This window comes from Hemitrygon akajei, chromosome 1 (genome assembly GCF_048418815.1).
Source record: "Hemitrygon akajei chromosome 1, sHemAka1.3, whole genome shotgun sequence".
In the NCBI taxonomy this organism is placed as follows: domain Eukaryota; kingdom Metazoa; phylum Chordata; class Chondrichthyes; order Myliobatiformes; family Dasyatidae; genus Hemitrygon; species Hemitrygon akajei.
In genome coordinates, this window is record NC_133124.1 from 10,655,680 (window position 1) to 10,727,768 (window position 72,089).

Consider the following 72,089-nt stretch of genomic DNA (forward strand, 5'->3'; position numbering starts at 1 on the left):
CCCCCATCATCTCTCTCCCCCATCATCTCTCTCCCCATCATCTCTCTCCCCATCATCTCTCTCGCTATCATCTCTCTCGCTATCATCCCTCTCCCCATCATGTCTCTCCCCATCATGTCTCTCCCCATCATGTCTCTCCCCATCATCTCTCCCCATCATCTCTCCCCATCATCTCTCCCCATCATCTCTCCCCATCATCTCTCCCCATCATCTCTCCCCATCATCTCTCCCCCTCATCTCTCTCCCCCATCATCTCTCTCCCCCATCATCTCTCTCCCCATCATCTCTCTCCCCATCATCTCTCTCCCCATCATCTCTACCTCATCATCTCTCCCCATCATCTCTCTCCCTCATCATCTCTCCCCATCATCTCTCTCCCCATCATTTCTCCCTCATCATCTCTCCCTCATCATCTCTCCCCATCATCTCTCTCCCATCATCTCTCTCCCCATCATCTCTCTCCCCATCATTCCTCTCCGTATCATCTCCTCTCCACCATCATCTCTCCTCCTATTATCTCTCTCCTCCCATTATCTCTCTCCTCCCATCATCTCTCTCCCCCATCATCTCTCTCCCCCATCATCTCTCTCTGTATCATCTCCTCTCCCCCATCATCTCGCCCCCATCATCACACTCTCCCCATCATCTCCATCATCTCTCCCCCATCAACTCTCACCCATCATCTCTCCCGATCATCTCTCCCACGTCATCACTCCCCCATCATCTCTCACCCATCATCTCTCTCCCCATCATCTCTCTCCCCATCATCTCTCCCCCATCAATTCTCCCCATCAATTCTCCCCATCAACTCTCCCCATCATCTCTCCCCATCATCTCTCCCCATCATCTCTGTCTCCCCCATCATCTCTGTCTCCCCCATCATCTCTGTCTCCCCCATCATCTCTGTCACCCCCATCATCTCTCTCTCCCCATCATCTCTCTCTTCCCATCATCTCTCTCTCCCCATCATCTCTCTCTCCCCATCATCTCTCTCTCCCACATCATCTCTCTCCCCCATCTATCTCCTCTATCTCTCCCCATCATCTCCTCACCATCATCTCTCCACCATCTCCCATTCTATCGTCTCTCTCACAATCGTCCCTCTCTCCCGCATAATCTCTCTCTCCCCCATCATCACTCTATCCCCATCATCTCTCCCCATCATCTCTCCCCCGTCAACTCAACATCATCTCATCCCCATCATCTCTCCAGCATCTCCGCTCCTATCATCTCTCTCCCCATCATCTCTCCCACTATCGTCGCTCATCCCATCAGCTCTCTCCCCCCAACATCTCTCTCCGTATGATTTCTCTCCATATCATTTCTCTGCGTATCATCTCCTCTCCCCCATCATCTCTCCACCATCATCTCTCCTCCCATCATCTCTCTCCTCCCATCAACTCTCTTCCCCATCATCTCTTCCCCATCATCACTCTCTCCCCATCATCTCTCCCCATTATCTCTCTCCCCCATCATCACACCCCATCATCTCTCTCCCCCATCATCTCTCTCCCCCATCATCTCTCTCCCCCATCATCTCTCTCACCATCATCTCTCTCCCCATCATCTCTTTCCCCATCATCTCTTTCCCCCATTATCTCTTTCCCCCATCATCTCTCTCCGCATCATCTCTCTCCGCATCATCTCTCTCCGCATCATCTCTCTCCGCATCATCTCTCTCCGCATCATCTCTCTCCCCCATCATCTCTCTCCCCCATCATCTCTCTCCCCCATCATCTCCCCCTATCATCTCCCCCTATCATCTCCCCCTATCATCTCCCCCAATCATCTCCCCATCATCTCTCCCCCATCATCTCTACCACCATCTCTCCCCATCATCTCTTCCACATCATCACTCTCTCCCCATCATCAATCTCCCCATCAGCTTTCTCCACATCATCTCTCCACCCATCATCTCTCTCCCCCATCATCTCTCTCCCCCATCATCTCTCTCCCCCATCATCTCTCTCCCCCATCATCTCTCTCCCCATCATCTCTCTCCCCATCATCTCTCTCGCTATCATCTCTCTCGCTATCATCCCTCTCCCCATCATGTCTCTCCCCATCATGTCTCTCCCCATCATGTCTCTCCCCATCATCTCTCCCCATCATCTCTCCCCATCATCTCTCCCCATCATCTCTCCCCATCATCTCTCCCCATCATCTCTCCCCATCATCTCTCCCCCTCATCTCTCTCCCCCATCATCTCTCTCCCCATCATCTCTCTCCCCATCATCTCTACCTCATCATCTCTCCCCATCATCTCTCTCCCTCATCATCTCTCCCCATCATCTCTCTCCCCATCATCTCTCTCCCCATCATCTCTCTCCCCATCATCTCTCCCTCATCATCTCTCCCTCATCATCTCTCCCCATCATCTCTCTCCCATCATCTCTCTCCCCATCATTCCTCTCCGTATCATCTCCTCTCCACCATCATCTCTCCTCCTATTATCTCTCTCCTCCCATCATCTCTCTCCCCCATCATCTCTCTCCCCCATCATCTCCCTCTGTATCATCTCCTCTCCCCCATCATCTCGCCCCCATCATCCATCGCCCATCATTGCTCTCTCCCCATCATCTCTCCACCATCATTTCTCTCCCCATCATCAATCTCCCCATCATCTTTATCCAAATCATCTCTCTCCCCATCATCTCTCTCCCCATCATCTCTCTCCCCATCATCTCTCTCCCCATCATCTCTCTCCCCCATCATCTCTCTCCCCCATCATCTCTCTCCCCCATCATCTCACTCCCCATCATCTCTCTCCCCATCATCTCTCTCCCCATCATCTCTCTCCCACATCATCTCTCTCCCACATCATCTCTCTCCCACATCATCTCTCTCCCACATCATCTCTCTCCCCCATCATCTCTCTCCCCATCATCTCTCTCCCCATCATCTCTCTCCCCCATTATCTCTCTCCCCATCATCTCTCTCCCCATCATTGCTCTCTCCCCATCATCTCTCTCCCCTATCATCTCACTCCCCATCATCTCTCCCCGATCAACTGAGCATCATCTCCCCTATCATCTCTCCCCTATCATCTCTCCCCCATCATCTCTCCCCCATCATCTCTCCCCCATCATCTCTCCCCAATCATCTCTCCCCATCATCTCTCCCCATCATCTCTCCCCATCATCTCTCTCCCCATCATCTCTCCCCATCATCTCTCCCCCATCATCTCTCCCCCATCATCTCTCCCCATCATCTCTCCCCATCATGTCTCCCCCATCATCTCTGTCTCCCCCATCATCTCTGTCTCCCCCATCATCACTCTATCCCCATCATCTCTCCCCATCATCTCTCCCCCGTCAACTCAACATCATCTCATCCCCATCATCTCTCCAGCATCTCCGCTCCTATCATCTCTCTCCCCATCATCTCTCCCACTATCGTCGCTCATCCCATCAGCTCTCTCCCCCCAACATCTCTCTCCGTATGATTTCTCTCCGTATCATTTCTCTGCGTATCATCTCCTCTCCCCCATCATCTCTCCACCATCATCTCTCCTCCCATCATCTCTCTCCTCCCATCAACTCTCTTCCCCATCATCTCTTCCCCATCATCACTCTCTCCCCATCATCTCTCCCCATTATCTCTCTCCCCCATCATCACACCCCATCATCTCTCTCCCCCATCATCTCTCTCCCCCATCATCTCTCTCCCCCATCATCTCTCTCCCCCATCATCTCTCTCCCCATCATCTCTCTCCCCATCATCTCTCTCCCCATCATCTCTCTCCCCATCATCTCTTTCCCCCATCATCTCTTTCCCCCAGCATCTCTCTCCGCATCATCTCTCTCCGCATCATCTCTCTCCGCATCATCTCTCTCCGCATCATCTCTCTCCGCATCATCTCTCTCCGCATCATCTCTCTCCCCCATCATCTCTCTCCCCCATCATCGCTCCCCCTATCATCTCCCCCTATCATCTCCCCCTATCATCTCCCCCAATCATCTCCCCCATCATCTCTCCCCCATCATCTCTACCACCATCTCTCCCCATCATCTCTTCCACATCATCACTCTCTCCCCATCATCAATCTCCCCATCAGCTTTCTCCACATCATCTCTCCACCCATCATCTCTCTCCACCCATCATCTCTCTCCCCCATCATCTCTCTCCCCCATCATCTCTCTCCCCCATCATCTCTCTCCCCATCATCTCTCTCCCCATCATCTCTCTCGCTATCATCTCTCTCGCTATCATCCCTCTCCCCATCATGTCTCTCCCCATCATGTCTCTCCCCATCATCTCTCCCCATCATCTCTCCCCATCATCTCTCCCCATCATCTCTCCCCATCATCTCTCCCCATCATCTCTCCCCATCTCTCTCCCCCATCATCTCTCTCCCCATCATCTCTCTCCCCATCATCTCTACCTCATCATCTCTCCCCATCATCTCTCTCCCTCATCATCTCTCCCCATCATCTCTCTCCCCATCATCTCTCTCCCATCATCTCTCTCCCCATCATTCCTCTCCGTATCATCTCCTCTCCACCATCATCTCTCCTCCTATTATCTCTCTCCTCCCATTATCTCTCTCCTCCCATCATCTCTCTCCCCCATCATCTCTCTCTGTATCATCTCCTCTCCCCCATCATCTCGCCCCCATCATCCATCGCCCATCATTGCTCTCTCCCCATCATCTCTCTCCGTATAATCTCCTCTCCCCATCATCTCTCCCCCTTCATCTCTCCACCATCATTTCTCTCCCCATCATCAATCTCCCCATCATCTTTATCCAAATCATCTCTCTCCCCATCATCTCTCTCCCCCATCATCTCTCTCCCCCATCATCTCTCTCCCCCATCATCTCACTCCCCATCATCTCTCTCCCCATCATCTCTCTCCCCATCATCTCTCTCCCACATCATCTCTCTCCCCATCATCTCTCTCCTCATCATCTCTCTCCCCATCATCTCTCTCCCCATTATCTCTCTCCCCATCATTGCTCTCTCCCCATCATCTCTCTCCCCTATCATCTCACTCCCCATCATCTCTCCCCGATCAACTGAGCATCATCTCCCCTATCATCTCTCCCCATCATCTGTCCCCATCATCTCTCCCCCTATCATCTCTCCCCATCATCTCTCCCCATCATCTCTCCCCCATCGTCACTCTCTCCCCATCCTCTCTCTCCCATCGTCATTCTCTCCCCATCATCTCTCCCCCATTATTGCTCGCTCCCCATCATCTATCTCCCCTATCATCTCTCTGTCCTATCATCTCTCTCCCCATCATCTCACACCATCATCTCCCCCATCATCTCCCCATCATCGTTCTCCCCATCACTTCTCCCCCATCATCTCTCTCTCCCATCATCTCTCTGTAGCCATCATCTCTCTCTCCCCAACCCCTCTCCCCCATTAACTCAGCATCATCTCCCCTCCTATCAATTCTCTCCCCATTAGCTCTCTCCCCATCATCACTCTCCCCCATCATCTCTCTCCCCATCATCTCTCCCCATCATCTCTCCCCATTATCTCTCTCCCATCATCTCTCTCCCATCATCTCTCTCCCATCATCTCTCTCGCCATCATCTCTCTCCCCATCATGTCTCTCCCATCATGTCTCTCCCCATCATCTCTCTCCCCATCATCTCTCTCCCCGTCATCTCCCTCCCCGTCATCTCTCTCCCCTATCATCTCTCTCCCCATCATCTCACCCCATTATCTCCCCCATCATCTCCCTCCCCGTCATCTCCCTCCCCGTCATCTCCCTCCCCGTCATCTCCCTCCCCGTCATCTCCCTCCCCGTCATCTCTCTCCCCATCATCTCTGTGCCCTATCATCTCTCTCCCCATCATCTCACCCCATTATCTCCCCCATCATCTCCCCATCATCGCTCTCCCCCATCACTTCTCCCCCATCATCTCTCTCTCCCATCATCTCTGTCCCCATCATCTCTCTCTCCGCAACCCCTCTCCCCCATCATCTCAGCATCATCTCCTCCCCATCATCTCCCCTCCTATCACCTCTCTTCCCATCACCTCTCTTCCCATCATCTCTCTCCCCTATCATCTCTCTCCCCTATCATCTCTCTCCCCTATCATCTCTCTCCCCTATCATCTCTCTCCCTATAATCTCTCGCCCGATAATCTCTCGCCCATCATCTCTCCCCCATCATCTATCCCCCATCATTGCTCTCTCCCCATCATCTCTCTCCGTATCATCTCCTCTCCCCCATCATCTCTCCCCTTCATCTCTCCACCATCATCTCTCTCCCCATCATCTCTCTCCCCCATCATCTCTCTCCCCCATCATCTCTCTCCCCCATCATCTCTCTCCCCTATCATCTCTCTCCCCCACCATCTCTCTCCCCCATCATCTCTCTCCCCCACCATCTCTCTCCCCCATCATCTCTCTCCCCCATCATCTCTCTCCCCCATCATATCTCTCCCCCATCATATCTCTCCCCCATCATCTCTCTCCCCATCATCTCTCTCCCCATCATCTCCTCGCCCCCATCATCTCTCCCCCTTCATCTCTCCCCCATCATTGCTCTCCCCATCATTGCTCTCCCCATCATTGCTCTCCCCATCATCTCTCTCCCCATCATCTCTCCCCCATCATTGCTCTCTCCCCATAATCTCTCTCCCCTATCATCTCACTCTCCCATCATCTCTCCCCATTTAACTGATCATCATCTCCCCATTATTTCTCCCCCATCAACTGAGCATCACCTCTCTCCCCATCATCTCTTCCCCATCATCTCTCCCCCATCATTTCTCGCCATCATCTCTCCCCATCGTCACTCTTTCCCCATCCTCTCTCTCCCATTGTCACTCTCTCCCCAACATCTCTCTCCGCATCATCTCTCTCCCCATCATCTCTCGCCCATTATTGCTCTCTCCCCAACAACTCTCTCCCCTATCATCTCTCTGCCCTATCATCTCTCTCCCCTTTCATCTCTCCACTGTCATCTCTCCCCTATCATCTCTCCCCATCATCTATCTCCACACAGCATCTCTCTCCCCATCGTCTCTCTCCCCTATCATCTCTCTCCCCATCATCTCTCCCCATCATCTCTCCCCATCATCTCTCCCCATCATCTCTCCCCATCATCTCTCCCCATCATCTCTCCCCATCATCTCTCCCCATCATCTCTCCCCATCATCTCTCCCCATCATCTCTCCCCCTCATCTCTCTCCCCCATCATCTCTCTCCCCATCATCTCTCTCCCCATCATCTCTACCTCATCATCTCTCCCCATCATCTCTCTCCCTCATCATCTCTCCCCATCATCTCTCTCCCCATCATCTCTCTCCCCATCATCTCTCTCCCCATCATCTCTCTCCCCATCATCTCTCCCTCATCATCTCTCCCCATCATCTCTCTCCCATCATCTCTCTCCCCATCATTCCTCTCCGTATCATCTCCTCTCCACCATCATCTCTCCTCCCATTATCTCTCTCCTCCCATCATCTCTCTCCCCCATCATCTCTCTCTGTATCATCTCCTCTCCCCATCATCTCGCCCCCATCATCCATCGCCCATCATTGCTCTCTCCCCATCATCTCTCTCCGTATAATCTCCTCTCCCCATCATCTCTCCCCCTTCATCTCTCCACCATCATTTCTCTCCCCATCATCAATCTCCCCATCATCTTTATCCAAATCATCTCTCTCCCCATCATCTCTCTCCCCATCATCTCTCTCCCCCATCATCTCTCTCCCCCATCAACTCTCTCCCCCATCATCTCTCTCCCCCATCATCTCTCTCCCCCATCATCTCACACCCCATCATCTCTCTCCCCATCATCTCTCTCCCCATCATCTCTCTCCCCATCATCTCTCTCCCACATCATCTCTCTCCCACATCATCTCTCTCCCCCATCATCTCTCTCCCCATCATCTCTCTCCCCATCATCTCTCTCCCCCATTATCTCTCTCCCCATCATCTCTCTCCCCATCATTGCTCTCTCCCCATCATCTCTCTCCCCTATCATCTCACTCCCCATCATCTCTCCCCGATCAACTGAGCATCATCTCCCCTATCATCTCTCCCCTATCATCTCTCCCCCATCATCTCTCCCCCATCATCTCTCCCCCATCATCTCTCCCCAATCATCTCTCCCCATCATCTCTCCCCATCATCTCTCCCCATCATCTCTCTCCCCATCATCTCTCCCCATCATCTCTCCACCATCATCTCTCCCCCATCATCTCTCCCCATCATCTCTCCCCATCATCTCTCCCTCATCATCTCTCCCCATCATCTCTCCCCATCATGTCTCCCCCATCATCTCTGTCTCCCCCATCATCACTCTATCCCCATCATCTCTCCCCATCATCTCTCCCCCGTCAACTCAACATCATCTCATCCCCATCATCTCTCCAGCATCTCCGCTCCTATCATCTCTCTCCCCATCATCTCTCCCACTATCGTCGCTCATCCCATCAGCTCTCTCCCCCCAACATCTCTCTCCGTATGATTTCTCTCCGTATCATTTCTCTGCGTATCATCTCCTCTCCCCCATCATCTCTCCACCATCATCTCTCCTCCCATCATCTCTCTCCTCCCATCAACTCTCTTCCCCATCATCTCTTCCCCATCATCACTCTCTCCCCATCATCTCTCCCCATTATCTCTCTCCCCCATCATCACACCCCATCATCTCTCTCCCCCATCATCTCTCTCCCCCATCATCTCTCTCCCCCATCATCTCTCTCCCCCATCATCTCTCTCCCCATCATCTCTCTCCCCATCATCTCTCTCCCCATCATCTCTTTCCCCCATCATCTCTTTCCCCCATCATCTCTCTCCGCATCATCTCTCTCCGCATCATCTCTCTCCGCATCATCTCTCTCCGCATCATCTCTCTCCCCCATCATCTCTCTCCCCCATCATCTCTCTCCCCCATCATCTCTCTCCCCCATCATCGCTCCCCCTATCATCTCCCCCTATCATCTCCCCCTATCATCCCCAATCATCTCCCCCATCATCTCTCCCCCATCATCTCTACCACCATCTCTCCCCATCATCTCTTCCACATCATCACTCTCTCCCCATCATCAATCTCCCCATCAGCTTTCTCCACATCATCTCTCCACCCATCATCTCTCTCCCCCATCATCTCTCTCCCCCATCATCTCTCTCCCCCATCATCTCTCTCCCCATCATCTCTCTCCCCATCATCTCTCTCGCTATCATCTCTCTCGCTATCATCCCTCTCCCCATCATGTCTCTCCCCATCATCTCTCCCCATCATCTCTCCCCATCATCTCTCCCCATCATCTCTCCCCATCATCTCTCCCCATCATCTCTCCCCATCATCTCTCCCCATCATCTCTCCCCATCATCTCTCCCCATCATCTCTCCCCCTCATCTCTCTCCCCCATCATCTCTCTCCCCATCATCTCTCTCCCCATCATCTCTCTCCCCATCATCTCTACCTCATCATCTCTCCCCATCATCTCTCTCCCTCATCATCTCTCCCCATCATCTCTCTCCCCATCATCTCTCTCCCCATCATCTCTCTCCCCATCATCTCTCTCCCCATCATCTCTCCCTCATCATCTCTCCCCCATCATCTCTCCCCATCATCTCTCTCCCATCATCTCTCTCCCCATCATTCCTCTCCGTATCATCTCCTCTCCACCATCATCTCTCCTCCTATTATCTCTCTCCTCCCATTATCTCTCTCCTCCCATCATCTCTCTCCCCCATCATCTCTCTCTGTATCATCTCCTCTCCCCCATCATCTCGCCCCCATCATCCATCGCCCATCATTGCTCTCTCCCCATCATCTCTCTCCGTATAATCTCCTCTCCCCATCATCTCTCCCCCTTCATCTCTCCACCATCATTTCTCTCCCCATCATCAATCTCCCCATCATCTTTATCCAAATCATCTCTCTCCCCATCATCTCTCTCCCCATCATCTCTCTCCCCCATCATCTCTCTCCCCCATCATCTCTCTCCCCCATCATCTCTCTCCCCCATCATCTCTCTCCCCCATCATCTCACTCCCCATCATCTCTCTCCCCATCATCTCTCTCCCCATCATCTCTCTCCCACATCATCTCTCTCCCCCATCATCTCTCTCCCCATCATCTCTCTCCCCATCATCTCTCTCCCCATCATCTCTCTCCCCCATTATCTCTCTCCCCATCATCTCTCTCCCCATCATCTCTCTCCCCTATCATCTCACTCCCCATCATCTCTCCCCGATCAACTGAGCATCATCTCCCCTATCATCTCTCCCCATCATCTGTCCCCATCATCTCTCCCCCTATCATCTCTCCCCATCATCTCTCCCCATCATCTCTCCCCCATCGTCACTCTCTCCCCATCCTCTCTCTCCCATCGTCATTCTCTCCCCATCATCTCTCCCCCATTATTGCTCGCTCCCCATCATCTATCTCCCCTATCATCTCTCTGTCCTATCATCTCTCTCCCCATCATCTCACACCATCATCTCCCCCATCATCTCCCCATCATCGTTCTCCCCATCACTTCTCCCCCATCATCTCTCTCTCCCATCATCTCTCTGTAGCCATCATCTCTCTCTCCCCAACCCCTCTCCCCCATTAACTCAGCATCATCTCCTCATCATCTCCCCTCCTATCAATTCTCTCCCCATTAGCTCTCTCCCCATCATCACTCTCCCCCATCATCTCTCTCCCCATCATCTCTCCCCATCATCTCTCCCCATTATCTCTCTCCCATCATCTCTCTCCCATCATCTCTCTCCCATCATCTCTCTCGCCATCATCTCTCTCCCCATCATGTCTCTCCCATCATCTCTCTCCCCATCATCTCTCTCCCCATCATCTCTCTCCCCATCATCTCTCTCCCCATCATCTCTCTCCACATCATCTCTCTCCCCATCATCTCTCTCCTCATCATCTCTCCCTCATCATCTCTCCCTATCATCTCTCCCCGTCATCTCCCTCCCCGTCATCTCCCTCCCCGTCATCTCTCGCCCCATCATCTCTCCCCTATTATTGCTCGCTCCCCATCATCTCTCTCCCCTATCATCTCTCTCCCCATCATCTCACCCCATTATCTCCCCCATCATCTCCCTCCCCGTCATCTCCCTCCCCGTCATCTCCCTCCCCGTCATCTCTCTCCCCATCATCTCTGTGCCCTATCATCTCTCTCCCCATCATCTCACCCCATTATCTCCCCCATCATCTCCCCATCATCGCTCTCCCCCATCACTTCTCCCCCATCATCTCTCTCTCCCATCATCTCTGTCCCCATCATCTCTCTCTCCGCAACCCCTCTCCCGCATCATCTCAGCATCATCTCCTCCCCATCATCTCCCCTCCTATCACCTCTCTTCCCATCACCTCTCTTCCCATCATCTCTCTCCCCTATCATCTCTCGCCCTATAATCTCTCGCCCGATAATCTCTCGCCCATCATCTCTCCCCATGATCTCTCCCCCATCATCTATCCCCCATCATTGCTCTCTCCCCATCATCTCTCTCTGTATCATCTCCTCTCCCCCATCATCTCTCCCCTTCATCTCTCCACCATCATCTCTCTCCCCATCATCTCTCTCCCCCATCATCTCTCTCCCCCATCATCTCTCTCCCCCATCATCTCTCTCCCCCATCATCTCTCTCCCCCACCATCTCTCTCCCCCACCATCTCTCTCCCCCATCATCTCTCTCCCCCATCATATCTCTCCCCCATCATATCTCTCCCCATCATCTCTCTCCCCATCATCTCTCTCCCCATCATCTCTCTCCCCATCATCTCTCTCCCCATCATCTCTCTCCCCATCATCTCCTCGCCCCCATCATCTCTCCCCCTTCATCTCTCCCCCATCATTGCTCTCCCCATCATTGCTCTCCCCATCATCTCTCTCCCCATCATCTCTCCCCCATCATTGCTCTCTCCCCATAATCTCTCTCCCCTATCATCTCACTCTCCCATCATCTCTCCCCATTTAACTGATCATCATCTCCCCATTATTTCTCCCCCATCAACTGAGCATCACCTCTCTCCCCATCATCTCTCCCCCATCATTTCTCGCCATCATCTCTCCCCATCGTCACTCTTTCCCCATCCTCTCTCTCCCATTGTCACTCTCTCCCCAACATCTCTCTCCGCATCATCTCTCTCCCCATCATCTCTCGCCCATTATTGCTCTCTCCCCAACAACTCTCTCCCCTATCATCTCTCTGCCCTATCATCTCTCTCCCCTTTCATCTCTCCACTGTCATCTCTCCCCTATCATCTCTCCCCATCATCTATCTCCACACAGCATCTCTCTCCCCATCGTCTCTCTCCCCTATCATCTCTCTCCCCATCATCTCTCTCCCCTATCATCTTCCCCCTATCATCTCTCCCCCATCATTGCTCTCCCCATCATCTTTCTCCACATCATCTCTCTCCCCATCATCTCTCTCCCCATCATCTCTCTCCCCCATCATCTCTCTCCCCCATCATCTCTCTCCCCATCATCTCTCTCCCCATCAACTCTCTCCCCATCATCTCTCTCCCCATCAGCTCTCCCCCATCATTGCTCTCTCCCCATCATCTCTCTCCCCTATCATCTCACTCCCCCATCATCTGTCCCCCATCGACTGAGCATCATCTCCCCATCATCTCTCCCCCATCAACTGAGCATCACCTCTCTCCCCATCTCTCCCCCTATCATCTCTCCCCCTATCATCTCTCCCCCTATCATCTCTCCCTCATCATCTCTCCCCATCATCTCTCTCCCCTATCATCTCTCTGCCGTATCATCTCTCTCCCCTATCATCTCTCCGCTGTCATCTCTCCCCTATCATCTCTCCCCATCATCTATCTCCACCAAGCATCTCTCTCCCCATCGTCTCTCTCCCCTATCATCTCTCTCCTCATCATCTCTCTCCCCTATCATCTCCCCCCTATCATCTCTCCCCTATCATTGCTCCCCTATCATCTCTCCGCATCATCTGTCCCCATCATCTCTCCCCCTATCATCTCTCCCCATCATCTCTTCCCCATCATCACTCTCTCCCCATCATCAATCTCCACATCATCTTTCTCCACATCATATCTCACTAATCATCTCTCCCCATCTTCTCTCTCCCATCATCTCTCTGCGCATCATATCTCTCACCCCATCATCTCTCTCCCCATCATCTCTCTCCCCATCATCTCTCTCCCCATCATCTCTCTCCCCATCATCTCTCTCCCCATCATCTCTCTCCCCATCATCTCTCTCCCCATCATCTCTCTCCCCATCATCTCTCCCCCATGATTGCTCTCTCCCATCGTCACTCTCTCCCCATCATCTCTCTCCCCATCATCTCTCTCCCCATCATCTCTCTCCCCATCATCTCTCTCCCCCATCATCTCTCTCCCCCATCATCTCTCTCCCCCATCATCGCTCCCCCATCATCTCCCCCAATCATCTCCCCATCATCTCTCCCCCATCATCTCTACCACCATCTCTCCCCATCATCTCTTCCACATCATCACTCTCTCCCCATCATCAATCTCCCCATCATCTTTGTCCACATCATCTCTCCACCCATCATCTCTCTCCCCCATCATCTCTCTCCCCCATCATCTCTCTCCCCATCATCTCTCTCCCCATCATCTCTCTCGCTATAATCTCTCTCGCTATCATCCCTCTCCCCATCATGTCTCTCCCCATCATCTCTCCCCATCATCTCTCCCCATCATCTCTCCCCATCATCTCTCCCCATCATCTCTCCCCCTCAGCTCTGTCCCCCATCATCTCTGTCCCCATCATCTCTCTCCCCATCATCTCTACCTCATCATCTCTCCCCATCATCTCTCTCCCTCATCATCTCTCCCCATCATCTCTCTCCCCATCATCTCTCTCCCCATCATCTCTCCCTCATCATCTCTCCACATCATCTCTCTCCCATCATCTCTCTCCCCATCATTCCTCTCCGTATCATCTCCTCTCCACCATCATCTCTCCTCCTATTACCTCTCTCCTCCCATTATCTCTCTCCTCCCATTATCTCTCTCCTCCCATCATCTCTCTCCCCCATCATCTCTCTCCCCCATCATCTCTCTCTGTATCATCTCCTCTCCCCCATCATCTCGCCCCCATCATCCATCGCCCATCATTGCTCTCTCCCCATCATCTCTCTCCGTATAATCTCCTCTCCCCATCATCTCTCCCCTTCATCTCTCCACCATCATTTCTCTCCACCATCATTTCTCTCCCCCATCATCTCTCTCACCATCATCTCTCTCCCCATCATCTCTCTCCCCCATTATCTCTCTCCCCATCTTCTCTCTGCCCCATCATCTCTCCCCATTTCATCTCTCCCCATCATTTCCCCATCATCACTCTCTCCCCATCATCAATCTCCCCATCATCTTTATCCAAATCATCTCTCTCCCCATCATCTCTCTCCCCCATCATCTCTCTCCCCCATCATCTCTCTCCCCCATCATCTCTCTCCCCCATCATCTCTCTCCCCCATCATCTCACTCCCCATCATCTCTCTCCCCATCATCTCTCTCCCACATCATCTCTCTCCCCCATCATCTCTCCCCCATCAACTGAGCATCACCTCTCTCCCCATCATCTCTCCCCTATCATCTCTCCCCATCATTTCTCCCCCATCGTCATTCTCTCCCCATCCTCTCTCTCCCATCGTCATTCTCTCCCCATCATCTCTCTCCCCATCATCTCTCCCCCATTATTGCTCGCTCCCCATCATTTCTCTCCCCATCATCTCTCTCCCCATCATCTCTCTCCCCCATTATCTCTCTCACCATCATCTCTCTCCCCATCATTGCTCTCTCCCCATCATCTCTCTCCCCTATCATCTCACTCCTCATCATCTCTCTCCCCTATCATCTCACTCCCCATCATCTCTCCCCGATCAACTGAGCATCATCTCCCCATCATCTCTCCCCCATCAACTGAGCATCACCTCTCTCCCCATCATCTCTCCCCTATCATCTCTCCCCATCATTTCTCCCCCATCGTCACTCTCTCCCCATCCTCTCTCTCCCATCGTCATTCTCTCCCCATCATCTCTCTCCCCATCATCTCTCCCCCATTATTGCTCGCTCCCCATCATCTCTCTCCCCTATCATCTCTCTGTCCTATCATCTCTCTCCCCATCATCTCACACCATCATCTCCCCCATCATCTCCCCCATCATCTCCCCCATCATCTCCCCCATCATCTCCCCATCATCGTTCTCCCCATCACTTCTCCCCCATCATCTCTCTCTCCCATCTCTCTGTAGCCATCATCTCTCTCTCCCCAACCCCTCTCCCCCATTAACTCAGCATCATCTCCTCATCATCTCCCCTCCTATCAATTCTCTCCCCATTAGCTCTCTCCCCATCATCTCTCTCCCCCATCATCTCTCTCCCCATCATCTCTCCCCATCATCTCTCCCCATCATCTCTCCCCATCATCTCTCTCCCATCATCTCTCTCGCCATCATCTCTCTCCCCATCATGTCTCTCCCATCATCTCTCTCCCCATCATCTCTTTCCCCATCATCTCTCTCCCCATCATCTCTCTCCCCATCATCTCTCTCCCCATCATCTCTCTCCTCATCATCTCTCCCTCATCATCTCTCCCTATCATCTCTCCCCGTCATCTCCCTCCCCGTCATCTCCCTCCCCGTCATCTCTCTCCCCATCATCTCTCCCCTATTATTGCTCGCTCCCCATCATCTCTCTCCCCAATCATCTCTCTCCCCATCATCTCACCCCATTATCTCCCCCATCATCTCCCCCATCATCTCCCCAACATCGCTCTCCCCATCACTTCTCCCCCATCACTTCTCCCCCATCATCTCTCTCTCCCATCATATCTGTCCCCATCATCTCTCTCTCCCCAACCCCTCTCGCCCATCATCTCAGCATCATCTCCTCCCCATCATCTCCCCTCCTATCACCTCTCTTCCCATCATCTCTCTCCCCTATCATCTCTCTCCCCTATCATCTCTCTCGCCCTATCATCTCTCTCGCCCTATTATCTCTCGCCCTATTATCTCTCGCCCTATAATCTCTCGCCCGATAATCTCTCGCCCATCATCTCTCCCCATGATCTCTCCCCCATCATCTATCCCCCATCATTGCTCTCTCCCCATCATCTCTCTCTGTATCATCTCCTCTCCCCTATCATCTCTCCCCTTCATCTCTCCACCATCATCTCTCTCCCCATCATCTCTCTCCCCCATCATCTCTCCCCCATCATCTCTCTCCCCCATCATCTCTCTCCCCCACCATCTCTCTCCCCCACCATCTCTCTCCCCCACCATCTCTCTCCCCCACCATCTCTCTCCCCCACCATCTCTCTCCCCCACCATCTCTCTCCCCATCATCTCTCTCCCCATCATCTCTCTCCCCATCATCTCACTCTCCGTTCATCTCTCTCTCCCCATCCTCTCTCCCCCATCAACTCAGCATCATCTCCTCCCCATCATCTCCCCTCTCCCCGTCATCTCTCTCCCCATCATCTCTCTCCCCCATCATCTCCTCGCCCCCATCATCTCTCCCCCTTCATCTCTCCCCCATCATTGCTCTCCCCATCATTGCTCTCCCCATCATCTCTCTCCCCATCATCTCTCCCCCATCATTGCTCTCTCCCCATAATCTCTCTCCCCTATCATCTCACTCTCCCATCATCTCTCCCCATTTAACTGATCATCATCTCCCCATTATTTCTCCCCCATCAACTGAGCATCACCTCTCTCCCCATCATCTCTCCCCCATCATTTCTCGCCATCATCTCTCCCCATCGTCACTCTTTCCCCATCCTCTCTCTCCCATTGTCACTCTCTCCCCAACATCTCTCTCCGCATCATCTCTCTCCCCATCATCTCTCGCCCATTATTGCTCTCTCCCCAACAACTCTCTCCCCTATCATCTCTCTGCCCTATCATCTCTCTCCCCTTTCATCTCTCCACTGTCATCTCTCCCCTGTCATCTCTCCCCATCATCTATCTCTACACAGCATCTCTCTCCCCATCGTCTCTCTCCCCTATCATCTCTCTCCCCATCATCTCTCTCCCCTATCATCTTCCCCCATCATCTCTCCCCATCATTGCTCTCCCCATCATCTTTCTCCACATCATCTCTCTCCCCATCATCTCTCTCCCCCATCATCTCTCTCCCCCATCATCTCTCACCCCCATCATCTCTCTCCCCCATCATCTCTCTCCCCATCATCTCTCTCCCCATCACCTCTCCCCATCAACTCTCTCCCCATCATCTCTCTCCCCATCAGCTCTCCCCCATCATTGCTCTCTCCCCATCATCTCTCTCCCCTATCATCTCACTCCCCCATCATCTGTCCCCCATCGACTGAGCATCATCTCCCCATCATCTCTCCCCCATCAACTGAGCATCACCTCTCTCCCCATCATCTCTCCCCCTATCATCTCTCCCTCATCATCTCTCCCCATCATCTCTCTCCCCTATCATCTCTCTGCCGTATCATCTCTCTCCCCTATCATCTCTCCGCTGTCATCTCTCCCCTATCATCTCTCCCCATCATCTATCTCCACCAAGCATCTCTCTCCCCATCGTCTCTCTCCCCTATCATCTCTCTCCTCATCATCTCTCTCCCCTATCATCTCCCCCCTATCATCTCTCCCCTATCATTGCTCCCCTATCATCTCTCCGCATCATCTGTCCCCATCATCTCTCCCCCTATCATCTGTCCCCATCATCTCTTCCCCATCATCACTCTCTCCCCATCATCAATCTCCACATCATCTTTCTCCACATCATATCTCACTAATCATCTCTCCCCATCTTCTCTCTCCCATCATCTCTCTGCGCATCATATCTCTCACCCCATCATCTCTCTCCCCATCATCTCTTTCCCCATCATCTCTCTCCCCATCATCTCTCCCCCATGATTGCTCTCTCCCATCGTCACTCTCTCCCCATCATCTCTCTCCCCATCATCTCTCTCCCCATCATCTCTCTCCCCCATCATCTCTCTCCCCATCATCTCTCTCCCCCATCATCTGTCTCCCCCATCATCTGTCTCCCCCATCATCTCTCTCCCCCATCATCTCTCTCCCCCATCATCTCTCTCCCCATCATCTCTCTCCCCATCATCTCTCTCCCCATCATCTCTCCCTATCATCTCTCCCCCATTATTGCTCTCTCCCCATCATCTCTCTCCCCTATCATCTCTCTGCCGTATCATCTCTCTCCCCTTTCATCTCTCCACTGTCATCTGTCCCCTATCATCTCTCCCCATCATCTAACTCCACCCAGCATCTCTCCCCCATCATCTCTCTCCCCATCATCTCTCTCCCCATCATCTCTCTCCCCTATCATCTCTCTCCCCATCATCTCTCCCCCTATCATCTCTCCCAATCTTCTCTTCCCCATCATCACTCTCTCCCCATCATCAATCTCCACATCATCTTTCTCCACATCATCTCTCCACATCATCTCTCCCCCTATCATCTCTCCCAATCTTCTCTTCCCCATCATCACTCTCTCCCAATCATCAATCTCCACATCATCTCTCACTAATCATCTCTCCCCATCATCTCTCCCCAACATCTCTCTCCCATCATCTCTCTGCACATCATATCTCTCACCCCATCATCTCTCTCCCCATCATTCCTCTCCGTATCATCTCCCCTCCCCCATCATCTCGCCCCATCATCTATCCCCCATCATTGCTCTCTCACCATCATCTCTCTCCGTATCATCTCCTCTCCCCCATCATTTCTCCCCCTTCATCTCTCCCCCATCATCCCTCTCCCCATCATCTCTCTCCCCATCATCTCTCCCCCATCATTGCTCTCTCCCCATAATCTCTCTGCCCTATCATCCCACTCTCACATCATCTCTCCCCATTCAACTGAGCACCATCTCCCCATCATCTCTCCCCCATCAACTGAGCATCACCTCTCTCCCCATCATCTCTCCTCCTATCATCTCTCCCCCATCATTGCTCTCCCCATCATTGCTCTCCCCATCATCTCTCTCCCTATCATCTCTCCCCCATTATTGCTCTCTCCCCATCATCTCTCTCCCCTATCATCTCTCTGCCATATCATCTCTCTCCCTTTTCATCTCTCCACTGTCATCTCTCCCCTATCATCTCTCCCCATCATCTATCTCCACCCAGCATCTCTCTCCCCATCATCTCTCTCCCTTATCATCTCTCTCCCCATCATCTCTCCCCCTATCATCTCTCCCCATCATCTCTTCCCCATCATCACTCTCTCCCCATCATCAAACTCCACATCATCTTTCTCCCCATCATCTCGCTCCCCCATCATCTCACTCCCCCATCATCTGCCTCCCCATCATCTCTCACTATTCATCTCTCCCCATCATCTCTCCCCATCATCTCTCTCCCATCATCTCTCTGCGCATCATATCTCTCTCCCCATCATTCCTCTCCGTATCATCTCCTCTCCCCCATCATCTCGCCCCCATCATCTATCCCCCATCATTGCTCTCTCACCATCATCTCTCTCCGTATCATCTCCTCTCCCTCATCATCTCTCCCCTTTCATCTCTCCCCCATCATTGCTCTCCCCATCATCTCTCTCCCCATCATCTCTCTCCCCATCATCTCTCCCCCATCATTGCTCTCTCCCCATAATCTCTCTCCCCTATCATCTCACTCTCTCATCATCTCTCCCCATTTAACTGATCATCATCTCCCCATTATCTCTCCCCCATCAACTGAGCATCACCTCTCTCCCCATCATCTCTCCCCCATCATTTCTCGCCATCATCTCTCCCCATCGTCACTCTTTCCCCATCCTCTCTCTCCCATTGTCACTCTCTCCCCAACATCTCTCTCCGCATCGTCTCTCTCACCATCATCTCTCGCCCATTATTGCTCTCTCCCCAACAACTCTCTCCCCTATCATCTCTCTGCCCTATCATCTCTCTCCCCTTTCATCTCTCCACTGTCATCTCTCCCCTATCATCTCTCCCCATCATCTATCTCCATCCAGCATCTCTCTCCCCTATCATCTCTATGCCCTATCATCTCTCTCCCTTTTCATCTCTCCACTGTCATCTCTCCCCTATCATCTCTCCCCATCATCTATCTCCACCCAGCATCTCTCTCCCCATCGTCTCTCTCCCCTATCATCTCTCTCCCCATCATCTCTCCCCATTCAACTGAGCATCATCTCCCCATCATCTCTCCCCCATCAACTGAGCATCACCTCTCTCCCCATCATCTCTCCTCCTATCATCTCTCCCCCTATCATCTCTCCCCCTATCATCTCTCCCCCATCATTGCTCTCCCCATCATTGCTCTCCCCATCATCTCTCCCCCTATCATCTCTCCCCATCATCTCTTCCCCATCATCACTCTCTCCCCATCATCAAACTCCACATCATCTTTCTCCCCATCATCTCGCTCCCCCATCATCTCACTCCCCCATCATCTGCCTCCCCATCATCTCTCACTAATCATCTCTCCCCATCATCTCTCCCCATCATCTCTCCCCATCATCTCTCTCCCATCATCTCTCTGCGCATCATATCTCTCTCCCCATCATTCCTCTCCGTATCATCTCCTCTCCCCCATCATCTCGCCCCCATCATCTATCCCCCATCATTGCTCTCTCACCATCATCTCTCTCCGTATCATCTCCTCTCCCCCATCATCTCTCCCCCATCATCTCTCCCCCTTCATCTCTCCCCCATCATTGCTCTCGCCATCATTGCTCTCCCCATCATCTCTCTCCCCATCATCTCTCCCCCATCATTGCTCTCTCCCCATAATCTCTCTGCCCTATCATCCCACACTCACATCATCTCTCCCCATTCAAATGAGCATCATCTCCCCATCATCTCTCCCCCATCAACTGAGCATCACCTCTCTCCCCTATCATCTCTCCCCTATCATCTCTCCCCCATCATCTCTCCCCATCATCTCTCCCCCAGCATCTCTTCATATCATCTCTCCCCCATCGTCAATCTCTCCCCATCCTCTCTCTCCCATCATCACTCTCTCCCCATCATCTCTCTCCCATCATCTCTCTGCGCATCATATCTCTCACCCCATCATCTCTCTCCCCATCATTCCTCTCCGTATCATCTCCTCTCCCCCATCATCTCGCCCCCATCATCTATCCCCCATCATTGCTCTCTCACCATCATCTCTCTCCGTATCATCTCCTCTCCCCCATCATTTCTCCCCCTTCATCTCTCCCCCATCATCGCTCTCCCCATCATCTCTCTCCCCATCATCTCTCCCCCATTATTGCTCTCTCCCCATAATCTCTCTGCCCTATCATCTCACTCTCCCAACATCTCTTCCCATTCAACTGAGCATCATCTCCCCATAATCTCTCCCACATCAACTGAGCATCACCTCTCTCCCCATCATCTCTCCTCCTATCATCTCTCCCCCTATCATCTCTCCCCCTATCATCTCTCCCCCTATCATCTCTCCCCCATCATTGCTCTCCCCATCATCTCTCTCCCTATCATCTCTCCCCCATTATTGCTCTCTCCCCATCATCTCTCTCCCCTATCATCTCTCTGCCATATCATCTCTCTCCTTTTTCATCTCTCCACTGTCATCTCTCCCCTATCATCTCTCCCCATCATCTATCTCCACCCAGCATCTCTCTCCCCATCATCTCTCTCCCCTATCATCTCTCTCCCCATCATCTCTTCCCCATCATCACTCTCTCCCCATCATCAAACTCCACATCATCTTTCTCCCCATCATCTCGCTCCCCCATCATCTCACTCCCCCATCATCTGCCTCCCCATCATCTCTCACTAATCATCTCTCCCCATCATCTCTCCCCATCATCTCTCCCCATCATCTCTCCCCATCATCTCTCTCCCATCATCTCTCTGTGCATCATATCTCTCTCCCCATCATTCCTCTCCGTATCATCTCCTCTCCCCCATCATCTCGCCCCCATCATCTATCCCCCATCATTGCTCTCTCACCATCATCTCTCTCCGTATCATCTCCTCTCCCCATCATCTCTCCCCCTTCATCTCTCCCCCATCATTGCTCTCCCCATCATTGCTCTCCCCATCATCTCTCTCCCCATCATCTCTCCCACATCATTGCTCTCTCCCCATAATCTCTCTCCCCTATCATCTCACTCTCTCATCATCTCTCCCCATTTAACTGATCATCATCTCCCCATTATCTCTCCCCCATCAACTGAGCATCACCTCTCTCCCCATCATCTCTCCCCCATCATTTCTCGCCATCATCTCTCCCCATCATCTCTCCCCATCATCTCTCCCCAACATCTCTCTCCCCATCCTCTCTCTCCCATTGTCACTCTCTCCACAACATCTCTCTCTGCATCATCTCTCTCCCCATCATCTCTTGCCCATTATTGCTCTCTCACCAACAACTCTCTCCCCTATCATCTCTCTGCCCTATCATCTTTCTCCCTTTTCATCTCTCCACTGTCATCTCTCCACTGTCATCTCTCCCCTATCATCTCTCCCCATCATCTATCTCCACCCAGCATCTCTCTCCCCATCGTCTCTCTCCCCCATCATTGCTCTCCCCATCATCTTTCTCCACATCATCTCTCTCCCCATCATCTCTCTCCCCATCATCTCTCTCCCCATCATCTCTCTCCCCCATCATCTCTCTCCCCATCATTCCTCTCCGTATCATCTCCTCTCCACCATCATCTCTCCTCCTATTACCTCTCTCCTCCCATTATCTCTCTCCTCCCATCATCTCTCTCCCCCATCATCTCTCTCCCCCATCATCTCTCTCTGTATCATCTCCTCTCCCCCATCATCTCGCCCCCATCATCCATCGCCCATCATTGCTCTCTCCCCATCATCTCTCTCCGTATAATCTCCTCTCCCCATCATCTCTCCCCTTCATCTCTCCACCATCATTTCTCTCCACCATCATTTCTCTCCCCCATCATCTCTCTCACCATCATCTCTCTCCCCATCATCTCTCTCCCCCATTATCTCTCTACCCATCTTCTCTCTGCCCCATCATCTCTCCCCATTTCATCTCTCCCCATCATTTCCCCATCATCACTCTCTCCCCATCATCAATCTCCCCATCATCTTTATCCAAATCATCTCTCTCCCCATCATCTCTCTCCCCCATCATCTCTCTCCCCCATCATCTCTCTCCCCCATCATCTCTCTCCCCCATCATCTCTCTCCCCCATCATCTCACTCCCCATCATCTCTCTCCCCATCATCTCTCTCCCACATCATCTCTCTCCCCCATCATCTCTCCCCCATCAACTGAGCATCACCTCTCTCCCCATCATCTCTCCCCTATCATCTCTCCCCATCATTTCTCCCCCATCGTCATTCTCTCCCCATCCTCTCTCTCCCATCATCATTCTCTCCCCATCATCTCTCTCCCCATCATCTCTCCCCCATTATTGCTCGCTCCCCATCATCTCTCTCCCCCATTATCTCTCTCACCATCATCTCTCTCCCCATCATTGCTCTCTTCCCATCATCTCTCTCCCCTATCATCTCACTCCTCATCATCTATCTCCCCTATCATCTCACTCCCCATCATCTCTCCCCGATCAACTGAGCATCATCTCCCCATCATCTCTCCCCCATCAACTGAGCATCACCTCTCTCCCCATCATCTCTCCCCTATCATCTCTCCCCATCATTTCTCCCCCATCGTCACTCTCTCCCCATCCTCTCTCTCCCATCGTCATTCTCTCCCCATCATCTCTCTCCCCATCATCTCTCCCCCATTATTGCTCGCTCCCCATCATCTCTCTCCCCTATCATCTCTCTGTCCTATCATCTCTCTCCCCATCATCTCACACCATCATCTCCCCCATCATCTCCCCCATCATCTCCCCATCATCGTTCTCCCCATCACTTCTCCCCCATCATCTCTCTCTCCCATCTCTCTGTAGCCATCATCTCTCTCTCCCCAACCCCTCTCCCCCATTAACTCAGCATCATCTCCTCATCGTCTCCCCTCCTATCAATTCTCTCCCCATTAGCTCTCTCCCCATCATCTCTCTCCCCCATCATCTCTCTCCCCATCATCTCTCCCCATCATCTCTCCCCATCATCTCTCTCCCATCATCTCTCTCGCCATCATCTCTCTCCCCATCATGTCTCTCCCATCATCTCTCTCCCCATCATCTCTCTCCCCATCATCTCTCTCCCCATCATCTCTCTCCCCATCATCTCTCTCCTCATCATCTCTCCCTCATCATCTCTCCCTATCATCTCTCCCCGTCATCTCCCTCCCCGTCATCTCTCTCCCCATCATCTCTCCCCTATTATTGCTCGCTCCCCATCATCTCTCTCCCCAATCATCTCTCTCCCCAACATCTCACCCCATTATCTCCCCCATCATCTCCCCCATCATCTCCCCAACATCGCTCTCCCCATCACTTCTCCCCCATCACTTCTCCCCCATCATCTCTCTCTCCCATCATATCTGTCCCCATCATCTCTCTCTCCCCAACCCCTCTCCCCCATCATCTCAGCATCATCTCCTCCCCATCATCTCCCCTCCTATCACCTCTCTTCCCATCATCTCTCTCCCCTATCATCTCTCTCCCCTATCATCTCTCTCGCCCTATTATCTCTCGCCCTATTATCTCTCGCCCTATAATCTCTCGCCCGATAATCTCTCGCCCATCATCTCTCCCCATGATCTCTCCCCCATCATCTATCCCCCATCATTGCTCTCTCCCCATCATCTCTCTCTGTATCATCTCCTCTCCCCTATCATCTCTCCCCTTCATCTCTCCACCATCATCTCTCTCCCCATCATCTCTCTCCCCCATCATCTCTCCCCCATCATCTCTCTCCCCCATCATCTCTCTCCCCCACCATCTCTCTCCCCCACCATCTCTCTCCCCCACCATCTCTCTCCCCCACCATCTCTCTCCCCCACCATCTCTCTCCCCCACCATCTCTCTCCCCCACCATCTCTCTCCCCCATCATCTCTCTCCCCATCATCTCTCTCCCCATCATCTCTCTCCCCATCATCTCACTCTCCCTTCATCTCTCTCTCCCCATCCTCTCTCCCCCATCAACTCAGCATCATCTCCTCCCCATCATCTCCCCTCTCCCCGTCATCTCTCTCCCCATCATCTCTCTCCCCCATCATCTCCTCGCCCCATCATCTCTCCCCCTTCATCTCTCCCCCATCATTGCTCTCCCCATCATTGCTCTCCCCATCATCTCTCTCCCCATCATCTCTCCCCCATCATTGCTCTCTCCCCATAATCTCTCTCCCCTATCATCTCACTCTCCCATCATCTCTCCCCATTTAACTGATCATCATCTCCCCATTATTTCTCCCCCATCAACTGAGCATCACCTCTCTCCCCATCATCTCTCCCCCATCATTTCTCGCCATCATCTCTCCCCATCGTCACTCTTTCCCCATCCTCTCTCTCCCATTGTCACTCTCTCCCCAACATCTCTCTCCGCATCATCTCTCTCCCCATCATCTCTCGCCCATTATTGCTCTCTCCCCAACAACTCTCTCCCCTATCATCTCTCTGCCCTATCATCTCTCTCCCCTTTCATCTCTCCACTGTCATCTCTCCCCTGTCATCTCTCCCCATCATCTATCTCTACACAGCATCTCTCTCCCCATCGTCTCTCTCCCCTATCATCTCTCTCCCCATCATCTCTCTCCCCTATCATCTTCCCCCCATCATCTCTCCCCATCATTGCTCTCCCCATCATCTTTCTCCACATCATCTCTCTCCCCATCATCTCTCTCCCCCATCATCTCTCTCCCCCATCATCTCTCTCCCCCATCATCTCTCACCCCCATCATCTCTCTCCCCCATCATCTCTCTCCCCATCATCTCTCTCCCCATCACCTCTCCCCATCAACTCTCTCCCCATCATCTCTCTCCCCATCAGCTCTCCCCCATCATTGCTCTCTCCCCATCATCTCTCTCCCCTATCATCTCACTCCCCCATCATCTCTCCCCCATCAACTGAGCATCACGTCTCTCCCCATCATCTCTCCCCCTATCATCTCTCCCTCATCATCTCTCCCCATCATCTCTCTCCCCTATCATCTCTCTGCCGTATCATCTCTCTCCCCTATCATCTCTCCGCTGTCATCTCTCCCCTATCATCTCTCCCCATCATCTATCTCCACCAAGCATCTCTCTCCCCATCGTCTCTCTCCACTATCATCTCTCTCCTCATCATCTCTCTCCCCTATCATCTCCCCCCTATCATCTCTCCCCTATCATTGCTCCCCTATCATCTCTCCGCATCATCTGTCCCCATCATCTCTCCCCCTATCATCTCTCCCCATCATCTCTTCCCCATCATCACTCTCTCCCCATCATCAATCTCCACATCATCTTTCTCCACATCATATCTCACTAATCATCTCTCCCCATCTTCTCTCTCCCATCATCTCTCTGCGCATCATATCTCTCACCCCATCATCTCTCTCCCCATCATCTCTTTCCCCATCATCTCTCTCCCCATCATCTCTCCCCCATGATTGCTCTCTCCCATCGTCACTCTCTCCCCATCATCTCTCTCCCCATCATCTCTCTCCCCATCATCTCTCTCCCCCATCATCTCTCTCCCCATCATCTCTCTCCCCCATCATCTGTCTCCCCCATCATCTGTCTCCCCCATCATCTCTCTCCCCCATCATCTCTCTCCCCCATCATCTCTCTCCCCATCATCTCTCTCCCCATCATCTCTCCCTATCATCTCTCCCCCATTATTGCTCTCTCCCCATCATCTCTCTCCCCTATCATCTCTCTGCCGTATCATCTCTCTCCCCTTTCATCTCTCCACTGTCATCTGTCCCCTATCATCTCTCCCCATCATCTAACTCCACCCAGCATCTCTCCCCCATCATCTCTCTCCCCATCATCTCTCTCCCCATCATCTCTCTCCCCTATCATCTCTCTCCCCATCATCTCTCCCCCTATCATCTCTCCCAATCTTCTCTTCCCCATCATCACTCTCTCCCCATCATCAATCTCCACATCATCTTTCTCCACATCATCTCTCCACATCATCTCTCCCCCTATCATCTCTCCCAATCTTCTCTTCCCCATCATCACTCTCTCCCGATCATCAATCTCCACATCATCTCTCACTAATCATCTCTCCCCATCATCTCTCCCCAACATCTCTCTCCCATCATCTCTCTGCGCATCATATCTCTCACCCCATCATCTCTCTCCCCATCATTCCTCTCCGTATCATCTCCTCTCCCCCATCATCTCGCCCCATCATCTATCCCCCATCATTGCTCTCTCACCATCATCTCTCTCCGTATCATCTCCTCTCCCCCATCATTTCTCCCCCTTCATCTCTCCCCCATCATCCCTCTCCCCATCATCTCTCTCCCCATCATCTCTCCCCCATCATTGCTCTCTCCCCATAATCTCTCTGCCCTATCATCCCACTCTCACATCATCTCTCCCCATTCAACTGAGCACCATCTCCCCATCATCTCTCCCCCATCAACTGAGCATCACCTCTCTCCCCATCATCTCTCCTCCTATCATCTCTCCCCCATCATTGCTCTCCCCATCATTGCTCTCCCCATCATCTCTCTCCCTATCATCTCTCCCCCATTATTGCTCTCTCCCCATCATCTCTCTCCCCTATCATCTCTCTGCCATATCATCTCTCTCCCTTTTCATCTCTCCACTGTCATCTCTCCCCTATCATCTCTCCCCATCATCTATCTCCACCCAGCATCTCTCTCCCCATCATCTTTCTCCCTTATCATCTCTCTCCCCATCATCTCTCCCCCTATCATCTCTCCCCATCATCTCTTCCCCATCATCACTCTCTCCCCATCATCAAACTCCACATCATCTTTCTCCCCATCATCTCGCTCCCCCATCATCTCACTCCCCCATCATCTGCCTCCCCATCATCTCTCACTATTCATCTCTCCCCATCATCTCTCCCCATCATCTCTCTCCCATCATCTCTCTGCGCATCATATCTCTCTCCCCATCATTCCTTTCCGTATCATCTCCTCTCCCCCATCATCTCGCCCCCATCATCTATCCCCCATCATTGCTCTCTCACCATCATCTCTCTCCGTATCATCTCCTCTCCCTCATCATCTCTCCCCTTTCATCTCTCCCCCATCATTGCTCTCCCCATCATCTCTCTCCCCATCATCTCTCCCCCATCATTGCTCTCTCCCCATAATCTCTCTCCCCTATCATCTCACTCTCTCATCATCTCTCCCCATTTAACTGATCATCATCTCCCCATTATCTCTCCCCCATCAACTGAGCATCACCTCTCTCCCCATCATCTCTCCCCCATCATTTCTCGCCATCATCTCTCCCCATCGTTACTCTTTCCCCATCCTCTCTCTCCCATTGTCACTCTCTCCCCAACATCTCTCTCCGCATCGTCTCTCTCACCATCATCTCTCGCCCATTATTGCTCTCTCCCCAACAACTCTCTCCCCTATCATCTCTCTGCCCTATCATCTCTCTCCCCTTTCATCTCTCCACTGTCATCTCTCCCCTATCATCTCTCCCCATCATCTATCTCCATCCAGCATCTCTCTCCCCTATCATCTCTATGCCCTATCATCTCTCTCCCTTTTCATCTCTCCACTGTCATGTCTCCCCTATCATCTCTCCCCATCATCTATCTCCACCCAGCATCTCTCTCCCCATCGTCTCTCTCCCCTATCATCTCTCACCCCATCATCTCTCCCCATTCAACTGAGCATCATCTCCCCATCATCTCTCCCCCATCAACTGAGCATCACCTCTCTCCCCATCATCTCTCCTCCTATCATCTCTCCCCCTATCATCTCTCCCCCTATCATCTCTCCCCCATCATTGCTCTCCCCATCATTGCTCTCCCCATCATCTCTCCCCCTATCATCTCTCCCCATCATCTCTTCCCCATCATCACTCTCTCCCCATCATCAAACTCCACATCATCTTTCTCCCCATCATCTCGCTCCCCCATCATCTGCCTCCCCATCATCTCTCACTAATCATCTCTCCCCATCATCTCTCCCCATCATCTCTCCCCATCATCTCTCCCCATCATCTCTCTCCCATCATCTCTCTGCGCATCATATCTCTCTCCCCATCATTCCTCTCCGTATCATCTCCTCTCCCCCATCATCTCGCCCCCATCATCTATCCCCCATCATTGCTCTCTCACCATCATCTCTCTCCGTATCATCTCCTCTCCGCCATCATCTCTCCCCCATCATCTCTCCCCCTTCATCTCTCCCCCATCATTGCTCTCGCCATCATTGCTCTCCCCATCATCTCTCTCCCCATCATCTCTCCCCCATCATTGCTCTCTCCCCATAATCTCTCTGCCCTATCATCCCACTCTCACATCATCTCTCCCCATTCAAATGAGCATCATCTCCCCATCATCTCTCCCCCATCAACTGAGCATCACCTCTCTCCCCTATCATCTCTCCCCTATCATCTCTCCCCCATCATCTCTCCCCATCATCTCTCCCCCAGCATCTCTTCATATCATCTCTCCCCCATCGTCAATCTCTCCCCATCCTCTCTCTCCCATCATCACTCTCTCCCCATCATCTCTCTCCCATCATCTCTCTGCGCATCATATCTCTCACCCCATCATCTCTCTCCCCATCATTCCTCTCCGTATCATCTCCTCTCCCCCATCATCTCGCCCCCATCATCTATCCCCCATCATTGCTCTCTCACCATCATCTCTCTCCGTATCATCTCCTCTCCCCCATCATTTCTCCCCCTTCATCTCTCCCCCATCATCGCTCTCCCCATCATCTCTCTCCCCATCATCTCTCCCCCATTATTGCTCTCTCCCCATAATCTCTCTGCCCTATCATCTCACTCTCCCAACATCTCTCCCCATTCAACTGAGCATCATCTCCCCATAATCTCTCCCACATCAACTGAGCATCACCTCTCTCCCCATCATCTCTCCTCCTATCATCTCTCCCCCTATCATCTCTCCCCCTATCATCTCTCCCCCTATCATCTCTCCCCCTATCATCTCTCCCCCATCATTGCTCTCCCCATCATCTCTCTCCCTATCATCTCTCCCCCATTATTGCTCTCTCCCCATCATCTCTCTCCCCTATCATCTCTCTGCCATATCATCTCTCTCCTTTTTCATCTCTCCACTGTCATCTCTCCCCTATCATCTCTCCCCATCATCTATCTCCACCCAGCATCTCTCTCCCCATCATCTCTCTCCCCTATCATCTCTCTCCCCATCATCTCTTCCCCATCATCACTCTCTCCCCATCATCAAACTCCACATCATCTTTCTCCCCATCATCTCGCTCCCCCATCATCTCACTCCCCCATCATCTGCCTCCCCATCATCTCTCACTAATCATCTCTCCCCATCATCTCTCCCCATCATCTCTCCCCATCATCTCTCCCCATCATCTCTCTCCCATCATCTCTCTGTGCATCATATCTCTCTCCCCATCATTCCTCTCCGTATCATCTCCTCTCCCCCATCATCTCGCCCCCATCATCTATCCCCCATCATTGCTCTCTCACCATCATCTCTCTCCGTATCATCTCCTCTCCCCATCATCTCTCCCCCTTCATCTCTCCCCCATCATTGCTCTCCCCATCATTGCTCTCCCCATCATCTCTCTCCCCATCATCTCTCCCACATCATTGCTCTCTCCCCATAATCTCTCTCCCCTATCATCTCACTCTCTCATCATCTCTCCCCATTTAACTGATCATCATCTCCCCATTATCTCTCCCCCATCAACTGAGCATCACCTCTCTCCCCATCATCTCTCCCCCATCATTTCTCGCCATCATCTCTCCCCATCATCTCTCCCCATCATCTCTCCCCAACATCTCTCTCCCCATCCTCTCTCTCCCATTGTCACTCTCTCCACAACATCTCTCTCTGCATCATCTCTCTCCCCATCATCTCTTGCCCATTATTGCTCTCTCACCAACAACTCTCTCCCCTATCATCTCTCTGCCCTATCATCTTTCTCCCTTTTCATCTCTCCACTGTCATCTCTCCACTGTCATCTATCTCCACCCAGCATCTCTCTCCCCATCGTCTCTCTCCCCCATCATTGCTCCCCCATCATCTTTCTCCACATCATCTCTCTCCCCATCATCTCTCTCCCCATCATCTCTCTCCCCATCATCTCTCTCCCCATCATCTCTCTCCCCCATCATCTCTCTCCCCATCATCTCTCTCCCCATCATCTCTCTCCCCATCAGCTCTCCCCCATCATTGCTCTCTCCCCATCATCTCTCTACCCTATCATCTCACTCCCCCATCATCTCTCCCCCATCAACTGAGCATCATCTCCCCATCATCTCTCCCCCATCAACTGAGCATCACCTCTCTCCCCATCATCTCTCCCCTATCATCTCTCCCCATCATCTCTCCCCATCATCTCTCCCCCAGCATCTCTTCATATCATCTCTCCCCCATCGTCAATCTCTCCCCATCCTCTCTCTCCCATCATCACTCTCTCCCCATCATCTCTCTCCCCATCATCTCTCTCCCCATCATCTCTCTCCCCATCATCTCTCTCCCCCATCATCTCTCTCCCCATCATCTCTCCCCATCATCTTTCTCCACATCATCTCTCCACATCATCTCTCCCCCTATCATCTCTCCCAATCTTCTCTTCCCCATGATCACTCTCTCCCGATCATCAATCTCCACATCATCTCTCACTAATCATCTCTCCCCATCATCTCTCTCCAACATCTCTCTCCCATCATCTCTCTGCGCATCATATCTCTCACCCCATCATCTCTCTCCCCATCATTCCTCTCCGTATCATCTCCTCTCCCCCATCATCTCGCCCCCATCATCTATCCCCCATCATTGCTCTCTCACCATCATCTCTCTCCGTATCATCTCCTCTCCCCCATCATTTCTCCCCCTTCATCTCTCCCCAATCATCGCTCTCCCCATCATCTCTCCCCCATCATTGCTCTCTCCCCATAATCTCTCTGCCCTATCATCTCACTCTCCCATCATCTCTCCCCATTCAACTGAGCATCATCTCCCCATCATCTCTCCTCCTATCATCTCTCCCCCTATCATCTCTCCCCCATCATTGCTCTCCCCATCATTGCTCTCCCCATCATCTCTCTCCCCATCATCTCTCCCCCATTATTGCTCTCTCCCCATCATCTCTCTCCCCTATCATCTCTCTGCCATATCATCTCTCTCCCTTTTCATCTCTCCACTGTCATCTCTCCCCTATCATCTCTCCCCATCATCTATCTCCACCCAGCATCTCTCTCCCTATCATCTCTCTCCCCTATCATCTCTCTCCCCATCATCTCTCCCCCTATCATCTCTGCCCATCATCTCTTCCCCATCATCACTCTCTCCCCATCATCAAACTCCACATCATCTTTCTCCCCATCATCTCTCTCCCCCATCATCTCACTCCCCCATCATCTGCCTCCCCATCATCTCTCACTAATCATCTCTCCCCATCATCTCTCCACATCATCTCTCTCCCATCATCTCTCTGCGCATCATATCTCTCTCCCCATCATTCCTCTCCGTATCATCTCCTCTCCCCCATCATCTCGCCCCCATCATCTATCCCCCATCATTGCTCTCTCACCATCATCTCTCTCCGTATCATCTCCTCTCCCCCATCATCTCTCCCCCTTCATCTCTCCCCCATCATTGCTCTCCCCATCATCTCTCCCCATCGTCACTCTTTCCCCATCCTCTCTCTCCCATTGTCACTCTCTCCCCAACATCTCTCTCCGCATCATCTCTCTCCCCATCATCTCTCGCCCATTATTGCTCTCTCCCCAACAACTCTCTCCCCTATCATCTCTCTGCCCTATCATCTCTCTCCCTTTTCATCTCTCCACTGTCATCTCTACCCTATCATCTCTCCCCATCATCTATCTCCACCCAGCATCTCTCTCCCCATCGTCTCTCTCCCCTATCATCTCTCTCCCCATCATCTCTCTCCCCTATCATCTTCCCCCTATCATCTCTCCCCCATCATTGCTCTCCCCATCATCTTTCTCCACATCATCTCTCTCCCCATCATCTCTCTCCCCATCATCTCTCTCCCCATCATCTCTCTCCCCCATCATCTCTCTCCCCATCATCTCTCTCCCCATCATCTCTCTCCCCATCATCTCTCTACCCTATCATCTCACTCCCCCATCATCTCTCCCCCATCAACTGAGCATCATCTCCCCATCATCTCTCCCCCATCAACTGAGCATCACCTCTCTCCCCCATCATCTCTCCCCATCATCTCTCCCCCAGCATCTCTTCATATCATCTCTCCCCCATCGTCAATCTCTCCCCATCCTCTCTCTCCCATCATCACTCTCTCCCCATCATCTCTCTCCCCATCATCTCTCTCCCCATCATCTCTCTCCCCCATCATCTCTCTCCCCATCATCTCTCTCCCCATCATCTCTCTCCCCATCATCTCTCCCCCATTATTGCTCTCTCCCCATCATCTCTCTCCCCTATCATCTCTCTGCCTTATCATCTCTCTCCCCTATCATCTCTCCGCTGTCATCTCTCCCGTATCATCTCTCCCCATCATCTGTCCCCATCATCTCTCCCCCTATCATCTCTCCCCATCATCTCTTCTCCATCATCACTCTCTCCCCATCATCAATCTCCACATCATCTCTCACTAATCATCTCTCCCCATCATCTCTCCCCATCTTCTCTCTCCCATCATCTCTCTGCGCATCGTATCTCTCAGCCCATCATCTCTCTCCCCATCATCTCTCCCCCATCATTGCTCTCTCCCCATAATCTCTCTCCCCTATCATCTCACTCTCCCATCATCTCTCCCCATTCAACTGATCATCATCTTGGCATTATCTTTCCCCCATCAACTGAGCATCACCTCTCTCCCCATCATCTCTCTCTCCCATCATCTCTCTCCCACATCATCTCTCTCCCCATCATCTCTCTCCCCATCATCTCTCTCCCCATCATCTCTCTCCCCATCATCTCTCTCCCCATCAGCTCTCCCCCATCATTGCTCTCTCCCCATCATCTCTCTCCCCCATCATCTCTCTCCCCCATCATCTCTCTCCCCCATCATCTCCCTCCCCATAATCTCCCTCCCCATCATCTCCCTCCCCATCATCTCCCTCCCCATCATCTCCCTCCCTATCATCTCCCTCCCCATCATCTCTCTCCCCATCATCACTCTCCCCATCATCTCTCTCCCCCATCATCTCTCTCCCCATCATCTCTCTCCCCATCATCTCTCTCCCCATCATCTCTCTGCCCCATCATCTCTCTCCCCCATCATCTCTCTCCCCATCATCTCTCTCCCCATCATCTCTCTCCCCATCATCTCTCTCCCCATCATCTCTCTCCCCATCATCTCTCTCCCCATCATCTCTCCCCCATCATTGCTCTCCTCATCATCTCCCTCCCCTATCATCTCCCCCCTATCATCTCTCCCCTATCATTGCTCCCCTATCATCTCTCCCCATCATCTGTCCCCATCATCTCTCCCCCTATCATCTCTCCCCATCATCTCTTCTCCATCATCACTCTCTCCCAATCATCAATCTCCACATCAACTCTCACTAATCATCTCTCCCCATCATCTCTCCCCATCTTCTCTCTCCCATCATTGCTCTCTCCCCATCATCTCTCTCCCCTATCATCTCTCTGCCGTATCATCTCTCTCCCCTTTCATCTCTCCACTGTCATCTGTCCCCTATCATCTCTCCCCATCATCTAACTCCACCCAGCATCTCTCCCCCATCATCTCTCTCCCCATCATCTCTCTCCCCATCATCTCTCTCCCCTATCATCTCTCTCCCCATCATCTCTCCCCCTATCATCTCTCCCAATCTTCTCTTCCCCATCATCACTCTCTCCCCATCATCAATCTCCACATCATCTTTCTCCACATCATCTCTCCACATCATCTCTCCCCCTATCATCTCTCCCAATCTTCTCTTCCCCATCATCACTCTCTCCCGATCATCAATCTCCACATCATCTCTCACTAATCATCTCTCCCCATCATCTCTCCCCAACATCTCTCTCCCATCATCTCTCTGCGCATCATATCTCTCACCCCATCATCTCTCTCCCCATCATTCCTCTCCGTATCATCTCCTCTCCCCCATCATCTCGCCCCATCATCTATCCCCCATCATTGCTCTTTCACCATCATCTCTCTCCGTATCATCTCCTCTCCCCCATCATTTCTCCCCCTTCATCTCTCCCCCATCATCCCTCTCCCCATCATCTCTCTCCCCATCATCTCTCCCCCATCATTGCTCTCTCCCCATAATCTCTCTGCCCTATCATCCCACTCTCACATCATCTCTCCCCATTCAACTGAGCACCATCTCCCCATCATCTCTCCCCCATCAACTGAGCATCACCTCTCTCCCCATCATCTCTCCTCCTATCATCTCTCCCCCATCAATGCTCTCCCCATCATTGCTCTCCCCATCATCTCTCTCCCTATCATCTCTCCCCCATTATTGCTCTCTCCCCATCATCTCTCTCCCCTATCATCTCTCTGCCATATCATCTCTCTCCCTTTTCATCTCTCCACTGTCATCTCTCCCCTATCATCTCTCCCCATCATCTATCTCCACCCAGCATCTCTCTCCCCATCATCTCTCTCCCTTATCATCTCTCTCCCCATCATCTCTCCCCCTATCATCTCTCCCCATCATCTCTTCCCCATCATCACTCTCTCCCCATCATCAAACTCCACATCATCTTTCTCCCCATCATCTCGCTCCCCCATCATCTCACTCCCCCATCATCTGCCTCCCCATCATCTCTCACTATTCATCTCTCCCCATCATCTCTCCCCATCATCTCTCTCCCATCATCTCTCTGCGCATCATATCTCTCTCCCCATCATTCCTCTCCGTATCATCTCCTCTCCCCCATCATCTCGCCCCCATCATCTATCCCCCATCATTGCTCTCTCACCATCATCTCTCTCCGTATCATCTCCTCTCCCTCATCATCTCTCCCCTTTCATCTCTCCCCCATCATTGCTCTCCCCATCATCTCTCTCCCCATCATCTCTCTCCCCATCATCTCTCCCCCATCATTGCTCTCTCCCCATAATCTCTCTCCCCTATCATCTCACTCTCTCATCATCTCTCCCCATTTAACTGATCATCATCTCCCCATTATCTCTCCCCCATCAACTGAGCATCACCTCTCTCCCCATCATCTCTCCCCCATCATTTCTCGCCATCATCTCTCCCCATCGTCACTCTTTCCCCATCCTCTCTCTCCCATTGTCACTCTCTCCCCAACATCTCTCTCCGCATCGTCTCTCTCACCATCATCTCTCGCCCATTATTGCTCTCTCCCCAACAACTCTCTCCCCTATCATCTCTCTGCCCTATCATCTCTCTCCCCTTTCATCTCTCCACTGTCATCTCTCCCCTATCATCTCTCCCCATCATCTATCTCCATCCAGCATCTCTCTCCCCTATCATCTCTATGCCCTATCATCTCTCTCCCTTTTCATCTCTCCACTGTCATCTCTCCCCTATCATCTCTCCCCATCATCTATCTCCACCCAGCATCTCTCTCCCCATCGTCTCTCTCCCCTATCATCTCTCTCCCCATCATCTCTCCCCATTCAACTGAGCATCATCTCCCCATCATCTCTCCCCCATCAACTGAGCATCACCTCTCTCCCCATCATCTCTCCTCCTATCATCTCTCCCCCTATCATCTCTCCCCCTATCATCTCTCCCCCATCATTGCTCTCCCCATCATTGCTCTCCCCATCATTGCTCTCCCCATCATCTCTCCCCCTATCATCTCTCCCCATCATCTCTTCCCCATCATCACTCTCTCCCCATCATCAAACTCCACATCATCTTTCTCCCCATCATCTCGCTCCCCCATCATCTCACTCCCCCATCATCTGCCTCCCCATCATCTCTCACTAATCATCTCTCCCCATCATCTCTCCCCATCATCTCTCCCCATTATCTCTCCCCATCATCTCTCCCCATCATCTCTCTCCCATCATCTCTCTGCGCATCATATCTCTCTCCCCATCATTCCTCTCCGTATCATCTCCTCTCCCCCATCATCTCGCCCCCATCATCTATCCCCCATCATTGCTCTCTCACCATCATCTCTCTCCGTATCATCTCCTCTCCCCCATCATCTCTCCCCCATCATCTCTCCCCCTTCATCTCTCCCCCATCATTGCTCTCGCCATCATTGCTCTCCCCATCATCTCTCTCCCCATCATCTCTCCCCCATCATTGCTCTCTCCCCATAATCTCTCTGCCCTATCATCCCACTCTCACATCATCTCTCCCCATTCAAATGAGCATCATCTCCCCATCATCTCTCCCCCATCAACTGAGCATCACCTCTCTCCCCTATCATCTCTCCCCTATCATCTCTCCCCCATCATCTCTCCCCATCATCTCTCCCCCAGCATCTCTTCATATCATCTCTCCCCCATCGTCAATCTCTCCCCATCCTCTCTCTCCCATCATCACTCTCTCCCCATCATCTCTCTCCCATCATCTCTCTGCGCATCATATCTCTCACCCCATCATCTCTCTCCCCATCATTCCTCTCCGTATCATCTCCTCTCCCCCATCATCTCGCCCCCATCATCTATCCCCCATCATTGCTCTCTCACCATCATCTCTCTCCGTATCATCTCCTCTCCCCCATCATTTCTCCCCCTTCATCTCTCCCCCATCATCGCTCTCCCCATCATCTCTCTCCCCATCATCTCTCCCCCATTATTGCTCTCTCCCCATAATCTCTCTGCCCTATCATCTCACTCTCCCAACATCTCTCCCCATTCAACTGAGCATCATCTCCCCATAATCTCTCCCACATCAACTGAGCATCACCTCTCTCCCCATCATCTCTCCTCCTATCATCTCTCCCCCTATCATCTCACCCCCTATCATCTCTCCCCCTATCATCTCTCCCCCTATCATCTCTCCCCCATCATTGCTCTCCCCATCATCTCTCTCCCTATCATCTCTCCCCCATTATTGCTCTCTCCCCATCATCTCTCTCCCCTATCATCTCTCTGCCATATCATCTCTCTCCTTTTTCATCTCTCCACTGTCATCTCTCCCCTATCATCTCTCCCCATCATCTATCTCCACCCAGCATCTCTCTCCCCATCATCTCTCTCCCCTATCATCTCTCTCCCCATCATCTCTTCCCCATCATCACTCTCTCCCCATCATCAAACTCCACATCATCTTTCTCCCCATCATCTCGCTCCCCCATCATCTCACTCCCCCATCATCTGCCTCCCCATCATCTCTCACTAATCATCTCTCCCCATCATCTCTCCCCATCATCTCTCCCCATCATCTCTCCCCATCATCTCTCTCCCATCATCTCTCTGTGCATCATATCTCTCTCCCCATCATTCCTCTCCGTATCATCTCCTCTCCCCCATCATCTCGCCCCCATCATCTATCCCCCATCATTGCTCTCTCACCATCATCTCTCTCCGTATCATCTCCTCTCCCCATCATCTCTCCCCCTTCATCTCTACCCCATCATTGCTCTCCCCATCATTGCTCTCCCCATCATCTCTCTCCCCATCATCTCTCCCACATCATTGCTCTCTCCCCATAATCTCTCTCCCCTATCATCTCACTCTCTCATCATCTCTCCCCATTTAACTGATCATCATCTCCCCATTATCTCTCCCCCATCAACTGAGCATCACCTCTCTCCCCATCATCTCTCCCCCATCATTTCTCGCCATCATCTCTCCCCATCATCTCTCCCCATCATCTCTCCCCAACATCTCTCTCCCCATCCTCTCTCTCCCATTGTCACTCTCTCCACAACATCTCTCTCTGCATCATCTCTCTCCCCATCATCTCTTGCCCATTATTGCTCTCTCACCAACAACTCTCTCCCCTATCATCTCTCTGCCCTATCATCTTTCTCCCTTTTCATCTCTCCACTGTCATCTCCCCACTGTCATCTCTCCCCTATCATCTCTCCCCATCATCTATCTCCACCCAGCATCTCTCTCCCCATCGTCTCTCTCCCCCATCATTGCTCTCCCCATCATCTTTCTCCACATCATCTCTCTCCCCATCATCTCTCTCCCCATCATCTCTCTCCCCATCATCTCTCTCCCCCATCATCTCTCTCCCCATCATCTCTCTCCCCATCATCTCTCTCCCCATCATCTCTCTCCCCATCAGCTCTCCCCCATCATTGCTCTCTCCCCATCATCTCTCTACCCTATCATCTCACTCCCCCATCATCTCTCCCCCATCAACTGAGCATCATCTCCCCATCATCTCTCCCCCATCAACTGAGCATCACCTCTCTCCCCATCATCTCTCCCCTATCATCTCTCCCCATCATCTCTCCCCATCATCTCTCCCCCAGCATCTCTTCATATCATCTCTCCCCCATCGTCAATCTCTCCCCATCCTCTCTCTCCCATCATCACTCTCTCCCCATCATCTCTCTCCCCATCATCTCTCTCCCCATCATCTCTCTCCCCATCATCTCTCTCCCCCATCATCTCTCTCCCCATCATCTCTCCCCATCATCTTTCTCCACATCATCTCTCCCCCTATCATCTCTCCCAATCTTCTCTTCCCCATGATCACTCTCTCCCGATCATCAATCTCCACATCATCTCTCACTAATCATCTCTCCCCATCATCTCTCTCCAACATCTCTCTCCCATCATCTCTCTGCGCATCATATCTCTCACCCCATCATCTCTCTCCCCATCATTCCTCTCCGTATCATCTCCTCTCCCCCATCATCTCGCCCCCATCATCTATCCCCCATCATTGCTCTCTCACCATCATCTCTCTCCGTATCATCTCCTCTCCCCCATCATTTCTCCCCCTTCATCTCTCCCCAATCATCGCTCTCCCCATCATCTCTCCCCCATCATTGCTCTCCCCCCATAATCTCTCTGCCCTATCATCTCACTCTCCCATCATCTCTCCCCATTCAACTGAGCATCATCTCCCCATCATCTCTCCTCCTATCATCTCTCCCCCTATCATCTCTCCCCCATCATTGCTCTCCCCATCATCTCTCTCCCTATCATCTCTCCCCCATTATTGCTCTCTCCCCATCATCTCTCTCCCCTATCATCTCTCTGCCATATCATCTCTCTCCCTTTTCATCTCTCCACAGTCATCTCTCCCCTATCATCTCTCCCCATCATCTATCTCCACCCAGCATCTCTCTCCCTATCATCTCTCTCCCCTATCATCTCTCTCCCCATCATCTCTCCCCCTATCATCTCTGCCCATCATCTCTTCCCCATCATCACTCTCTCCCCATCATCAAACTCCACATCATCTTTCTCCCCATCATCTCTCTCCCCCATCATCTCACTCCCCCATCATCTGCCTCCCCATCATCTCTCACTAATCATCTCTCCCCATCATCTCTCCACATCATCTCTCTCCAATCATCTCTCTGCGCATCATATCTCTCTCCCCATCATTCCTCTCCGTATCATCTCCTCTCCCCCATCATCTCGCCCCCATCATCTATCCCCCATCATTGCTCTCTCACCATCATCTCTCTCCGTATCATCTCCTCTCCCCCATCATCTCTCCCCCTTCATCTCTCCCCCATCATTGCTCTCCCCATCATCTCTCCCCATCGTCACTCTTTCCCCATCCTCTCTCTCCCATTGTCACTCTCTCCCCAACATCTCTCTCCGCATCATCTCTCTCCCCATCATCTCTCGCCCATTATTGCTCTCTCCCCAACAACTCTCTCCCCTATCATCTCTCTGCACTATCATCTCTCTCCCTTTTCATCTCTCCACTGTCATCTCTACCCTATCATCTCTCCCCATCATCTATCTCCACCCAGCATCTCTCTCCCCATCGTCTCTCTCCCCTATCATCTCTCTCCCCATCATCTCTCCCCCATCATTGCTCTCTCCCCATAATCTCTCTGCCCTATCATCCCACTCTCACATCATCTCTCCCCATTCAACTGAGCACCATCTCCCCATCATCTCTCCCCCATCAACTGAGCATCACCTCTCTCCCCATCATCTCTCCTCCTATCATCTCTCCCCCATCAATGCTCTCCCCATCATTGCTCTCCCCATCATCTCTCTCCCTATCATCTCTCCCCCATTATTGCTCTCTCCCCATCATCTCTCTCCCCTATCATCTCTCTGCCATATCATCTCTCTCCCTTTTCATCTCTCCACTGTCATCTCTCCCCTATCATCTCTCCCCATCATCTATCTCCACCCAGCATCTCTCTCCCCATCATCTCTCTCCCTTATCATCTCTCTCCCCATCATCTCTCCCCCTATCATCTCTCCCCATCATCTCTTCCCCATCATCACTCTCTCCCCATCATCAAACTCCACATCATCTTTCTCCCCATCATCTCGCTCCCCCATCATCTCACTCCCCCATCATCTGCCTCCCCATCATCTCTCACTATTCATCTCTCCCCATCATCTCTCCCCATCATCTCTCTCCCATCATCTCTCTGCGCATCATATCTCTCTCCCCATCATTCCTCTCCGTATCATCTCCTCTCCCCCATCATCTCGCCCCCATCATCTATCCCCCATCATTGCTCTCTCACCATCATCTCTCTCCGTATCATCTCCTCTCCCTCATCATCTCTCCCCTTTCATCTCTCCCCCATCATTGCTCTCCCCATCATCTCTCTCCCCATCATCTCTCTCCCCATCATCTCTCCCCCATCATTGCTCTCTCCCCATAATCTCTCTCCCCTATCATCTCACTCTCTCATCATCTCTCCCCATTTAACTGATCATCATCTCCCCATTATCTCTCCCCCATCAACTGAGCATCACCTCTCTCCCCATCATCTCTCCCCCATCATTTCTCGCCATCATCTCTCCCCATCGTCACTCTTTCCCCATCCTCTCTCTCCCATTGTCACTCTCTCCCCAACATCTCTCTCCGCATCGTCTCTCTCACCATCATCTCTCGCCCATTATTGCTCTCTCCCCAACAACTCTCTCCCCTATCATCTCTCTGCCCTATCATCTCTCTCCCCTTTCATCTCTCCACTGTCATCTCTCCCCTATCATCTCTCCCCATCATCTATCTCCATCCAGCATCTCTCTCCCCTATCATCTCTATGCCCTATCATCTCTCTCCCTTTTCATCTCTCCACTGTCATCTCTCCCCTATCATCTCTCCCCATCATCTATCTCCACCCAGCATCTCTCTCCCCATCGTCTCTCTCCCCTATCATCTCTCTCCCCATCATCTCTCCCCATTCAACTGAGCATCATCTCCCCATCATCTCTCCCCCATCAACTGAGCATCACCTCTCTCCCCATCATCTCTCCTCCTATCATCTCTCCCCCTATCATCTCTCCCCCTATCATCTCTCCCCCATCATTGCTCTCCCCATCATTGCTCTCCCCATCATTGCTCTCCCCATCATCTCTCCCCCTATCATCTCTCCCCATCATCTCTTCCCCATCATCACTCTCTCCCCATCATCAAACTCCACATCATCTTTCTCCCCATCATCTCGCTCCCCCATCATCTCACTCCCCCATCATCTGCCTCCCCATCATCTCTCACTAATCATCTCTCCCCATCATCTCTCCCCATCATCTCTCCCCATTATCTCTCCCCATCATCTCTCCCCATCATCTCTCTCCCATCATCTCTCTGCGCATCATATCTCTCTCCCCATCATTCCTCTCCGTATCATCTCCTCTCCCCCATCATCTCGCCCCCATCATCTATCCCCCATCATTGCTCTCTCACCATCATCTCTCTCCGTATCATCTCCTCTCCCCCATCATCTCTCCCCCATCATCTCTCCCCCTTCATCTCTCCCCCATCATTGCTCTCGCCATCATTGCTCTCCCCATCATCTCTCTCCCCATCATCTCTCCCCCATCATTGCTCTCTCCCCATAATCTCTCTGCCCTATCATCCCACTCTCACATCATCTCTCCCCATTCAAATGAGCATCATCTCCCCATCATCTCTCCCCCATCAACTGAGCATCACCTCTCTCCCCTATCATCTCTCCCCTATCATCTCTCCCCCATCATCTCTCCCCATCATCTCTCCCCCAGCATCTCTTCATATCATCTCTCCCCCATCGTCAATCTCTCCCCATCCTCTCTCTCCCATCATCACTCTCTCCCCATCATCTCTCTCCCATCATCTCTCTGCGCATCATATCTCTCACCCCATCATCTCTCTCCCCATCATTCCTCTCCGTATCATCTCCTCTCCCCCATCATCTCGCCCCCATCATCTATCCCCCATCATTGCTCTCTCACCATCATCTCTCTCCGTATCATCTCCTCTCCCCCATCATTTCTCCCCCTTCATCTCTCCCCCATCATCGCTCTCCCCATCATCTCTCTCCCCATCATCTCTCCCCCATTATTGCTCTCTCCCCATAATCTCTCTGCCCTATCATCTCACTCTCCCAACATCTCTCCCCATTCAACTGAGCATCATCTCCCCATAATCTCTCCCACATCAACTGAGCATCACCTCTCTCCCCATCATCTCTCCTCCTATCATCTCTCCCCCTATCATCTCACCCCCTATCATCTCTCCCCCTATCATCTCTCCCCCTATCATCTCTCCCCCATCATTGCTCTCCCCATCATCTCTCTCCCTATCATCTCTCCCCCATTATTGCTCTCTCCCCATCATCTCTCTCCCCTATCATCTCTCTGCCATATCATCTCTCTCCTTTTTCATCTCTCCACTGTCATCTCTCCCCTATCATCTCTCCCCATCATCTATCTCCACCCAGCATCTCTCTCCCCATCATCTCTCTCCCCTATCATCTCTCTCCCCATCATCTCTTCCCCATCATCACTCTCTCCCCATCATCAAACTCCACATCATCTTTCTCCCCATCATCTCGCTCCCCCATCATCTCACTCCCCCATCATCTGCCTCCCCATCATCTCTCACTAATCATCTCTCCCCATCATCTCTCCCCATCATCTCTCCCCATCATCTCTCCCCATCATCTCTCTCCCATCATCTCTCTGTGCATCATATCTCTCTCCCCATCATTCCTCTCCGTATCATCTCCTCTCCCCCATCATCTCGCCCCCATCATCTATCCCCCATCATTGCTCTCTCACCATCATCTCTCTCCGTATCATCTCCTCTCCCCATCATCTCTCCCCCTTCATCTCTACCCCATCATTGCTCTCCCCATCATTGCTCTCCCCATCATCTCTCTCCCCATCATCTCTCCCACATCATTGCTCTCTCCCCATAATCTCTCTCCCCTATCATCTCACTCTCTCATCATCTCTCCCCATTTAACTGATCATCATCTCCCCATTATCTCTCCCCCATCAACTGAGCATCACCTCTCTCCCCATCATCTCTCCCCCATCATTTCTCGCCATCATCTCTCCCCATCATCTCTCCCCATCATCTCTCCCCAACATCTCTCTCCCCATCCTCTCTCTCCCATTGTCACTCTCTCCACAACATCTCTCTCTGCATCATCTCTCTCCCCATCATCTCTTGCCCATTATTGCTCTCTCACCAACAACTCTCTCCCCTATCATCTCTCTGCCCTATCATCTTTCTCCCTTTTCATCTCTCCACTGTCATCTCCCCACTGTCATCTCTCCCCTATCATCTCTCCCCATCATCTATCTCCACCCAGCATCTCTCTCCCCATCGTCTCTCTCCCCCATCATTGCTCTCCCCATCATCTTTCTCCACATCATCTCTCTCCCCATCATCTCTCTCCCCATCATCTCTCTCCCCATCATCTCTCTCCCCCATCATCTCTCTCCCCATCATCTCTCTCCCCATCATCTCTCTCCCCATCATCTCTCTCCCCATCAGCTCTCCCCCATCATTGCTCTCTCCCCATCATCTCTCTACCCTATCATCTCACTCCCCCATCATCTCTCCCCCATCAACTGAGCATCATCTCCCCATCATCTCTCCCCCATCAACTGAGCATCACCTCTCTCCCCATCATCTCTCCCCTATCATCTCTCCCCATCATCTCTCCCCATCATCTCTCTCCCCATCATCTCTCTCCCCATCATCTCTCTCCCCCATCATCTCTCTCCCCATCATCTCTCTCCCCATCATCTCTCTCCCCATCATCTCTCTCCCCATCAGCTCTCCCCCATCATTGCTCTCTCCCCATCATCTCTCTACCCTATCATCTCACTCCCCCATCATCTCTCCCCCATCAACTGAGCATCATCTCCCCATCATCTCTCCCCCATCAACTGAGCATCACCTCTCTCCCCATCATCTCTCCCCTATCATCTCTCCCCATCATCTCTCCCCATCATCTCTCCCCCAGCATCTCTTCATATCATCTCTCCCCCATCGTCAATCTCTCCCCATCCTCTCTCTCCCATCATCACTCTCTCCCCATCATCTCTCTCCCCATCATCTCTCTCCCCATCATCTCTCTCCCCATCATCTCTCTCCCCCATCATCTCTCTCCCCATCATCTCTCCCCATCATCTTTCTCCACATCATCTCTCCCCCTATCATCTCTCCCAATCTTCTCTTCCCCATGATCACTCTCTCCCGATCATCAATCTCCACATCATCTCTCACTAATCATCTCTCCCCATCATCTCTCTCCAACATCTCTCTCCCATCATCTCTCTGCGCATCATATCTCTCACCCCATCATCTCTCTCCCCATCATTCCTCTCCGTATCATCTCCTCTCCCCCATCATCTCGCCCCCATCATCTATCCCCCATCATTGCTCTCTCACCATCATCTCTCTCCGTATCATCTCCTCTCCCCCATCATTTCTCCCCCTTCATCTCTCCCCAATCATCGCTCTCCCCATCATCTCTCCCCCATCATTGCTCTCCCCCCATAATCTCTCTGCCCTATCATCTCACTCTCCCATCATCTCTCCCCATTCAACTGAGCATCATCTCCCCATCATCTCTCCTCCTATCATCTCTCCCCCTATCATCTCTCCCCCATCATTGCTCTCCCCATCATCTCTCTCCCTATCATCTCTCCCCCATTATTGCTCTCTCCCCATCATCTCTCTCCCCTATCATCTCTCTCCCCATCATCTCTCCCCCTATCATCTCTGCCCATCATCTCTTCCCCATCATCACTCTCTCCCCATCATCAAACTCCACATCATCTTTCTCCCCATCATCTCTCTCCCCCATCATCTCACTCCCCCATCATCTGCCTCCCCATCATCTCTCACTAATCATCTCTCCCCATCATCTCTCCACATCATCTCTCTCCAATCATCTCTCTGCGCATCATATCTCTCTCCCCATCATTCCTCTCCGTATCATCTCCTCTCCCCCATCATCTCGCCCCCATCATCTATCCCCCATCATTGCTCTCTCACCATCATCTCTCTCCGTATCATCTCCTCTCCCCCATCATCTCTCCCCCTTCATCTCTCCCCCATCATTGCTCTCCCCATCATCTCTCCCCATCGTCACTCTTTCCCCATCCTCTCTCTCCCATTGTCACTCTCTCCCCAACATCTCTCTCCGCATCATCTCTCTCCCCATCATCTCTCGCCCATTATTGCTCTCTCCCCAACAACTCTCTCCCCTATCATCTCTCTGCACTATCATCTCTCTCCCTTTTCATCTCTCCACTGTCATCTCTACCCTATCATCTCTCCCCATCATCTATCTCCACCCAGCATCTCTCTCCCCATCGTCTCTCTCCCCTATCATCTCTCTCCCCATCATCTCTCTCCCCTATCATCTTCCCCCTATCATCTCTCCCCCATCATTGCTCTCCCCCATCATCTCTCTCCACATCATCTCTCTCCCCATCATCTCTCTCCCCATCATCTCTCTCCCCCATCATCTCTCTCCCCCATCATCTCTCTCCCCATCATCTCTCTCCCCATCATCTCTCTCCCCATCATCTCTCTACCCTATCATCTCACTCCCCCATCATCTCTCCCCCATCAACTGAGCATCATCTCCCCATCATCTCTCCCCCATCAACTGAGCATCACCTCTCTCCCCCATCATCTCTCCCCATCATCTCTCCCCCAGCATCTCTTCATATCATCTCTCCCCCATCGTCAATCTCTCCCCATCCTCTCTCTCCCATCATCACTCTCTCCCCATCATCTCTCTCCCCATCATCTCTCTCCCCCATCATCTCTCTCCCCCATCATCTCTCTCCCCATCATCTCTCTCCCCATCATCTCTCTCCCCATCATCTCTCCCCCATTATTGCTCTCTCCCCATCATCTCTCTCCCCTATCATCTCTCTGCCTTATCATCTCTCTCCCCTATCATCTCTCCGCTGTCATCTCTCCCGTATCATCTCTCCCCATCATCTGTCCCCATCATCTCTCCCCCTATCATCTCTCCCCATCATCTCTTCTCCATCATCACTCTCTCCCCATCATCAATCTCCACATCATCTCTCACTAATCATCTCTCCCCATCATCTCTGCCCATCTTCTCTCTCCCATCATCTCTCTGCGCATCGTATCTCTCAGCCCATCATCTCTCTCCCCATCATCTCTCCCCCATCATTGCTCTCTCCCCATAATCTCTCTCCCCTATCATCTCACTCTCCCATCATCTCTCCCCATTCAACTGATCATCATCTTGGCATTATCTTTCCCCCATCAACTGAGCATCACCTCTCTCCCCATCATCTCTCTCTCCCATCATCTCTCTCCCACATCATCTCTCTCCCCATCATCTCTCTCCCCATCATCTCTCTCCCCATCATCTCTCTCCCCATCATCTCTCTCCCCATCAGCTCTCCCCCATCATTGCTCTCTCCCCCATCATTGCTCTCTCCCCCATCATCTCTCTCCCCCATCATCTCTCTCCCCCATCATCTCTCTCCCCCATCATCTCCCTCCCCATAATCTCCCTCCCCATAATCTCCCTCCCCATCATCTCCCTCCCCATCATCTCCCTCCCCATCATCTCCCTCCCCATCATCTCCCTCCCCATCATCTCTCTCCCCATCATCACTCTCCCCATCATCTCTCTCCCCCATCATGTCTCTCCCCATCATCTCTCTCCCCATCATCTCTCTCCCCATCATCTCTCTGCCCCATCATCTCTCTCCCCCATCATCTCTCTCCCCATCATCTCTCTCCCCATCATCTCTCTCCCCATCATCTCTCTCCCCATCATCTCTCTCCCCATCATCTCTCTCCCCATCATCTCTCCCCCATCATTGCTCTCCTCATCATCTCCCTCCCCTATCATCTCCCCCCTATCATCTCTCCCCTATCATTGCTCCCCTATCATCTCTCCCCATCATCTGTCCCCATCATCTCTCCCCCTATCATCTCTCCCCATCATCTCTTCTCCATCATCACTCTCTCCCAATCATCAATCTCCACATCAACTCTCACTAATCATCTCTCCCCATCATCTCTCCCCATCTTCTCTCTCCCATCATTGCTCTCTCCCCATAATCTCTCTCCCCTATCATCTCACTCTCCCATCATTTCTCCCCATTCAACTGATCATCATCTCCCCATTATCTCTCCCCCATCAACTGAGCATCACCTCTCTCCCCATCATCTCTCTCTCCCATCATCTCTCTCTCCCATCATCTCTCTCCCACATCTTCTCTCTCCCCATCATCTCTCTCCCCATCATCTCTCTCCCCATCATCTCTCTCCCCATCATCTCTCCCCCATCATTGCTCTCTCCCCATCATCTCTCTCCCCCATCATCTCTCTCCCCCATCATCTCCCTCCCCATAATCTCCCTCCCCATAATCTCCCTCCCCATCATCTCCCTCCCCATCATCTCCCTCCCCATCATCTCCCTCCCCATCATCTCTCTCCCCATCATCTCTCTCCCCATCATCACTCTCCCCATCATCTCTCTCCCCCATCATCTCTCTCCCCATCATCTCTCTCCCCATCATCTCTCTCCCCCATCATCTCTCTCCCCCATCATCTCTCTCCCCCATCATCTCTCTCCCCATCATCTCTCTCCCCATCATCTCTCTCCCCATCATCTCTCACCCCATCATCTCTCTCCCCATCATCTCTCTCCCCATCATCTCTCTCCCCATCATCTCTCCCCCATCATTGCTCTCTCCCCATCATCTTTCTCCACATCATCTCTCCCCCATCTATTTCTCCTATCTCTCCCCATCATCTCTCCCCATCATCTCTCCCCCATCATCTCTCCCCCATCATCTCTCCCCCATCATCTCTCCCCCATCATCTCTCTCCCCATCATCTCTCTCCCCATCATCTCTCTCCCCATCATCTCTCTCCCCATCATCTCTCTCCCCATCATCTCTTCCCCATCATCAGTCTCTCCCCATCATCAGTCTCTCCCCATCATCTCTCCCCCATCATCTCTTCCCCATCATCACTCTCTCCCCATCATCAAATTCCACATCATCTTTCTCCCCATCATCTCTCTCCCCCATCATCTCACTCCTCCATCATCTGCCTCTCCACCATCTCTCACTAATCATCTCTTCCCAATTATCTCTCCACATCATCTCTCTCCCATCATCTCTCTGCGCATCATATCTCTCTCCCCATCATTCCTCTCCGTATCATCTCCTCTCCCCCATCATCTCGCCCCCGTCATCTATCCCCCATCATTGCTCTCTCACCATCATCTCTCTCCGTATCATCTCCTCTCCCCCATCATCTCTCCCCCATCATCTCTCCCCCTTCATCTCACCCCCATCATTGCTCTCCCCATCATTGCTCTCCCCATCATCTCTCCCCATCGTCACACTTTCCCCATCCTCTCTCTCCCATTGTCACTCTCTCCCCAACATCTCTCTCCGCATCATCTCTCTCCCCATCATCTCTCGCCCATTATTGCTCTCTCCCCAACAACTCTCTCCCCTATCATCTCTCTGCCCTATCATCTCTCTCCCTTTTCATCTCTCCACTGTCAGCTCTCCCCTATCATCTCTCCCCATCATCTATCTCCACCCAGCATCTCTCTCCCCATCGTCTCTCTCCCCTATCATCTCTCTCCCCATCATCTCTCTCCCCTATCATCTTCCCCCTATCATCTCTCCCCCATCATTGCTCTCCCCATCATCTTTCTCCACATCATCTCTCTCCCCATCATCTCTCTCCCCATCATCACTCTCCCCATCATCTCTCTCCCCCATCATCTCTCTCCCCATCATCTCTCTCCCCATCATCTCTCTCCCCATCATCTCTCTCCCCCATCATCTCTCACCCCCATCATCTCTCTCCGCATCATCTCTCTCCCCATCATCTCTCTCCCCATCATCTCTCTCCCCATCATCTCTCCCCCATCATTGCTCTCCTCATCATCTCTCTCCCCTATCATCTCCCCCCATCATCTCTCCCCTATCATTGCTCCCCTATCATCTCTCCCCATCATCTGTCCCCATCATCTCTCCCCCCCATCATCTCTCCCCATCATCTCTTCTCCATCATCACTCTCTCCCCATCATCAATCTCCACATCATCTCTCACTAATCATCTCTCCCCATCATCTCTCCCCATCTTCTCTCTCCCATCATCTCTCTGCGCATCGTATCTCTCAGCCCATCATCTCTCTCCCCATCATCTCTCCCCCATCATTGCTCTTTCCCCATAATCTCTCTCCCCTATCATCTCACTCTCCCATCATCTCTCCCCATTCAACTGATCATCATCTCCCCATTATCTCTCCCCCATCAACTGAGCATCACCTCTCTCCCCATCATCTCTCCCTCCCCATAATCTCCCTCCCCATAATCTCCCTCCCCATAATCTCCCTCCCCATCATCTCCCTCCCCATCATCTCCCTCCCCATCATCTCCCTCCCCATCATCTCCCTCCCCATCATCTCCCTCCCCATCATCTCTCTCCCCATCATCTCTCTCCCCCATCATCTCTCTCCCCCATCATCTCTCTCCCCCATCATCTCTCTCCCCATCATCTCTCTCCCCATCATCACTCTCCCCATCATCTCTCTCCCCCATCATCTCTCTCCCCATCATCTCTCTCCCCATCATCTCTCTCCCCCATCATCTCTCTCCCCATCATCTCTCTCCCCCATCATCTCTCTCCCCATCATCTCTCTCCCCATCATCTCTCTCCCATCATCTCTCTCCCCATCATCTCTCCCCCATCATTGCTCTCTCCCCATCATCTTTCTCCACATAATCTCTCCCCCATCTATTTCTCCTATCTCTCCCCAATCATCTCTCCCCCATCATCTCTCCCCCATCATCTCTCCCCCATCATCTCTCTCCCCATCATCTCTCTCCCATCATCTCTCTCCCCATCATCAGTCTCTCCCCATCATCTCTCTCCCCCATCATCTCTCCCCCATCATCTCTCCCCCATCATCTCTTCCCCATCATCACTCTCTCCCCATCATCAAACTCCACATCATCTTTCTCCCATCATCTCTCTCCCCATCATCTCACTCCCCCATCATCTGCCTCTCCATCATCTCTCACTAATCATCTCTCCCCATCATCTCTCCACATCATCTCTCTCCCATCATCTCTCTGCGCATCATATCTCTCTCCCCATCATTCCTCTCCGTATCATCTCCTCTCCCCCATCATCTCGCCCCCATCATCTATCCCCCATAATTGCTCTCTCACCATCATCTCTCTCCGTATCATCTCCTCTCCCCCATCATCTCTCCCCCTTCATCTCACCCCCATCATTGCTCTCCCCATCATCTCTCCCCATCGTCACTCTTTCCCCATCCTCTCTCTCCCATTGTCACTCTCTCCCCAACATCTCTCTCCGCATCATCTCTCTCCCCATCATCTCTCGCCCATTATTGCTCTCTCCCCAACAACTCTCTCCCCTATCATCTCTCTGCCCTATCATCTCTCTCCCCATCATCTCTCTCCCCTATCATCTTCCCCTATCATCTCTCCCCTATCATCTTCCCCCTATCATCTCTCCCCCATCATTGCTCTCCCCATCATCTTTCTCCACATCATCTCTCTCCCCATCATCTCTCTCCCCATCATCACTCTCCCCATCATCACTCTCCCCATCATCTCTCTCCCCCATCATCTCTCTCCCCATCATCTCTCTCCCCATCATCTCTCTCCCCATCATCTCTCTCCCCAGCATCTCTCTCCCCATCATCTCTCTCCCCATCATCTCTCTCCCCATCATCTCTCCCCATCATTGCTCTCCTCATCATCTCTCCCCCTATCATCTCCCCCCTATCATCTCTCCCCTATCATTGCTCCCCTATCATCTCTCCCCATCATCTGTCCCCATCATCTCTCCCCCTATCATCTCTCCCCATCATCTCTTCTCCATCATCACTCTCTCCCCATCATCAATCTCCACATCATCTCTCACTAATCATCTCTCCCCATCTTCTCTCTCCCATCATCTCTCTCCGCATCGTATCTCTCAGCCCATCATCTCTCTCCTCATCATCTCTCCCCCATCATTGCTCTCTCCCCATAATCTCTCTCCCCTATCATCTCACTCTCCCATCATCTCTCCCCATTCAACTGATCATCATCTCCCCATTATCTCTCCCCCATCAACTGAGCAATCACCTCTCTCCCCATCATCTCTCCCTCCCCATAATCTCCTTCCCCATAATCTCCCTCCCCATAATCTCCCTCCCCATAATCTCCCTCCCTTCATCTCCCTCCCCATCATCTCTCTCCCCATCATCTCTCTCCCCATCATCACTCTCCCCATCATCTCTCTCCCCCATCATCTCTTTCCCCATCATCTCTCTCCCCATCATCTCTCTCCCCCATCATCTCTCTCCCCCATCATCTCTCTCCTCCATCATCTCTCTCCCCATCATCTCTCTCCCCATCATCTCTCTCCCCATCATCTCTCTCCCCATCATCTCTCCCCCATCATTGCTCTCTCCCCATCATCTTTCTCCACATCATCTCTCCCCCATCTATTTCTCCTATCTCTCCCCATCATCTCTCCCCCATCATCTCTCCCCATCATCTCTCCCCCATCATCTCTCCCCATCATCTCTCCCCATCATCTCTCCCATCATCTCTCTCCCCATCATCTCTCTCCCCATCATCTCTCTCCCCATCATCTCCCTCCCCATCATCTCCTCCCCATCATCTCCCTCCCCATCATCTCTCTCCCATCATCACTCTCCCCATCATCTCTCTCCCCCATCATCTCTCTCCCCATCATCTCTCTCCCCATCATCTCTCTCCCCATCATCTCTCTGCCCCATCATCTCTCTCCCCCATCATCTCTCTCCCCATCATCTCTCTCCCCATCATCTCTCTCCCCATCATCTCTCCCCTATCATTGCTCCCCTATCATCTCTCCCCATCATCTGTCCCCATCATCTCTCCCCCTATCATCTCTCCCCATCATCTCTTCTCCATCATCACTCTCTCCCAATCATCAATCTCCACATCAACTCTCACTAATCATCTCTCCCCATCATCTCTCCCCATCTTCTCTCTCCCATCATTGCTCTCTCTCTCCCATCATTGCTCTCTCCCCATAATCTCTCTCCCCTATCATCTCACTCTCCCATCATTTCTCCCCATTCAACTGATCATCATCTCCCCATTATCTCTCCCCCATCAACTGAGCATCACCTCTCTCCCCATCATCTCTCTCTCCCATCATCTCTCTCTCCCATCATCTCTCTCCCACATCATCTCTCTCCCCATCATCTCTCTCCCCATCATCTCTCTCCCCATCATCTCTCCCCCATCATTGCTCTCTCCCCATCATCTCTCTCCCCCATCATCTCTCTCCCCCATCATCTCCCTCCCCATAATCTCCCTCCCCATCATCTCCCTCCCCATCATCTCCCTCCCCATCATCTCCCTCCCCATCATCTCTCTCCCCATCATCTCTCTCCCCATCATCACTCTCCCCATCATCTCTCTCCCACATCATCTCTCTTCCCATCATCTCTCTCCCATCATCTCTCTCCCCCATCATCTCTCTCCCCCATCATCTCTCTCCCCCATCATCTCTCTCCCCATCATCTCTCTCCCCATCATCTCTCTCCACATCATCTCTCACCCCATCATCTCTCTCCCCATCATCTCTCTCCCCATCATCTCTCCCCCATCATTGCTCTTTCCCCATCATCTTTCTCCACATCATCTCTCCCCCATCTATTTCTCCTATCTCTCCCCATCATCTCTCCCCATCATCTCTCCCCCATCATCTCTCCCCATCATCTCTCCCCCATCATCTCTCCCCCATCATCTCTCTCCCCATCATCTCTCTCCCCATCATCTCTCTCCCCATCATCTCTCTCCCCATCATCTCTTCCCCATCATCAGTCTCCTCCCCATCATCAGTCTCTCCCCATCATCTCTCCCCCATCATCTCTTCCCCATCATCACTCTCTCCCCATCATCAAATTCCACATCATCTTTCTCCCCATCATCTCTCTCCCCCATCATCTCACTCCTCCATCATCTGCCTCTCCATCATCTCTCACTAATCATCTCTTCCCAATTATCTCTCCACATCATCTCTCTCCCATCATCTCTCTGCGCATCATATCTCTCTCCCCATCATTCCTCTCCGTATCATCTCCTCTCCCCCATCATCTCGCCCCCGTCATCTATCCCCCATCATTGCTCTCTCACCATCATCTCTCTCCGTATCATCTCCTCTCCCCCATCATCTCTCCCCCATCATCTCTCCCCCTTCATCTCACCCCCATCATTGCTCTCCCCATCATTGCTCTCCCCATCATCTCTCCCCATCGTCACACTTTCCCCATCCTCTCTCTCCCATTGTCACTCTCTCCCCAACATCTCTCTCCGCATCATCTCTCTCCCCATCATCTCTCGCCCATTATTGCTCTCTCCCCAACAACAATCTCCCCTATCATCTCTCTCCCTTTTCATCTCTCCACTGTCAGCTCTCCCCTATCATCTCTCCCCATCATCTATCTCCACCCAGCATCTCTCTCCCCATCGTCTCTCTCCCCTATCATCTCTCTCCCCATCATCTCTCTCCCCTATCATCTTCCCCCTATCATCTCTCCCCCATCATTGCTCTCCCCATCATCTTTCTCCACATCATCTCTCTCTCCATCATCTCTCTCCCCATCATCACTCTCCCCATCATCTCTCTCCCCCATCATCTCTCTCCCCATCATCTCTCTCCCCATCATCTCTCTCCCCATCATCTCTCTCCCCATCATCTCTCACCCCCATCATCTCTCTCCGCATCATCTCTCTCCCCATCATCTCTCTCCCCATCATCTCTCTCCCCATCATCTCTCCCCCATCATTGCTCTCCTCATCATCTCTCTCCCCTATCATCTCCCCCCTCTCATCTCTCCCCTATCATTGCTCCCCTATCATCTCTCCCCATCATCTCTCTCCCTATCATCTCTCCCCTATTATTGCTCTCTCCCCATCATCTCTCTCCCCTATCATCTCTCTGCCATATCATCTCTCTCCCTTTTCATCTCTCCACTGTCATCTCTCCCCTATCATCTCTCCCCATCATCTATCTCCACCCAGCATCTCTCTCCCTATCATCTCTCTCCCCTATCATCTCTCTCCCATCATCTCTCCCCCTATCATCTCTGCCCATCATCTCTTCCCCATCATCACTCTCTCCCCATCATCAAACTCCACATCATCTTTCTCCCCATCATCTCTCTCCCCCATCATCTCACTCCCCCATCATCTGCCTCCCCATCATCTCTCACTAATCATCTCTCCCCATCATCTCTCCACATCATCTCTCTCCCATCATCTCTCTGCGCATCATATCTCTCTCCCCATCATTCCTCTCCGTATCATCTCCTCTCCCCCATCATCTCGCCCCCATCATCTATCCCCCATCATTGCTCTCTCACCATCATCTCTCTCAGTATCATCTCCTCTCCCCCATCATCTCTCCCCCTTCATCTCTCCCCCATCATTGCTCTCCCCATCATCTCTCCCCATCGTCACTCTTTCCCCATCCTCTCTCTCCCATTGTCACTCTCTCCCCAACATCTCTCTCCGCATCATCTCTCTCCCCATCATCTCTCCCCATCATCTCTCGCCCATTATTGCTCTCTCCCCAACAACTCTCTCCCCTATCATCTCTCTGCCCTATCATCTCTCTCCCTTTTCATCTCTCCACTGTCATCTCTACCCTATCATCTCTCCCCATCATCTATCTCCACCCAGCATCTCTCTCCCCATCGTCTCTCTCCCCTATCATCTCTCTCCCCATCATCTCTCTCCCTATCATCTTCCCCCTATCATCTCTCCCCCATCATTGCTCTCCCCATCATCTCTCTCCACATCATCTCTCTCCCCATCATCTCTCTCCCCATCATCTCTCTCCCCATCATCTCTCTCCCCCATCATCTCTCTCCCCATCATCTCTCTCCCCATCATCTCTCTCCCCATCATCTCTCTACCCTATCATCTCACTCCCCCATCATCTCTCCCCCATCAACTGAGCATCATCTCCCCATCATCTCTCCCCATCAACTGAGCATCACCTCTCTCCCCCATCATCTCTCCCCATCATCTCTCCCCCAGCATCTCTTCATATCATCTCTCCCCCATCGTCAATCTCTCCCCATCCTCTCTCTCCCATCATCACTCTCTCCCCATCATCTCTCTCCCCATCATCTCTCTCCCCATCATCTCTCTCCCCCATCATCTCTCTCCCCATCATCTCTCTCCCCATCATCTCTCTCCCCATCATATCTCCCCCATCATTGCTCTCTCCCCATAATCTCTCTCCCCTATCATCTCACTCTCCCATCATCTCTCCCCATTCAACTGATCATCATCTTGGCATTATCTTTCCCCCATCAACTGAGCATCACCTCTCTCCCCATCATCTCTCTCTCCCATCATCTCTCTCCCACATCATCTCTCTCCCCATCATCTCTCTCCCCATCATCTCTCTCCCCATCATCTCTCTCCCCATCAGCTCTCCCCCATCATTGCTCTCTCCCCCATCATCTCTCTCCCCCATCATCTCTCTCCCCCATCATCTCTCTCCCCCATCATCTCCCTCCCCATAATCTCCCTCCCCATAATCTCCCTCCCCATCATCTCCCTCCCCCATCATCTCCCTCCCCATCATCTCCCTCCCATCATCTCCCTCCCCATCATCACTCTCCCCATCATCACTCTCCCCATCATCACTCTCCCCATCATCTCTCTCCCCCATCATCTCTCTCCCCATCATCTCTCTCCCCATCATCTCTCTCCCCATCATCTCTCTCCCCCATCATCTCTCTGCCCATCATCTCTCTCCCCCATCATCTCTCTCCCCATCATCTCTCTCCCCATCATCTCTCTCCCCATCATCTCTCTCCCCATCATTTCTCCCCATCATTGCTCTCCTCATCATCTCCCTCCCCTATCATCTCCCCCCTATCATCTCTCCCCTATCATTGCTCCCCTATCATCTCTCCCCATCATCTGTCCCCATCATCTCTCCCCTTATCATCTCTCCCCATCATCTCTTCTCCATCATCACTCTCTCCCAATCATCAATCTCCACATCAACTCTCACTAATCATCTCTCCCCATCATCTCTCCCCATCTTCTCTCTCCCATCATTGCTCTCTCCCCATAATCTCTCTCCCCTATCATCTCACTCTCCCATCATTTCTCCCCATTCAACTGATCATCATCTCCCCATTATCTCTCCCCCATCAACTGAGCATCACCTCTCTCCCCATCATCTCTCTCTCCCATCATCTCTCTCTCCCATCATCTCTCTCCCACATCATCTCTCTCCCCATCATCTCTCTCCCCATCATCTCTCTCCCCATCATCTCTCTCCCCATCATCTCTCCCCCATCATTGCTCTCTCCCCATCATCTCTCTCCCCCATCATCTCTCTCCCCCATCATCTCCCTCCCCATAATCTCCCTCCCCATAATCTCCCACCCCATCATCTCCCTCCCCATCATCTCCCTCCCCATCATCTCCCTCCCCATCATCTCTCTCCCCATCATCTCTCTCCCCATCATCACTCTCCCCATCATCTCTCTCCCCCATCATCTCTCTCCCCATCATCTCTCTCCCCATCATCTCTCTCCCCCATCATCTCTCTCCCCCATCATCTCTCTCCCCCATCATCTCTCTCCCCATCATCTCTCTCCCATCATCTCTCTCCCCATCATCTCTCACCCCATCATCTCTCTCCCCATCATCTCTCTCCCCATCATCTCTCCCCCATCATTGCTCTCTCCCCATCATCTTTCTCCACATCATCTCTCCCCCATCTATTTCTCCTATCTCTCCCCATCATCTCTCCCCATCATCTCTCCCCCATCATCTCTCCCCCATCATCTCTCCCCCATCATCTCTCCCCCATCATCTCTCTCCCCATCATCTCTCTCCCCATCATCTCTCTCCCCATCATCTCTCTCCCCATCATCTCTTCCCCATCATCAGTCTCTCCCCATCATCAGTCTCTCCCCATCATCTCTCCCCCATCATCTCTTCCCCATCATCACTCTCTCCCCATCATCAAATTCCACATCATCTTTCTCCCCATCATCTCTCTCCCCCATCATCTCACTCCTCCATCATCTGCCTCTCCATCATCTCTCACTAATCATCTCTTCCCAATTATCTCTCCACATCATCTCTCTCCCATCATCTCTCTGCGCATCATATCTCTCTCCCCATCATTCCTCTCCGTATCATCTCCTCTCCCCCATCATCTCGCCCCCGTCATCTATCCCCCATCATTGCTCTCTCACCATCATCTCTCTCCGTATCATCTCCTCTCCCCCATCATCTCTCCCCCATCATCTCTCCCCCTTCATCTCACCCCCATCATTGCTCTCCCCATCATTGCTCTCCCCATCATCTCTCCCCATCGTCACACTTTCCCCATCCTCTATCTCCCATTGTCACTCTCTCCCCAACATCTCTCTCCGCATCATCTCTCTCCCCATCATCTCTCGCCCATTATTGCTCTCTCCCCAACAACTCTCTCCCCTATCATCTCTCTGCCCTATCATCTCTCTCCCTTTTCATCTCTCCACTGTCAGCTCTCCCCTATCATCTCTCCCCATCATCTATCTCCACCCAGCATCTCTCTCCCCATCGTCTCTCTCCCCTATCATCTCTCTCCCCATCATCTCTCTCCCCTATCATCTTCCCCCTATCATCTCTCCCCCATCATTGCTCTCCCCATCATCTTTCTCCACATCATCTCTCTCCCCATCATCTCTCTCCCCATCATCACTCTCCCCATCATCTCTCTCCCCCATCATCTCTCTCCCCATCATCTCTCTCCCCATCATCTCTCTCCCCATCATCTCTCTCCCCCATCATCTCTCACCCCCATCATCTCTCTCCGCATCATCTCTCTCCCCATCATCTCTCTCCCCATCATCTCTCTCCCCATCATCTCTCCCCCATCATTGCTCTCCTCATCATCTCTCTCCCCTATCATCTCCCCCCTATCATCTCTCCCCTATCATTGCTCCCCTATCATCTCTCCCCATCATCTGTCCCCATCATCTCTCCCCCCATCATCTCTCCCCATCATCTCTTCTCCATCATCACTCTCTCCCCATCATCAATCTCCACATCATCTCTCACTAATCATCTCTCCCCATCATCTCTCCCCATCTTCTCTCTCCCATCATCTCTCTGCGCATCGTATCTCTCAGCCCATCATCTCTCTCCCCATCATCTCTCCCCCATCATTGCTCTTTCCCCATAATCTCTCTCCCCTATCATCTCACTCTCCCATCATCTCTCCCCATTCAACTGATCATCATCTCCCCATTATCTCTCCCCCATCAACTGAGCATCACCTCTCTCCCCATCATCTCTCCCTCCCCATAATCTCCCTCCCCATAATCTCCCTCCCCATAATCTCCCTCCCCATAATCTCCCTCCCCATCATCTCCCTCCCCATCATCTCCCTCCCCATCATCTCTCTCCCCATCATCTCTCTCCCCCATCATCTCTCTCCCCCATCATCTCTCTCCCCCATCATCTCTCTCCCCATCATCTCTCTCCCCATCATCACTCTCCCCATCATCTCTCTCCCCCATCATCTCTCTCCCCATCATCTCTCTCCCCATCATCTCTCTCCCCCATCATCTCTCTCCCCCATCATCTCTCTCCCCCATCATCTCTCTCCCCATCATCTCTCTCCCCATCATCTCTCTCCCCATCATCTCTCTCCCCATCATCTCTCCCCCATCATTGCTCTCTCCCCATCATCTTTCTCCACATAATCTCTCCCCCATCTATTTCTCCTATCTCTCCCCATCATCTCTCCCCCATCATCTCTCCCCCATCATCTCTCCCCCATCATCTCTCTCCCCATCATCTCTCTCCCCATCATCTCTCTCCCCATCATCAGTCTCTCCCCATCATCAGTCTCTCCCCATCATCTCTCTCCCCCCATCATCTCTCCCCCATCATCTCTCCCCCATCATCTCTTCCCCATCATCACTCTCTCCCCATCATCAAACTCCACATCATCTTTCTCCCCATCATCTCTCTCCCCCATCATCTCACTCCCCCATCATCTGCCTCTCCATCATCTCTCACTAATCATCTCTCCCCATCATCTCTCCACATCATCTCTCTCCCATCATCTCTCTGCGCATCATATCTCTCTCCCCATCATTCCTCTCCGTATCATCTCCTCTCCCCCATCATCTCGCCCCCATCATCTATCCCCCATCATTGCTCTCTCACCATCATCTCTCTCCGTATCATCTCCTCTCCCCCATCATCTCTCCCCCTTCATCTCACCCCCATCATTGCTCTCCCCATCATCTCTCCCCATCGTCACTCTTTCCCCATCCTCTCTCTCCCATTGTCACTCTCTCCCCAACATCTCTCTCCGCATCATCTCTCTCCCCATCATCTCTCGCCCATTATTGCTCTCTCCCCAACAACTCTCTCCCCTATCATCTCTCTGCCCTATCATCTCTCTCCCCATCATCTCTCTCCCCTATCATCTTCCCCCTATCATCTCTCCCCTATCATCTTCCCCCTATCATCTCTCCCCCATCATTGCTCTCCCCATCATCTTTCTCCACATCATCTCTCTCCCCATCATCTCTCTCCCCATCATCACTCTCCCCATCATCACTCTCCCCATCATCTCTCTCCCCCATCATCTCTCTCCCCATCATCACTCTCCCCATCATCTCTCTCCCCATCATCTCTCTCCCCAGCATCTCTCTCCCCATCATCTCTCTCCCCCATCATCTCTCTCCCCCATCATCTCTCTCACCATCATCTCTCTCCGTATCATCTCCTCTCCCCCATCATCTCTCCCCCATCATCTCTCCCCCTTCATCTCACCCCCATCATTGCTCTCCCCATCATTGCTCTCCCCATCCTCTCTCTCCCATTGTCACTCTCTCCCCAACATCTCTCTCCGCATCATCTCTCTCCCCATCATCTCTCGCCCATTATTGCTCTCTCCCCAACAACTCTCTCCCCTATCATCTCTCTGCCCTATCATCTCTCTCCCCATCATCTCTCTCCCCTATCATCTTCCCCCTATCATCTCTCCCCTATCATCTTCCCCCTATCATCTCTCCCCCATCATTGCTCTCCCCATCATCTTTCTCCACATCATCTCTCTCCCCATTATCTCTCTCCCCATCATCACTCTCCCCATCATCACTCTCCCCATCATCTCTCTCCCCCATCATCTCTCTCCCCATCATCACTCTCCCCATCATCTCTCTCCCCATCATCTCTCTCCCCAGCATCTCTCTCCCCATCATCTGTCTCCCCCATCATCTCTCTCCCCCATCATCTCTCTCCGCATCATCTCTCTCCCCATCATCTCTCTCCCCATCATCTCTCACCCCCATCATCTCTCTCCGCATCATCTCTCTCCCCATCATCTCTCTCCCCATCATCTCTCTCCCCATCATCTCTCCCCCATCATTGCTCTCCTCATCATCTCTCTCCCCTATCATCTCCCCCCTATCATCTCTCCCCTATCATTGCTCCCCTATCATCTCTCCCCATCATCTGTCCCCATCATCTCTCCCCCCATCATCTCTCCCCATCATCTCTTCTCCATCATCACTCTCTCCCCATCATCAATCTCCACATCATCTCTCACTAATCATCTCTCCCCATCATCTCTCCCCATCTTCTCTCTCCCATCATCTCTCTGCGCATCGTATCTCTCAGCCCATCATCTCTCTCCCCATCATCTCTCCCCCATCATTGCTCTTTCCCCATAATCTCTCTCCCCTATCATCTCACTCTCCCATCATCTCTCCCCATTCAACTGATCATCATCTCCCCATTATCTCTCCCCCATCAACTGAGCATCACCTCTCTCCCCATCATCTCTCCCTCCCCATAATCTCCCTCCCCATAATCTCCCTCCCCATAATCTCCCTCCCCATAATCTCCCTCCCCATCATCTCCCTCCCCATCATCTCCCTCCCCATCATCTCTCTCCCCATCATCTCTCTCCCCCATCATCTCTCTCCCCCATCATCTCTCTCCCCCATCATCTCTCTCCCCATCATCTCTCTCCCCATCATCACTCTCCCCATCATCTCTCTCCCCCATCATCTCTCTCCCCATCATCTCTCTCCCCATCATCTCTCTCCCCCATCATCTCTCTCCCCCATCATCTCTCTCCCCCATCATCTCTCTCCCCATCATCTCTCTCCCCATCATCTCTCTCCCCATCATCTCTCTCCCCATCATCTCTCCCCCATCATTGCTCTCTCCCCATCATCTTTCTCCACATAATCTCTCCCCCATCTATTTCTCCTATCTCTCCCCATCATCTCTCCCCCATCATCTCTCCCCCATCATCTCTCCCCCATCATCTCTCTCCCCATCATCTCTCTCCCCATCATCTCTCTCCCCATCATCAGTCTCTCCCCATCATCAGTCTCTCCCCATCATCTCTCTCCCCCATCATCTCTCCCCCATCATCTCTCCCCCATCATCTCTTCCCCATCATCACTCTCTCCCCATCATCAAACTCCACATCATCTTTCTCCCCATCATCTCTCTCCCCCATCATCTCACTCCCCCATCATCTGCCTCTCCATCATCTCTCACTAATCATCTCTCCCCATCATCTCTCCACATCATCTCTCTCCCATCATCTCTCTGCGCATCATATCTCTCTCCCCATCATTCCTCTCCGTATCATCTCCTCTCCCCCATCATCTCGCCCCCATCATCTATCCCCCATCATTGCTCTCTCACCATCATCTCTCTCCGTATCATCTCCTCTCCCCCATCATCTCTCCCCCTTCATCTCACCCCCATCATTGCTCTCCCCATCATCTCTCCCCATCGTCACTCTTTCCCCATCCTCTCTCTCCCATTGTCACTCTCTCCCCAACATCTCTCTCCGCATCATCTCTCTCCCCATCATCTCTCGCCCATTATTGCTCTCTCCCCAACAACTCTCTCCCCTATCATCTCTCTGCCCTATCATCTCTCTCCCCATCATCTCTCTCCCCTATCATCTTCCCCCTATCATCTCTCCCCTATCATCTTCCCCCTATCATCTCTCCCCCATCATTGCTCTCCCCATCATCTTTCTCCACATCATCTCTCTCCCCATCATCTCTCTCCCCATCATCACTCTCCCCATCATCACTCTCCCCATCATCTCTCTCCCCCATCATCTCTCTCCCCATCATCACTCTCCCCATCATCTCTCTCCCCATCATCTCTCTCCCCAGCATCTCTCTCCCCATCATCTCTCTCCCCCATCATCTCTCTCCCCCATCATCTCTCTCACCATCATCTCTCTCCGTATCATCTCCTCTCCCCCATCATCTCTCCCCCATCATCTCTCCCCCTTCATCTCACCCCCATCATTGCTCTCCCCATCATTGCTCTCCCCATCCTCTCTCTCCCATTGTCACTCTCTCCCCAACATCTCTCTCCGCATCATCTCTCTCCCCATCATCTCTCGCCCATTATTGCTCTCTCCCCAACAACTCTCTCCCCTATCATCTCTCTGCCCTATCATCTCTCTCCCCATCATCTCTCCCCCCATCATCTCTCCCCATCATCTCTTCTCCATCATCACTCTCTCCCCATCATCAATCTCCACATCATCTCTCACTAATCATCTCTCCCCATCATCTCTCCCCATCTTCTCTCTCCCATCATCTCTCTGCGCATCGTATCTCTCAGCCCATCATCTCTCTCCCCATCATCTCTCCCCCATCATTGCTCTTTCCCCATAATCTCTCTCCCCTATCATCTCACTCTCCCATCATCTCTCCCCATTCAACTGATCATCATCTCCCCATTATCTCTCCCCCATCAACTGAGCATCACCTCTCTCCCCATCATCTCTCCCTCCCCATAATCTCCCTCCCCATAATCTCCCTCCCCATAATCTCCCTCCCCATAATCTCCCTCCCCATCATCTCCCTCCCCATCATCTCCCTCCCCATCATCTCTCTCCCCATCATCTCTCTCCCCCATCATCTCTCTCCCCCATCATCTCTCTCCCCCATCATCTCTCTCCCCATCATCTCTCTCCCCATCATCACTCTCCCCATCATCTCTCTCCCCCATCATCTCTCTCCCCATCATCTCTCTCCCCATCATCTCTCTCCCCCATCATCTCTCTCCCCCATCATCTCTCTCCCCCATCATCTCTCTCCCCATCATCTCTCTCCCCATCATCTCTCTCCCCATCATCTCTCTCCCCATCATCTCTCCCCCATCATTGCTCTCTCCCCATCATCTTTCTCCACATAATCTCTCCCCCATCTATTTCTCCTATCTCTCCCCATCATCTCTCCCCCATCATCTCTCCCCCATCATCTCTCCCCCATCATCTCTCTCCCCATCATCTCTCTCCCCATCATCTCTCTCCCCATCATCAGTCTCTCCCCATCATCAGTCTCTCCCCATCATCTCTCTCCCCCATCATCTCTCCCCCATCATCTCTCCCCCATCATCTCTTCCCCATCATCACTCTCTCCCCATCATCAAACTCCACATCATCTTTCTCCCCATCATCTCTCTCCCCCATCATCTCACTCCCCCATCATCTGCCTCTCCATCATCTCTCACTAATCATCTCTCCCCATCATCTCTCCACATCATCTCTCTCCCATCATCTCTCTGCGCATCATATCTCTCTCCCCATCATTCCTCTCCGTATCATCTCCTCTCCCCCATCATCTCGCCCCCATCATCTATCCCCCATCATTGCTCTCTCACCATCATCTCTCTCCGTATCATCTCCTCTCCCCCATCATCTCTCCCCCTTCATCTCACCCCCATCATTGCTCTCCCCATCATCTCTCCCCATCGTCACTCTTTCCCCATCCTCTCTCTCCCATTGTCACTCTCTCCCCAACATCTCTCTCCGCATCATCTCTCTCCCCATCATCTCTCGCCCATTATTGCTCTCTCCCCAACAACTCTCTCCCCTATCATCTCTCTGCCCTATCATCTCTCTCCCCATCATCTCTCTCCCCTATCATCTTCCCCCTATCATCTCTCCCCTATCATCTTCCCCCTATCATCTCTCCCCCATCATTGCTCTCCCCATCATCTTTCTCCACATCATCTCTCTCCCCATCATCTCTCTCCCCATCATCACTCTCCCCATCATCACTCTCCCCATCATCTCTCTCCCCCATCATCTCTCTCCCCATCATCACTCTCCCCATCATCTCTCTCCCCATCATCTCTCTCCCCAGCATCTCTCTCCCCATCATCTCTCTCCCCCATCATCTCTCTCCCCCATCATCTCTCTCACCATCATCTCTCTCCGTATCATCTCCTCTCCCCCATCATCTCTCCCCCATCATCTCTCCCCCTTCATCTCACCCCCATCATTGCTCTCCCCATCATTGCTCTCCCCATCCTCTCTCTCCCATTGTCACTCTCTCCCCAACATCTCTCTCCGCATCATCTCTCTCCCCATCATCTCTCGCCCATTATTGCTCTCTCCCCAACAACTCTCTCCCCTATCATCTCTCTGCCCTATCATCTCTCTCCCCATCATCTCTCTCCCCTATCATCTTCCCCCTATCATCTCTCCCCTATCATCTTCCCCCTATCATCTCTCCCCCATCATTGCTCTCCCCATCATCTTTCTCCACATCATCTCTCTCCCCATCATCTCTCTCCCCATCATCACTCTCCCCATCATCACTCTCCCCATCATCTCTCTCCCCCATCATCTCTCTCCCCATCATCACTCTCCCCATCATCTCTCTCCCCATCATCTCTCTCCCCAGCATCTCTCTCCCCATCATCTGTCTCCCCCATCATCTCTCTCCCCCATCATCTCTCTCCGCATCATCTCTCTCCCCATCATCTCTCTCCCCATCATCTCTCCCCCATCATTGCTCTCCTCATCATCTCTCCCCCCTATCATCTCCCCCCTATCATCTCTCCCCGATCATTGCTCCCCTATCATCTCTCCCCATCATCTGTCCCCATCATCTCTCCCCCTATCATCTCTCCCCATCATCTCTTCTCCATCATCACTCTCTCCCCATCATCAATCTCCACATCATCTCTCACTAATCATCTCTCCCCATCTTCTCTCTCCCATCATCTCTCTGCGCATCGTATCTCTCAGCCCATCATCTCTCTCCTCATCACCTCTCCCCCATCATTGCTCTCTCCCCATAATCTCTCTCCCCTATCATCTCACTCTCCCATCATCTCTCCCCATTCAACTGATCATCATCTCCCCATTATCTCTCCCCCATCAACTGAGCATCACCTCTCTCCCCATCATCTCTCCCTCCCCATAATCTCCCTCCCCATAATCTCCCTCCCCATAATCTCCCTCCCCATAATCTCCCTCCCCATCATCTCCCTCCCCATCATCTCACTCCCCATCATCTCTCTCCCCATCATCACTCTCCCCATCATCTCTCTCCCCCATCATCTCTTTCCCCATCATCTCTCTCCCCATCATCTCTCTCCCCCATCATCTCTCTCCCCCATCATCTCTCTCCTCCATCATCTCTCTCCCCATCATCTCTCTCCCCATCATCTCTCTCCCCATCATCTCTCCCCCATCATTGCTCTCTCCCCATCATCTTTCTCCACATCATCTCTCCCCCATCTATTTCTCCTATCTCTCCCCATCATCTCTCCCCCATCATCTCTCCCCCATCATCTCTCCCCCATCATCTCTCCCCATCATCTCTCCCCATCATCTCTCTCCCCATCATCTCTCTCCCCATCATCTCACTCCCCATCATCTCTCTCCCCATCATCTCCCTCCCCATCATCTCCCTCCCCATCATCTCCCTCCCCATCATCTCTCTCCCCATCATCACTCTCCCCATCATCCCTCTCCCCCATCATCTCTCTCCCCATCATCTCTCTCCCCATCATCTCTCTGCCCCATCATCTCTCTCCCCCATCATCTCTCTCCCCATCATCTCTCTCCCCATCATCTCTCTCCCCATCATCTCTCCCCCATCATTGCTCTCCTCATCATCTCCCTCCCCTATCATCTCCCCCATATCATCTCTCCCCTATCATTGCTCCCCTATCATCTCTCCCCATCATCTGTCCCCATCATCTCTCCCCTATCATCTCTCCCCATCATCTCTTCTCCATCATCACTCTCTCCCAATCATCAATCTCCACATCAACTCTCACTAATCATCTCTCCCCATCATCTCTCCCCATCTTCTCTCTCCCATCATTGCTCTCTCCCCATAATCTCTCTCCCCTATCATCTCACTCTCCCATCATTTCTCCCCATTCAACTGATCATCATCTCCCCATTATCTCTCCCCCATCAACTGAGCATCACCTCTCTCCCCATCATCTCTCTCTCCCATCATCTCTCTCTCCCATCATCTCTCTCCCACATCATCTCTCTCCCCATCATCTCTCTCCCCATCATCTCTCTCCCCATCATCTCTCTCCCCATCATCTCTCCCCCATCATTGCTCTCTCCCCATCATCTCTCTCCCCCATCATCTCTCTCCCCCATCATCTCCCTCCCCATAATCTCCCTCCCCATAATCTCCCTCCCCATCATCTCCCTCCCCATTATCTCCCTCCCCATCATCTCCCTCCCCATCATCTCTCTCCCCATCATCTCTCTCCCCATCATCACTCTCCCCATCATCTCTCTCCCCCATCATCTCTCTCCCCATCATCTCTCTGCCCATCATCTCTCTCCCCCATCATCTCTCTCCCCCATCATCTCTCTCCCCCATCATCTCTCTCCCCATCATCTCTCTCCCCATCATCTCTCTCCCCATCATCTCTCACCCCATCATCTCTCTCCCCATCATCTCTCTCCCCATCATCTCTCCCCCATCATTGCTCTCTCCCCATCATCTTTCTCCACATCATCTCTCCCCCATCTATTTCTCCTATCTCTCCCCATCATCTCTCCCCATCATCTCTCCCCCATCATCTCTCCCCCATCATCTCTCCCGCATCATCTCTCCCCCATCATCTCTCTCCCCATCATCTCTCTCCCCATCATCTCTCTCCCCATCATCTCTCTCCCCATCATCTCTTCCCCATCATCAGTCTCTCCCCATCATCAGTCTCTCCCCATCATCTCTCCCCCATCATCTCTTCCCCATCATCACTCTCTCCCCATCATCAAATTCCACATCATCTTTCTCCCCAGTATCTCTCTCCCCCATCATCTCACTCCTCCATCATCTGCCTCTCCATCATCTCTCACTAATCATCTCTCCCCATCATCTCTCCACATCATCTCTCTCCCATCATCTCTCTGCGCATCATATCTCTCTCCCCATCATTCCTCTCCGTATCATCTCCTCTCCCCCATCATCTCGCCCCCGTCATCTATCCCCCATCATTGCTCTCTCACCATCATCTCTCTCCGTATCATCTCCTCTCCCCCATCATCTCTCCCCCATCATCTCTCCCCCTTCATCTCACCCCCATCATTGCTCTCCCCATCATTGCTCTCCCCATCATCTCTCCCCATCGTCACACTTTCCCCATCCTCTCTCTCCCATTGTCACTCTCTCCCCAACATCTCTCTCCGCATCATCTCTCTCCCCATCATCTCTCGCCCATTATTGCTCTCTCCCCAACAACTCTCTCCCCTATCATCTCTCTGCCCTATCATCTCTCTCCCTTTTCATCTCTCCACTGTCATCTCTCCCCTATCATCTCTCCCCATCATCTATCTCCACCCAGCATCTCTCTCCCCATCGTCTCTCTCCCCTATCATCTCTCTCCCCATCATCTCTCTCCCCTATCATCTTCCCCCTATCATCTCTCCCCCATCATTGCTCTCCCCATCATCTTTCTCCACATCATCTCTCTCCCCATCATCACTCTCCCCATCATCTCTCTCCCCCATCATCTCTCTCCCCATCATCTCTCTCCCCATCATCTCTCTCCCCCATCATCTCTCACCCCCATCATCTCTCTCCGCATCATCTCTCTCCCCATCATCTCTCTCCCCATCATCTCTCTCCCCATCATCTCTCCCCCATCATTGCTCTCCTCATCATCTCAATCCCCTATCATCTCCCCCTATCATCTCTCCCCTATCATTGCTCCCCTATCATCTCTCCCCATCATCTGTCCCCATCATCTCTCCCCCCATCATCTCTCCCCATCATCTCTTCTCCATCATCACTCTCTCCCCATCATCAATCTCCACATCATCTCTCACTAATCATCTCTCCCCATCATCTCATCCCCATCTTCTCTCTCCCATCATCTCTCTGCGCATCGTATCTCTCAGCCCATCATCTCTCTCCCCATCATCTCTCCCCCATCATTGCTCTTTCCCCATAATCTCTCTCCCCTATCATCTCACTCTCCCATCATCTCTCCCCATTCAACTGATCATCATCTCCCCATTATCTCTCCCCCATCAACTTAGCATCGCCTCTCTCCCCATCATCTCTCCCTCCCCATAATCTCCCTCCCCATAATCTCCCTCCCCATAATCTCCCTCCCCATAATCTCCCTCCCCATCATCTCCCTCCCCATCATCTCCCTCCCCATCATCTCTCTCCCCATCATCTCTCTCCCCCATCATCTCTCTCCCCCATCATCTCTCTCCCCCATCATCTCTCTCCCCATCATCTCTCTCCCCATCATCACTCTCCCCATCATCTCTCTCCCCCATCATCTCTCTCCCCATCATCTCTCTCCCCATCATCTCTCTCCCCCATCATCTCTCTCCCCCATCATCTCTCTCCCCATCATCTCTCTCCCCATCATCTCTCTCCCCATCATCTCTCTCCCCATCATCTCTCCCCCATCATTGCTCTCTCCCCATCATCTTTCTCCACATAATCTCTCCCCCATCTATTTCTCCTATCTCTCCCCATCATCTCTCCCCCATCATCTCTCCCCCATCATCTCTCCCCCATCATCTCTCTCCCCATCATCTCTCTCCCCATCATCTCTCTCCCCATCATCAGTCTCTCCCCATCATCTCTCTCCCCCATCATCTCTCCCCCATCATCTCTCCCCCATCATCTCTTCCCCATCATCACTCTCTCCCCATCATCAAACTCCACATCATCTTTCTCCCCATCATCTCTGTCCCCCATCATCTCACTCCCCCATCATCTGCCTCTCCATCATCTCTCACTAATCATCTCTCCCCATCATCTCTCCACATCATCTCTCTCCCATCATCTCTCTGCGCATCATATCTCTCTCCCCATCATTCCACTCCGTATCATCTCCTCTCCCCCATCATCTCGCCCCCATCATCTATCCCCCATCATTGCTCTCTCACCATCATCTCTCTCCGTATCATCTCCTCTCCCCCATCATCTCTCCCCCTTCATCTCACCCCCATCATCACTCTCCCCATCATCTCTCTCCCCCATCATCTCTCTCCCCATCATCTCTCTCCCCATCATCTCTCTCCCCCATCATCTCTCACCCCCATCATCTCTCTCCGCATCATCTCTCTCCCCATCATCTCTCTCCCCATCATCTCTCTCCCCATCATCTCTCCCCCATCATTGCTCTCCTCATCATCTCTCTCCCCTATCATCTCCCCCTATCATCTCTCCCCTATCATTGCTCCCCTATCATCTCTCCCCATCATCTGTCCCCATCATCTCTCCCCCCATCATCTCTCCCCATCATCTCTTCTCCATCATCACTCTCTCCCCATCATCAATCTCCACATCATCTCTCACTAATCATCTCTCCCCATCATCTCATCCCCATCTTCTCTCTCCCATCATCTCTCTGCGCATCGTATCTCTCAGCCCATCATCTCTCTCCCCATCATCTCTCCCCCATCATTGCTCTTTCCCCATAATCTCTCTCCCCTATCATCTCACTCTCCCATCATCTCTCCCCATTCAACTGATCATCATCTCCCCATTATCTCTCCCCCATCAACTTAGCATCGCCTCTCTCCCCATCATCTCTCCCTCCCCATAATCTCCCTCCCCATAATCTCCCTCCCCATAATCTCCCTCCCCATAATCTCCCTCCCCATCATCTCCCTCCCCATCATCTCCCTCCCCATCATCTCTCTCCCCATCATCTCTCTCCCCCATCATCTCTCTCCCCCATCATCTCTCTCCCCCATCATCTCTCTCCCCATCATCTCTCTCCCCATCATCACTCTCCCCATCATCTCTCTCCCCCATCATCTCTCTCCCCATCATCTCTCTCCCCATCATCTCTCTCCCCCATCATCTCTCTCCCCCATCATCTCTCTCCCCATCATCTCTCTCCCCATCATCTCTCTCCCCATCATCTCTCTCCCCATCATCTCTCCCCCATCATTGCTCTCTCCCCATCATCTTTCTCCACATAATCTCTCCCCCATCTATTTCTCCTATCTCTCCCCATCATCTCTCCCCCATCATCTCTCCCCCATCATCTCTCCCCCATCATCTCTCTCCCCATCATCTCTCTCCCCATCATCTCTCTCCCCATCATCAGTCTCTCCCCATCATCTCTCTCCCCCATCATCTCTCCCCCATCATCTCTCCCCCATCATCTCTTCCCCATCATCACTCTCTCCCCATCATCAAACTCCACATCATCTTTCTCCCCATCATCTCTGTCCCCCATCATCTCACTCCCCCATCATCTGCCTCTCCATCATCTCTCACTAATCATCTCTCCCCATCATCTCTCCACATCATCTCTCTCCCATCATCTCTCTGCGCATCATATCTCTCTCCCCATCATTCCACTCCGTATCATCTCCTCTCCCCCATCATCTCGCCCCCATCATCTATCCCCCATCATTGCTCTCTCACCATCATCTCTCTCCGTATCATCTCCTCTCCCCCATCATCTCTCCCCCTTCATCTCACCCCCATCATTGCTCTCCCCATCATCTCTCCC